Source organism: Pyrgilauda ruficollis, unplaced genomic scaffold (genome assembly GCF_017590135.1).
Source record: "Pyrgilauda ruficollis isolate IOZ18807 unplaced genomic scaffold, ASM1759013v1 scaffold165, whole genome shotgun sequence".
Classification (NCBI taxonomy): domain Eukaryota; kingdom Metazoa; phylum Chordata; class Aves; order Passeriformes; family Passeridae; genus Pyrgilauda; species Pyrgilauda ruficollis.
The window spans coordinates 18,502-89,482 of record NW_024515320.1 but is presented as its reverse complement, the minus strand read 5'-3'; the positions used below and the strand labels follow the sequence as shown (position 1 = coordinate 89,482).

General features: G+C 46.8%; 1 protein-coding gene across 2 annotated transcripts; it reads left to right on the top strand.

Annotated features, from left to right (window-relative positions):
* The first annotated feature begins 22,190 nt into the window (after nucleotides 1–22,190).
* Nucleotides 22,191–41,877, top strand: DISP3 (dispatched RND transporter family member 3). 2 transcript variants are annotated; one of them, XM_041463532.1, is made up of 20 exons: nucleotides 22,191–23,115; nucleotides 24,913–25,132; nucleotides 27,183–27,319; nucleotides 27,738–27,872; nucleotides 28,103–28,263; nucleotides 29,334–29,473; nucleotides 30,153–30,298; nucleotides 31,749–31,910; nucleotides 32,294–32,455; nucleotides 32,896–33,018; nucleotides 33,609–33,745; nucleotides 34,253–34,434; nucleotides 34,880–35,010; nucleotides 35,101–35,273; nucleotides 36,426–36,552; nucleotides 37,381–37,526; nucleotides 37,875–38,034; nucleotides 38,417–38,530; nucleotides 39,549–39,715; nucleotides 41,515–41,877. In XM_041463532.1, the coding sequence occupies exons 1-20, from the start codon at nucleotides 22,191–22,193 to the stop codon at nucleotides 41,875–41,877; spliced, it is 4,011 nt and encodes a 1,336-aa protein (XP_041319466.1). The 2 variants fall into 2 exon arrangements, with proteins under 2 accessions (XP_041319466.1, XP_041319465.1); XM_041463531.1 differs by having other exon boundaries at nucleotides 35,098–35,273.
* Nucleotides 41,878–70,981: the final 29,104 nt, after the last annotated feature.

Here is a 70,981-nt window from a genome sequence, read left to right as displayed (position 1 = left end):
GTGCATGTGAAGGAAGGTGTCATGGTTTCACCATCGCAGAAAACCTCGTACAAGTTTTAAAAGCTGAAGCAGTCAAGTTGATTTGTGCAGTGTGAAAAATGCATATTTTATTACTGGCTTTTCACAAATATTGAAGTGAATATTATATGTGTTATGTTAGAAAGTTATGCTGTATTCATTTTCTTAAGTAGTGTGTTAAACATAGTTTTAGGTTATAACGATGTTAAAACAGAAACTATGTATGTGGAATATTTTTTTAAGAAAGGAATGAGGTAGTCGTATCAGATAGCAGCCACAGGACATCTAAATCTTTCAGAGAAAGAGAATTTATTGCTCCATTATCAGAAGAAACTAACTTCTTCCCACCTTGCTCAGCCCTGAAGATGCTGTCAGGATTCAGAGGAAGAAGTTGACACTGACCAGACAGAATGGAATTTATGCATCATGGATGAGCTGTATGAATATGCAACAGGCTGTTGCTTTTCAGGGTTAATCCTCTGTTAACGTGGGTCCTTTTTTGGCCTTATTTTGCCCACAAAGAGGTACCTGGACTGTCCCTAACTCTTTGTTTTTATTGGCTCATATTGTCATAAATCCTAATTGTCCAAATTTTTATTACTTTAATTATATTACTATTTTAATAACCATTTTGTTACTAATAAACTTTTAAAATTTTAAAAACAAGTGATTGGCATTTTTCACACTGAGAGCTCAGAAGCATTGCTGGCTGATAACTCCTGCAGCCTGCTGGGCTCTGCTGAGTGATGGATTGAGCACTGTCCCTCACATCAGTGTGGGCTGTGCTTGCAACACCAGCAAAGTTAGAAAAACCAAATTTTCCCTTTATTGTACACTTGCAGTTTTCAACAAAATTGCTAACCCCACACTGTAACCTCCTCTGCAGACATCTTTATCACTAGCAGAAGTGTACAAAGCTGGTGGATTGCATTTTTACTTGAGAAGCCTCATTAAATTTGCATTCCTTGGAGCCTCACAAGGAAGATGATGGTCTGGGTTTATCTGCCTCACTTCCTGTTCACTTTGGGTGATGCACCAGAAAGAGCTTTTGACACAGCCTGCTTGGAGACAGACTCAGGTGATGGGTTTGTTTTATTGTGCTGCTTCCTATTTCTTATTGACTTAACAAATCTGTCTGAAAATAGATATTTTCCCTAAGCACCATCAACACTCAAATAAGTGAGAATATAGGGCAAAACAAGCTTAGGCTACATTACAGAGGTAATGGTTAAGGGCCATTACTCTTGGGTAGTTGTTGAGCAATTTACTAACATAATCCTGCTCTTGCAGGACTCCACATTACAGTAACAGGTCACTCTGGTAAACAGGCCAAGGATGGGGGGACTACTGTTCTCTCTGCCTCCAAAGCCAGAAGAGCACAAAATAAATAAATGCAAAACCACTGTATCCAGCACAGTAGTTAGAGACCATCCATCAACACTACACAGAGCCCCTGTACTCAAAGATGTCTTTATCATAGATGGTGTGAGAAATAGTTACTCACTTTTTATAATTTTAGAAAGGTTTATTAAACCTTATCAAAAATACAACAGAAGACTGAATAGAGAAAAGGTTATGCACAGGGAGCAAAGGATTTTCCCCACCATGGGCTCACCCACACAATCGGGGTTTCGCCTTTTAACCCTTTAACCCCTCCCAAAGTTCTGTCCATCAACTCCTTCTTTGCTGACCAGTGGTGGAGATCTCTTCCTCAAATCCTGGTTGGAGGTCAGATGTTGCTATAGTGACAAGCCAGCCTTCCCAGATGTCCCAACCCCAGCATAACTATAAATCTATAAAACTTTTCTTAATTTATATACATGATATTTGTCTGTTAATTATGAAAGTTAATCATTGCATTACTCATCTATCACAATGGAGTCCATCTCCTGAAAGCCAAGGCAAGGGCAGAGCAAGCTAGATGACCAGCTGTGCAGAATGCCTGGCTCCATGAGAGTATGATTGTACAAAAGATTTTCTCTACCACCTTAATTAATAAGTCTTGCTGCTCACATTTAATGACTTCTGCTTAATTCGGGGATTGTTGCTGCTTATTTCTGCCACTTAACGCACATAGCTACCTCCTGTACAGAGCATTTATCTAGCAGTGAGGCACCAGCGAGTACTCATGACGAGTCCTTCCCCAAGCCCTGGCTCTAAGACGGGCTGGACCTGCAGCACCGGCCAGGTGCTGCAAAAGTTTCTGGTCGTTTCCATCCCAAGACGGGCCCAGTCTCGGGGTGGTGGCAGTGCCAGAGACTGAGCCGGACAGAGCCGGACTCCCATCCCCAGTCCGCAATCAGTCACAGGAGGCATTGGCATCCCTCTCCAAAGGGCAGCCTGTAAACCAAGGGCTCTGTGCGGGCGGGCAGGGCGGTCCCGGGCGGTCCCGCATGCCGGAGGGGACACAGGCGCCCGCAGCTCCTCACTTCGGGCATCGCTCCATTCCTGCGCTCTCCGCCGCGGAGTTGCGCGGGGCGGGCTCTCACGGGGGGACGTTCCTGAGCGCCGTGTCCGTGTCCGTGTCCGTGTGCGCGTCCGCGCCGCCCTCCCGGCGGTACCGGCCCTGTGCTGCGGCTGCCTTCCTGCCGGGGCTGCCTGTCCGGCTCCACCGCAGCGGGGCGGGGGCGGCGCACGGGGCACGGGTTCATGGTTTATATCCGCGCTTTGTAGCGCGGCCACAGCGCCGCCCGCAGCCCGGCGGGGCGCGGCAGCTCCGCACCGCACCGCACCGATCCGCTCCGCACGGCACGGCACGGCACCGCTCCGCTCCGCTCCGCACGGCACCGCTCCGCACGTCACGGCACGGCACAGCACCGCTCCGCACGGCACAGCTCCGCTCCGCACGGCACCGCACGGCACCGCTCCGCACCGCTCCGCACGGCACAGCTCCGCGGCACAGCGGCGGGTGCTGCCGCCCGCCCGCCCTTCCGCCCACGGCGGCCGCGGCGCTCGGCGGAGCGGCATCGAAAGGCGGCGGCGGGGCCGGGGCAGGGCTGCGGGACCGGCACGGCCACCACCGCCGCAGCGATCGTCGGTGGAGCGGGAGCCGGCGCTGCCCGGCGTCGCCGCGAGCGCGCTGCTGCTGCCGCCCGGCGCGGCGGAGGTGAGGGATGCGCTCCGCGGGGTCTGGGCAGTCTGAGCACAGCCGTCTGTCGTGGTGCTCTTTCCTCCCCCGGCGGCCCGCAGCGTTCGGTTCTGCCCGGGGGTGGCCTGGGGTGTCGGTCGGGCTCCCGGGTCCCGCAATGCTTAGAGACAACCGCTTGCAATCATGTCCTTTTTGCCTTTTTCCTTTTTCTTTTCTCTTTTTCGTTTTTTTGTTTTTTTTTTTTTTTCTCCCCCTCCCTTTCCCCTTTCTCTTTTTTCTTCCCCTGGGAATCTAGCAGCTAAAACCCTCAGTTGTGTGTTTAGCCAACTCTCCCTGGAAGCTCTGGATAGTTCATGAATATGCACAGGGAGATCGTTTCCCGGGAGGCTGCCTCTATAATGAGCTGATTGAGCTGCGCCTGCAGCAGGGCTGCTCTCCTGGGGGAAAAGTTGGGTGCCAGAACTGAGGAGCTTTGTGTCCCTGGCTCCACGGAGGCTTGGCCGGTCTCCCTGAGGAGGAGCAGAGTCGGGGGTATTGGCCGTACTCGGTGGTGTTAGCAGGTCCAGCCAGGCAGGATCCTCATCTGCTGTGTGTCCAAAAGATATAAAGAGCATCATGTAACTCATACATGTAAGGTAACCTTCCTGTTTTATGCCAGCTCGTGCAGAAATGGACTTTTCCTGTCTAAAAACACTGCACCACTTAATAAGGACATTTCATTGCTTAGCAACAGTCCCAACTTAGCTTGGTCCTTATGGCTCTTGCCATTCAGGTGGTCTCCAAAGATGTGCCAGTAAAACAGCCACTGTCCTGCAGGAAATAATCTCTTCTGTTTTTTCCTTGGTGGTGTGATGACCAAGCCAAACGAGCTTGCTGCTGCCCAAGTATTTAAGAGCACTTGAGAGACTGGGAGCTGAATGTAACTGAAAAATTCCAGCCAGACAGAGTAAGCTGGAAGTGGCCGGTCCCTCAGGCATGTTGGGACCTTGCAGCTGCCTTGTTGGTGCATCCTGTGTCACTTGCACCTTTGTCTTGTGCACAGGCATAGCAGCATGCTGATTAACAGCCTTCACTTATGCAATTATTAGAATAGTATTTTGACAGCTGTGCAGAGTCTGCTGTCTGCTGTTTGTGTAATACACAAACAAATAAGTTCCTTTAAAACGAGGCTGATGCATGTCCTCGTTAAGTGGGGTGAGGACTTGTGCTTTGGAAGAGCAATTCAAATGACAAATCAACACACAGACCTTTTGCTCACAAAGCCACATCCTGATGCACATAAAAATTGCTACCTTAGAAACTCAGGCTTTGAAGTAAAATTTCCCCATGAAAATTTGTGTAAGATTTTGGAACTAGCTGTCTGTTCTCATCAGAACAACTTTGCTTGGGGACACTATTTTTCCTTCTTTCTCACCAGTAACCTTGTGAAGTGTTGATAAAGATAGAATCCACAGTACCGGCTTCCTTTAATTGCTCTTTTAGACTGTGTATCTAGATGGAAACCTAGCAACACAACAACTGTATTGAAGGAAGATGTTTCACTTCTTTTATCACCCTGGATGCATCTTTAGAGGTTAGACTCATCAAGCTAGTCTCTTTATCCCTTGGAGCCTTATAGCTTGATTCTCTAAGCCTGGAATAAAACAGAACTGAGCTAGTGAAAAAGACAACAAAGATGGAATGGAAATGCTTAATATGATAAAAGATCCATTCTTCCTTTCTTCCTGCTGCCCCTGTGAATACCTGCAGTATTCCCATGGGGAAGATACTCCTCTGCAGAGAGAGAATGCTTGTTTAATAGGAAAGTGATTTAAGGGGAAACTACCCATCAGTGTTTGTGTCCCTTTCACTAGAGGCACAAGGGGAAAGCTGAGGGACCAATGGACAGAGCAGGGTGTAACAGTGTAATGTGTGAGAACTGGACTGGCATTTGGGAAGAAGCATCAGCATCATCCAACCTCCAATTGCCCACAGTGGTGATGACTGTGATTCAGTTTCTGCAATGTGCAGGGCAAATTCATCCTCAGGGGTAGAAAAAAACCTCAAACCACAACCCTGAACACCAGCTGAAGTCACTTTTACTCTGTCCAGATTTCCCTCACTGGCTGTAGTGTAGTGTTTTTAGCTATACTGACAAGCATGTTGTGCATGCTGTTCCTTACCACAGAATAGGGCACTTACAGGGAGTCAAGGTGGCCATATCTGACTGGCTCTTTGTAATTTGGGGGCACATAAATGAGGGATTTCACACTGTTGAAATCACTGTTAGTTTTTAGATGTCCGGGGGAAATGTGTTTGCTAGGTGCTAAAAATTCTTTCAATATCTAGCGTGTCCTTGGCTGTGCCTCCCAAGATCTTGTATTTTTTCAGCATTAATGAATTAAACATCACAAATGCTTTTGTCACACCGACAGAAGAAGCAGTTAAGTTACAGGGAAACTCTGACCCCTTCTGTAGCTGTAATTTCTGAACTGCAAATGAGGTGTTGTTGACAATCTGTATTTTCAGGAGTTTATGGGGTGGCTGTGATGTGTGTGTATGTAATCAAATCACATGAAGTGATAGGATGGGTGCATTTCAGCGTGGCACAGGGAGAGGGTATGCACATTTTGCATCCAAAAACGCCACAGCACATCTGTAATCCTCTTGTGATGCCAGTGCTCCAAGATAAGTGCTGCTTATACAAAGACTTGCCTGTTGGGTATGAGTGCTTAGTAAATAAGCTTGAGTGAAACTGGAGTGGGATAGAAGTTCATACCCGGGTGCATACTGAAAATCTGGATAAGCTGTGATTTTTATTTCTGAAGTTTGACCAGGTCCTCCTGTGAGTCCCAGGGTCTCTGGGTAATGCTGCTGTGGTTTCTGTGCGTGCCAACGTGCAGTAAATCCTGGCAGAAACTCTCTTCTGCACAAAGTATTTAGCATACAATTGGTTTAATCCTCTAATCTTATCAAGCACTAACATAAATGAGAACTGAACAAATTCATTCATTCTAAAAAATCAAATCCCATTGTATTTCTCAGTGTGGTGCAAACTATTTTTCCTTTTACTTACCTGATTGGCTTATTTTTTTAATCCATTGTTTGTTTAGAGGTATCAGACTATAGTTTGGGTTTAGTGGTGAAATATACAGGTAATCAGCTCTCCCGGGATGAGGGTTTATCAGTGATTTGAGCAGCTGGAGGGGATTTCAGGATCAGAGCAAGGAGTGTGGCCTGAGGGTCTGGTTCCTGGGAGATGCGAGCTTGGCAGAGGAAGGAGTTTCTACTGAGTGAGTGCTCCTTACAGTCCTGTGCACTTTTTATTGCTCGCGTGCCACAGGAAGAGCAGAAGATGTCCTTTGCCTTCTTCCTTTCCACACACCTCACTTGTGAAAAATGCATATTTTATGATTGGCTTTTTGCAAATATTAAAATGAATATTGTATGTGTTATGTTAGAAAGTTATGCTGTATTCATTTTCTTTAAAGAAAATGAATACAGCATAACTGTATTTACTCACTTTTAGTGTGGTAACTATAGTTTTCGGTTATAACATAATGTTAAAGTAGAAACTGTGCTATGTAAGATACTCTTTTTTTAAAGAGAGGACTTGAACAAAGAGATAGCAGCCACAGGACACCTAAATCTTTCAGAGAAAAAGATTTTTATTGCTCCATTATCAGAAGAACCTAACTTCTTCCTGCCTCACTCAGCCCTGAAGATGCCATCAGGATTCAGAGGAAGAAGCTGACACTGACCTGACAAAATCCTTTGTTTGAATGGAATTTATGCATCATGTGTGAGCTGTATGAATATGCAACAGGCTGTTGCTTTTAAGGGTTAACCCTCTGTTAACGTGGGTACATTTTCGGCCTTATTTTGCCCACAGAGGTACCTGGACTGTCCCTAACTCTTTGTTTTTATTGTCTCGTATTGTCCTAATCCTAATTGTCCAAATTTTTATTACTCTAATCATGTTACTATTTTTATAATCATTTTATTACTATTAAACTTTTAAAATTTTAAAAACCAGTGGTTGGCATTTTCCACCTCACTGTTTCTCTCTCTTTAGAGAGGCAAGCAGTCCTCGTGAGGCGTGTGTGAAAATTGTGTTCAGCTCTGTGAATGTGTGGCCAGGGGCCCGGGAATGAGTTTTCAGAGCTCGTGATGAAGTTGAGCAATGAAATATTAGTTTCTAGAACTCACTCAATCTCCCCCTGTTGATATAAAATTTCAATAGCCAAATCCAATTTCATTTTTACGTCTTTTATTTTTAAGCAAGCAAGCAGCACTGGGTGGCTGGGGAGTCACCGCTCCACTCATGGCACACACCACTACAAGCTCACCAGACTATATATACTGCTTTTAAGCCTACAAAGCATTTTCCTGTGCTTTGTGTTAGTCCAGTGCTTGTGTTAGTCCAAATCAGCAAATATCAATAAGCTGGGATCAGCAATTTCATAATCTTTCTGGGTGGTCATTGGCTTCCTTTCCTTCTTGTGGTCGTCTGGAGGGAGGCCTTACTGGTGTCTGCTGCATGATTTTTGTCAAGTGCATTAAGCTTTTTATTATACAAAATTGTGAGAAATAGCTACTCACTCTTCATAGTTTAGGAATGTTTATTAAACCTTATCAAAAGTACAACAGAAGACTGAATAAAGAGAAAAGGTTACAGCGCTGGGAGCAAAAGATTTTCCCCGCCGCGTGCTCAGCCCCCCTCACAATGGAGGTTTTTTCCTTTTTTAACCCTTTTACCCCTCCCAGAGTTCCATCAATCCCTTCTTCGTTGTCCAGTGGTGGAGATCTCTTCCTCAAATCCTGGCTGGAGGTCAGATGTCACCACAGGGACAAGCCAGCCCTCCCAGATGTCCCAGCTCCCGTTGTCCCTTGATAACCACGCAAGGGGATACAACATAACTATAAATCTATAACCTTTGCTTAACCTATATACATGATATTTGTCCATTAATTGTGAGAGTCAATCATTGCATTACTCATCTAGCACAATAAGCATTTAGTCACTTTGTTGCTATATTCCTTTAGCTTTACTACAGCTTCCTCTCTTTTATTCTAAGCATCAACTTTCTTGCTACCTAATCTCTTTACTATACTTCTTATATTTTGATGCTTTATTTGGCTATTTAGAGAGAAAGTTTCAAAACCATTCTTTGTAGCTATCCCAGGGAATACATCCACTTTTGCCACAGCAGATACAAGCATTTGCTGATTCCATTGCCAATTGACACAAATCACAAAAACGTTTTTCACACCCGTGATACCGCAGAACAGGCTATCTCTTTACATTATTGATTTTAACACAGATTTTCCCTGAGTTCATTCATCTTGTACCTTTACCAGGGTGAATTTTCTCTCAGTTCTGTCCTCACCGATGCCTTTGCTAAGGGCTGGATGCTGCCTGGTCTCCTCTGTGAATAGCTCTGCTGCCTTCAGTGAGACTGTTAAAGAGAAAGGCTGTGGTGCCTGTGACTCAGACTAATGCGAGTCAATTTAAAGGACAGATTAAGTGCAGTGTGAATATGGATTGCAGTGTCTGGCCCATAATGAATAATTCAGGAGTATGGAGGAGACAGCACAAGTGCTTAATCCAGTTCTAAGTGAAGTCAGCAAAAGACTTTCCATTGACCCAGGATACGTTTCAGCAAAGCTGAACTAGGTGTGAGTTTGTGAATGGTGCCATTGACAGCAGTGTGCCTCAGGCTGGGCTACAGCCCCTGTCTGCATTAGCACCCAGCTGTGTTATTTATGACTCTCTCGTCTGCTGTGCCGTCATTGACCGTCCTCTGCAGCCCCTAAGGGAAGCTTTCTGAGGTCTGAGCACGGCTATTGAGTCATGCTTTTACAGCATTGAAAACCAGAAAATATTAATAACGAGTGCTACGCCATTAACAGAAGGAAATGCAGACACAAAAAGGTTGGAAAAACAAGCTTCAAAGGTTTAATTTTGGTTGCTTAGAGCTAGGAATGGTGCCCTCTTTCCGAAAGAAGAAGGCAATTGTGTGTGACAGGGGTCCCACCACAACTAGACGCTCTGCCTTTCACAGCTCTGGAGTCCTGAGCTGCCAGCAGCTGAGTGTGATGCACCTCAATTCAATTCCCGGGGTGAATTGAACCCCGCCACTCTTGGGGACAGCGGCGGCGTGGGCGCGACCCGTCGATTTCTCCCCACCTGAGCTGGATCTCTTTAATAAAGGCATTAAAAAGGAGAAAGATCTCCTGCCCATTTATTTCACCAGGGACGGCAGCTGCCCCTGGAAGACCTGATGTGGGAATGGCAGAGCAGCTCTGCTGGTGGGAACCAGAGGATGCTCTGCACCTGCAGCTCTTGTTTTCAGGTGTGGGTCTGTAGCACCTGGGAATTCTGTCCTTCCAGCTGCTCCATAGGGATTTGCTTTCCCATAAGAGTTCAGTTCAGCACAGCCACTAGTAGTGATGATTTTTTTCATGGTGGCAGCATTATTGACTTGAAGGGTGTTAAAAATGGGTATTTTATGATTGGATTTTTGCAAACATTAAAATGAATATTATATGTGTTATGTTAGAAAGTTATGCTGTATCCATTTTCTTAACTAGTGTGTTAAATATAGTTTCAAGTTATAATATAATGTTAAAGTAGAAACTGTGCTATGTAAGATACTTTTTTAAAGAGAGGACTCACACCAGATAGCAGCCACAGGACACCTAAATTTTTCAGAGAAAAAGAACTTATTGCTCCCTTATCAGAAGAACCTAACTTCTTCCTACCTCACTTAGCCCTGAAGACGCCATCAGGATTCAGAGGAAAAAATTGACAGAATCCTCTCTTTGAATGGAATTTATGCATCATGGATGAGCTGTATGAATATGCAACAGGCTGTTGCTTTTAAGGGTTAATCCTCTGTTAACGTGAGGTATTATTTTGCCCACAAAGAGGTACCTGAACTGTCCCTCTTTGTTTTTATTGTCTTGTATTGTCCTGATCCTAATTGTTCAAATTTTTATTACTCTAATTATATTACTATTTTAATAACTATTTTTTTACTATTACATTTTTAAAATTCTGAAAACAAGTGATTGGTGTTTTTCATAGGCTTCAGGAAATCCTGTCTGAGGCTGCCACAGGCTTTCTTCCTATCTTACTTTTTCATAGCAGAAATCTCTTTGACTTAAACAAAGAGGAGTGTTCTGGGAGATCTCTAGTTTTGCTGTGAGCTCACTGGGCTGATGTTGGGCTAGCAAGTCACAGGGTCTCTTGTCACTGTTGAATGGAGTTGTAGGTACCACTGCTGCTCCTTGTTTGGCAGCTAAAGTTGAATGATGTTAGCTGTAACTTGCTTGGTCTGTATTTAGCTTCTGGGAAAATCAGCAAAATAATAGATGAATTCCATCAGAGATGAAGCTCAGCTGTGGAACCTTGCTTAATTCATTTGTGAACTTGCATATAATCCTGACTATTTCCCTAGGGGAATGAGGAATTGAATCTGATAGGTGTTTGCAAAGGGTTTATGCAGTCTCTGATATATGATGCACAAAGTACTCTTTGCTCCTAGGGGGATGTTGACTTGTTTCTTGGCTCTGTGTTGCACCTAGGAGCTGAGAATGAACTACTTTTAAGCTGTATTAAAATCTTTGGAGACAATTTGAAAAAAAAAACCCCACAAAACAACACCTAATCATTCCACTGCTTGGGGTACTGCTACACATGCAGCACACTTGATTCCCTGAATCCAACAAGTTCTCTCTGTTCCTCCTTTTAACAAGGGAAGTGAATTAGAAGAAGATGGGGCTGCAGACTCAGGTTTGAACTAGAGCCCAAGAGGGCATTTTAAACATGTTTGAGAAATGCCCAAAGCAACCCTGACTCCTGCTTATAAATCAAACCTGGCCAAATCCTCTGTATTTCCACCACCACGCTTTCCTTCCACCTCCCCCCTGGCACACCCTCCCACTTGCTCTCCAGCTAGAGCTCAAGCACTAGGTTTAATGTCCAAGCCAGTTTTTGTAGCTGAGTTGACATGGGGAGGTGGACAGGCCCACAAGTGCATGAAAGTGACTCAGTAACACAATGAGCTCCAGTTAAACTGGGAGTCAGGACAATATGGACACCAGCTTGTTTTTAAAGCTAAATTTATTTTGCCTGAAAGCTCAGACTAGTTCTTGGACCATGCTGAAAGCTGCTCCTTCCAGTGCTTCCTGCCAACAGCTGCAATTTCCAACCTCTGGGCATGGCAGGCTGGGCTTCTTCAGGCTGGCCCCCACCCTGTCAGTGCCTTGGACTGAACACCCAGGGTGTCCAGCCTCTGGATGTGTTTCTCAGTGGAGTGTCTCACAGTCTAACATATATGCTGCAAGCCCTTTCTTTCCACATACAAACTGAATTTTATTTCCAAGGCCATCCCTTCTTTTTCTCCCCATCCTAACCCTTGCATCTCAGCTCTGCCCCTTCACACAGGGCTCAGAGATGGGCAGCTGAACTATGGTCTGGGGTGGCCTTTGGTCCATTGCATGCTTGTCTCTTTTATCAATCTTCTTGTGCACAGAGCATGGCAGAAAAGCTGCAGCATGGTAGGGAGCTATAAAACACCAGTCTATGACAACTGGAAACAAGATATATCAGCAGGTAAATGTTTCGTCCCCTGTGGCAGTGCTTATGCCAAAAAAGCAAAGCTTCATTCCTGTAAATCTGCTGTCTGGAGCCAATTCCTTGATGCATGTTTCCTCACAGTAACTGCAGAGTTCATAGCATGGGTTTGTGTGTAAGTGGCACAGGAAAGCATCTGGCCTTGTTTAGGTTCCAGTAAGAGAGAGCTCTGCTGTAACTAGCAGACAAATAAGTTTCTTATGACATTTTCTTTACAAACCTCTTGCAGTCCCTGTAATTCTGATGTGTTGTGAGGGAGATAATTTCTTCTGGATCCAAATCTTGGCTTCTATGCAGCTAAATTAGCTCCTGCATGTACACCAACCTGCCTACATGCTCATTTATTTGGTTATGTTGCAGATCCTGGTACTGTTTGCATTTCCATTTCTTTGGCTGATTTGGGAAGTGCCTTCAGTTACTTTGCTCTTGTACTCAGCCAACAGCCTGCTTTCCAGAGGGCCAGACACAGTTCCACATCCACACAGGGCTGTGGAGTGTGTCCCTTTGAAAATCAATTTGCAAATCTCTTTTCAAAAGTAATCTGTGTTTCCTTGTGAAGGGGAATCCCAGGAGTCTTTTGAACAAGGCATGTTGTGAAAGGATAGAAGTCTCGAACTCCAAAATATGAGAGCAATTCAGAGCAGATGATGTGCTTTGCCTCAGGAAAGCTGGAAAAACTAACAGTAGAGCCACAAATATTTCTTTCATTTTTGTGTTTTAACTGCAGGACTTAGTCCTTAGAGATAGCACAAGCATCATCTCAGCCTGTGAACATCTGTCTGAAAGTGTGGGATGCAGTAAGGAATGGGAACAATTGGCTGAAATGCTTTGGTCCTTCCAGGTGGCAGTTCTTGTCCCTTTGGGATGGCTGGCTGCCACTGACGAGCAGCTCCTGTGGCTGTGAATCTCTGCATCTTTGGTAGCCGAAGGGGAATAAGGACAATGGGGATGTTTGCCTCTTTCTGAACCGCTCCAGATCACAGACTTCTGTGCTGGGAGGGAGGAGAAGAGAGCGGAGAGGAGGGACATTCCTGCTGTCTCAGCTCGGTTCTGGTGGCCTAAATCTGTATCCTAGAGACCTGACCTCACTGGCAGCTTCTGGGAGCTGTTGCAAGCAACATTTCCCTCCCTTGAGCAGTGACTAACAGGAACCTGCTCGTGGTGTCTCTTGTTTGTATCAGGAAGCATCCTGGACTTCCTCTGAGATGAATGTGTCATTAAAGCCTGTTTGCTTATTCTGATTCCCTGCCTGCTCCTGTGCTAATGGTCTGCAGGGCTGTGCTTATTGAGCTGTTGTAATATTTAATGTGAGTTTCTGCATGGCTGGTGCAGCTGGTAGTAAGCTTTAACTCATTGTACTGGCAGGGGATCTGCCAACCTGCTGCTCAGGCACTGAGGCAGTTTGTCTTGTCTTCACATCTTCCCCACAAGAAGTTTTCCTTCTGTTCTGAAAAGCCTTGTGCTTGCCCAGGTCCTGCTCTGGACCAGTGAGCTGTGTGCCACTAGAGGCTCTTCAGCCTCTGGATATTGCACATCTGCTTCCAGATTTCTCACTGATTCCTGGAAGATGGAATAGCAGCGCAAATTAATGTAATTCCACAAGCTCTGGGTTTTCATGGGAGGAGAGCAGGTAGCTGCATCTGTTTGGGAGAGAGAGAGGAAGCGTGGGAGGTAAGAAGGACATACCTGCTCAGATCCCACTTTCCAGGCTGCTGGAAGCCAGCCAGCTGCCAGCTGCTTTGAGAGTCCCTCCTGATGCAGCAGTAAGTTTTCCATGGGTCACTGTAACACATGCTTTGCTGCAGTCATTCTCACCCAGTTGTACTGACTGTCAGGATAAATTCCCCCCAGAATCCACCCGCACATTCGGAGAAATAGGAGACTGTGTCTGTGCCACAGATGGCATCAGCTCAGTGCATGGAGCTGGAATGGTGCACAAATATTTCAGTATTCCTGCTGCTCCCTCGTTTGGGAGAGTGCTGCAGATGCCCCGCTCCTCTCATGCTGGTGTGTGGAAAGCCCTGCTGAAAAAGTGAATGTGGCTAAAATACCATGGGAGCTGTGTCCTCACTGCAGATTGCAGCCTTACAGCCTTTCCCTTCCTAATCTGGCATTTTCTGGTGTCAGTAAATTGTAGCAGTGAAAAATAAGACCTTTAGATACATTAGATCAAAATGGGCAGCCCCTGGAGTGAGCCACTGTGACCTGCGTGGTGTGACACCTGCAAGTGGGACTTTGTGCCTGTTCCTCCTTTCTGGAAGGTCAGAGCACAATGAGCAGAGCTGGCCAAGTACAGTCTTCAGGTGGAGCATTGGTAACATTTTCTTTTAACCTCGTTGTACTTTTTAAGTTGGAGTGGGAAGAACTGGAGCTGAAACAGCTGCCTGTGCTGTGGTTGGCAAGAAGGTCTGGCAGGGCAGGCTGGAATTCCTGTCTTACCTCTCACATTGCTGCCCACAGAACCACAACCAGCAAAGCCTCCTCTGCACAAACTGCTGCTTCAGCTGCTGAGAGAAGCGGCTCAGATGGAGGGTGAGGGAGTTTTCCTGCTCCTTCCCAGTGATGAACTAGCAGCTGATGTGAATTATGTGGAGAGGAGCCTTTAGGAGAGGGCATTTTGATCAGTCCCAGAAGTGGTATGAACATGTTGGGGCTTAGGCTTCTTTTTGTTCCTTTTTACTTACAGAATTTTTTTCCTTTAAGTTGCTAGGAAACATGAACAACTGGGTACTTAAGAAAACAAAAAGTGGCCAAGCCTCAGGGGAGGAGGGCATCTGACTGCACGATGGGGCTGGGGCAGCTGCTAGCTCTCTCTCTCTCTCTTTCTCTCTCTCTCTCTTTATTCCATTGGCTTGGGAATTGATGAATCTTTGCTCTGACGTTCCTTCCTGGAGAGATACTTCATGGGATAGTAATGCAAGGCTCTGGTTTGTGGCAGCCATCTATATTTAACGATCTGTAAAGGCTTTGCTCTGAGCACAGGTGCTTAGGGGTGGGTGCTGGAGTGTGGGAATCCACATCCCTTTGACGAGCTTGTTCCTTTGGGCCCTGGCAGGTGGGATCCAGGCTGCTTCTGAAATCTGTCAAGGCACCAAAGGCACCTGGCTGAGCCAGAAGTGATCCCTTTACTCAGCAGCAGCAACCTGCTGGGCTTCAGACAAAATCTAAGTAATTTTTGTAGTGGTTAGGTAAGTAATTTCTGAAGCATATCAGAGCCTCAGCTTGCTTGGTACCTGTTTGCAGAACCCTGGAAGTGCCACATACTTGAGTGACAGCAGAGCTTATCACCAGCAAAAGCAAATAACTTAAGCAGTAAACATGGCACAGGGCTGCGAGGCATGTTTTGTGAGATTATAACCAAGACGCTGCTTCTGACACCTACAATCATTAGTTACAATAACCAGAAGCAAATTATTTTATCAGGAAATTAATTTTCTTTGGCAGTGACAAGCATGTTAGCAAAGTGCTCATGCAGGTATACCTCTGCAGCAATCCCAGGAAGTCAGGGCACTAAACATGCACGGTTTAATATCAGCAAATCTTGGTGACCTTTGTCTTTCAAAAGTGCCAGTTCCAGTACTTTGAAGCATGTGTTTTGGGGCAATTTACTGGGTTCTTTTTAATAATGTATATGGTGTGAATTTGGCTGTCATTGTGGAGGTTGGATATCCCTCACCAGCACAAAGGTTACATTGCACAGTGATGGTTATGTTTGATGATACAGCTCAAATTATACTTGCAGAACACAGGTTTGTTGCACACAGCCCCCATTTTTGCCCTCAAAAAGATTTGGTATCTTGTGTGTCAAACAAGGCACCTAAAATAAATGTCTACTTCTTCCTTCATCTCCTGAGCTCCAGCATCTGTCAGATGCAGACTACACCACCCCCTCCTTCTTGAGATGCTGGAGAAGATTCAGTTCAGCCCTGTTTCTTCAGCCCTCAGACTCTGTCATGACAGGCAGTGTTAAAAAGCTCACAAGGAAATTAATAATTCTGCCTGTGAGCCAGGCATGAGCGGCATGCAGGAAATGAGGCATGAGGCCACACACTGAATGATGAGGAGAGAACAGGGGAGAGAATAACTGCTGGGTTTGGGGAGCATCATCCATCTCATGCCCTGGTGGAAGCCAGAGCCTTGCCTTGGACAGCGAGCTGGGAAGCAAAACCACACTGCAGAGCATGTACAAAAGAGGGACAAATTAAGGATGCTGTGTTGGGCCTGAATTTGGCATTTCCTGACTGGTGAGTGCTTGACTTTGCAGCTAATCTTTCCACACCGTTTTTGGCATGCAGTTATGAGTGGATTTAATCAGTGTTTGTCAGAGCCTGGAATAGCAGGTGGGTGCATGCAGAAGACCCTCAGCATAGTAGGCTGAGAGTGCTCTAAGCAGCCTTTGTCCAGTCTGAAAGCTGGTTGAGAGATGGTAGAATCCTTTAGGTTGGAAAAGATCGCTGAACCTAATCACTTAAGATCATTAATCCTTCTGTTTCCAGCTGCTCTTACCTTAGCAAGGGTGTAAAAGTTGCTGTAAGGTGGAAGAGGGGGGGAACACTCAGCAGTGGAAGGGAACACCTCAGTAAGAGATGAGGGTGCATGTGCCTGTGCTTGGTTTCATGAAAGCTTGAGATCAGATAATCCTCTTTCCTATATACAGCCCTGCCTATTGTCTTGCTTTTTGTGAGCAAATGGAATTACAGACTGTAGAGCTTATATATATATATGTATGTATATTTGAAATAATTTTGTTGGACTTTCTTCCCAGCAAACACATATTTATATAATTACACTGTAATTCCAACAGCTCTGTGCTGCTGGAGCATTCTGATATCATTCTGATCTGCAAAGTGCCTGGGGTCTGGCAGTGTTTTTCTGCATCTTACTAAAGGATTTAAAGCAAGTGGAAAGGGAAATCCAAAGCACTCAGAAAGAAAATAGATTAAAGCCTTGTTGTTGCGCTGTGCTTGCAACTGGGAAAGTGAACCTGCTTATCTAATAACGGTGGAGCCAGCTCAGCCAGCAGATCAAACCCTTTCTTTTGAGCAGCATGTGCATCTCTGGGCTCGTATCCCACTGAAACAGGTTCTCTCTGTGTTGTATCCTCAGGCACAGCTTCTGGTCTGTGGCTGAATTAAGTCAATGTTTTCAGAAGTATTACAGGAGATTTAGGGTGAGATGTCCATGGCCTGCTTGACTTTTCCAGGAGTACAAGACTTATGAAAGTCAGACCTCCAACTGGACAAAAATCATCTCTAATTCTCCCTATTGTTTTGTGTAACAGTTCATGAAGTCTGCACTGGGAAAGGGACTCCATGCACTCGGTGACAGCTGTGTTGATAAGGGAGAACAGTATTGTATTGGCATTGCCCCCAGACAAAGGCAGGAATGATGCATCTGACTCCATATTCTCAGAAGGCCAATTTATTATTTTATAATACTATATTATATTAAAGAATACTATACTATACTAAAGAATACAGAAAGGATACTTACAGAATGCTAAAAAGATAATAATGAAACTCATGACTCTTTCCAGAGTTCTGACACAGCTTGGCCCTGAATGGCCAAAGAGTGAAAACAGCTCACAGCAGAATGCAGTGAAACAATCACCTGTGGGTGAACAATCTCCAAACACATTCCACATGAGCACAACACAGGAGAAGCAAATGAGATAAGAATTATTTTCCTTTTCTCTGAGGCTTCTCATCTTCCCAGGAGAAAAATCCTGGGCAAAGGGATTTTTTCAGAGAATGTGAATGCTACAGAACAGGGACCTGAGAAAGCCCTTCTTGGCTGTGTTTTAAAATTAGACTTCTGGATTAGTCTCAGTGATTCAAGTGTAGAGCAAGACTGTGGTGCTGTGTCCTGGTGTCCCTGTGGAGCTCTGCTGTAGTGTGGCACACTAATGATGCCCTCCAGTTGTTCTGCATGGCCAGAGCTGTGTGCAGCTCTGTGTCACAGAGATGTGGCTTTTGCCAGGATAATTTGGGAGCACGAAGGCTGTTTCTTTCCCTCTTGTAGGAACTTCATGTAGCTATCAAAGGGGCCTAAAGCTGCCTTGGGTAGAAACTCCAGAAGATTTCAGGAGCACAAAACTGCAAGCTCTGCTGTGAAAGCTCTGCACATGGGAGAAACCAGTGTGAAATTTGATTATTTTGTCAATGAGAATCTCCTATATTACAGAAATTGTCTTTCCCTCCCTTCTAGTCTTGAGCTTTGTTTCCTTTTTTCTTTCTAGCTCAGTGTTGCACAAGGCTTCCTTTTTCCTGTAGGAAGGAACAACTGGGTAATTGAAATGGAACACTAGTGAGGATTTTTTCATGAAAGTCAGCATTAATTAGTCAGGTCGGGTGTAATTAGCTTCCTCATCTGTCACTGCTTCTCGCCAACTTGCCAATGTCTTTCTTCTAGATGTCACTGAACAAGAACTGTCTTGTGGGAGCTGCATGGGTGTTTTTCCTGGTTGAGGTGCAAGTGAATGACAATCCCTGTGGGGCTGTTGGGGCTCGAGCTGGATCTCGCCTGCAGGAAGCCTGTTTGCTTTGGAAATAGCAGGGGGAAGCCCAACAAATCTATATGACTACCCAAACCAGCTGAATCAGTGCCTCTTCTCTAAAGAAACAGACGCAGGGCTCCAAGGAGTACTCTAATCCTCTGCCTCTTTCAACCTGGCTCAGGCTAAGCTTGCGCAGAAGTGAGGCAGAGTTTAATGAAGGCTGCAGGATTAAGTTCTCTGTGTGTATCCTGGAGCTGAAAAAGTAATTGGGCCATGATTCAGTGCTGAGAGTCTCTGGATAGCATGAAAAGTGATGGAGGGAAAACAGGCCAGCCCTCAAGTAAAATTCAAGCAGAAAAAAATGCATTTCAATCCCCTTCTGGGTGATTTGAGGGTTTATCTCCCTCACCAATTCAATTTGCCATGTTCTGGGTTGGGTAGGCTGTCATCCTGACCCAGGTGGGATCTGAGGAAGGTGGCAAAGCCAGATGAGTCCCGAGGGCAATGCTAAGTGTGCCATGTCTGGCTTTGGAGTGAGCCAGCTCTCCTGCAGGGGGTTCAGAGCTGGGCTCACCCTGTGAGCAGAGGGAGGCTGGCACTGCTGGGGACACTCCAGGTGCCACCCACCCTGCCCACGCCTCTGTCCCAGACCAAATCTTGATCCTTCCCTGACTCAGTTCTCATCTGAGTGTATAGAGGGGCTTCTCCAGAAATGTCTGTGCTGGAGTTCACACCCGTGCCAGAACTGGTGCCAGTCTGCAGCTAGAGTGTAGCACATGTTGGTCACCAGACATTATAGGTGCCCATGTGTTACAAATTGGGGTTTGCAGTCCAGACTGTGACAATTGATGGACAAGTCAGAGGGAGATACTTTAGAACTGATCCCATCCTTGACTTGAGGATTTAGCTCTTGGTTACGAAAGAAGATGGTGTAATCCCTTTTCTGCTGCCTTATTATTATGTCCTCTCTCATTTCCCTTTCTTGTCACATGCAGGCTCTTCTGTCTCAGGATAAGAATCTTTTCCCTCCTTCTCCTCAGTAACTCAATAAAATGGGAAATTATTATGGCTCTTTACCCCTTTCTAAAGAGAGAATACATACACAGAGAGAATACAGATCTCACAGTAACTCCATTCCCCAGGCCAGTGGGAGAAAAGTCAGAGGCAGAGGTGAGATAACTGCAGGTACCCACCAACCTGCCCAAGTGGGTGAGTGAGGTTTACACCTGAGCTCCTGCAGCATCAGTCCACGCTAATGTGAGCTGGAGTTGCATCTTGGCTGTCCCTTAGAGGCTGAAGGGAAACAGCAGAGTCATGGATGGGGGTCACACACCAGCCAAGGGTCTGCTGAGGATGCCTGGCACAGGCCAGCAGTGTGGGGTGACCTGTGAGCTGGGGCTGACAAGGTGCTGTGTTGGGGGGGCTGGTATGCCAGCAGGATTTGGACACATATTTTGTCAGTTTGTATGGGATTATGGCTGTGTTTGGGAGTGTAGAGTGTGAGAGAGAGGCAGGACTGTGGTAGGAATCCTCCAGGAGAGGATCAATCTGCAGATTCAGAGACTTGGGAAAGCCTCCTCCCTGTCATGACAGAAATAAGGCTCTGCAAGCAACAACACAAGAGTAGGGTGGGTCTGTGTTCCCACAAAGCTGAGTATCATTTTTATGCTCTTGCTTTGCCCCAGTGCCAAGGGCTCACATGATCCATGTGTATTCAGGGAAACTTCCAGGCACTCCTTGGTTGTTTAGGATTATGCATCCTGAATATTAAAGAAATTTCAATGGAGTCTGAAACCAACTAGATTACTCCTAACCTTTCCAGAGGATTGAAGATACATCCCCCTCTCCAACTCCCCCCATTGTTTTCCTCTTGCTGTCTCAGTCCTTCATGAGAAGGGGGCAACAACACAGAAGAGTTTTGTGCACTGTCCTCTCTCCACCCTATTTCTCAGGCTGTGAGGGTTGAAGGTCTGGCAGGAGAGGGACTGTGGCCACCTGCCAGCCGTGGTACCTGTCTGTTTTTGTGCTGAGCTGGCAGAGCAGGAGGCTCAGATCTGCCCTCCTGCCCAGTCTCCAGAGTGCAGCTGGAGGTGGGTGAGGCACTGTAGGAGCCCAGCCAGGCTGAGGGGCTGGGAGAGCTGCTGCTCTCACACTGACAGGAAGGCTGGGATGCTTTGAGACAAGATCAGTTGCAGGTTAAAGGCACTGATGAACATTCCTGCTTTCCTTGGTGTGGGCTGGAGCTGGGAGGTTCCCTGCTCTCCACAGGCTCTGTGATGAGGGGAACACTGCCCAGACACGCACAGATGCTGTCCAGACCTGAATCCCATGGGAGCTGCTGTGGATCCCATTCTGTCTGAGTGAGCAAAGGCACTGGCATTGCTCAGCCTGGCCAGAGGCAGAGAGGGTGCTGTGATCCTTGCTGCTTTGCACCAGTGCTCCTCTGCCAGGGAGCGTTTCTGTCCCATTGCTTTTCCTCTTGGTCCAAATTCATGCAGCTCCTGGGCCTTCTGAGGACATAGAGGTAAGAGGTGCAGGCAATTTATCTTCCTGCTGATATAAGGCCTGATAAAATAGAAGCACTGGTTAGGAGCAAAGCTTGTAAGTTTTTTTCTGGCCTGTGTGTAAATTGATTTCAGCTCTCAGGGTCAGGTAACAAAGGGAACCTGTTGGTTCATTCATTCAGTGACAGGGGCTGCTGGCTTTGCTGCCTGGGGCCAGAAAAGGGAGTGACACTTACAAGGTCAGGGCTGTGCTCTGAGGGACCACCACGTGTGGATCCCTGGCTTGGGAGGTCACTGTGAGACACACAGGGTCAGTCTGGGAACCTGGGAAACCCCTGCTAAGGAGAGCACCTCCCAGGGATTATCCCTTTCTTTCCTGGCCAAGCCTGGGCCGATCAGGGAGGGTTTCCTCCTTCATTCCATGAAAGCAGTAATTGCTTTTTCTTCCTGGTTGTTCTGTAGGAATGGGGAAAATGCACTCCACGAACAATATTCTGCAGGAGTGGAGGGAAGGCAGGTTGTTCAGCCCTTTCCCTTCCCACGCTGTCAGTGGATATCCCTTTGTCACAATAGGACACGAAATGAACAACACTCTCACACTGAAAAGTCCAAGGCAAAAAAAGGCAGGTTTATTTCCAGACTTCGATATTTATAGAATTCCAAAAGTGACCATGGATTGGAGGATGAAATTGCCACCTCTCCCATGACACTGGTCAAACCAACAGTCCATCTCCAGAAAGGAATGCAAAACAATCATTATTTACATGAAAAGTGCATGAGAAACTCCATTACAAAAATGTAAACATCAGAAGGCTTAAAAGAACTTTAGGAGAACAGGGTGACATCCCTTCAGGAACTAGAGCAGGGTCACAGTGAGTTCTCAGAGGGGTTGATATGTGCAAGTGTGCATCTGCAGGTGGGGGTGTGTGCACTTCTGGCTCTGTGTGCACACACATGCACACTTCATGGGAGAGATGGATACTGCTGTAAATAGCTGGGGGAAATCTATTGTCAGTTCTAAGGAGAGGAAGATAGCGCTCCCTTGCATTTTGTATCTGGTAGCATGAACCATTCCTGGATGTGAGAACCAGGTTAGCTAATGAAGTGTTCGTGCTGCTGCAGTGTGAGCAACATCCTGTGAATCCCTGCAGTCTCCTTGCCTGGTGCTCCCGGAGCCATGCAGAGCCTTCCTCTGCCACAGCACTGGGCTCTGCCTCTGTCACTTCTCCCTCTTTGCTTCCTCTGCCAGGCAGAGTGTGTCTTACCCCAGGACAAGGCTGTTGTTTCAGTGGCTGTAGCAGATCTGTGGGGTTTGGAAGGAGTGATGCTTTTCTCCTGAGGGAAATGGAGTGTGCCTCTGTCCTGGCTCTGCTGCTGCAGATTCATGTGGATTCATGGCTGTGCCTGTGACACCTCTGCTGCTCCTGCTGACTGCTCTTCTCTATCTGTGTGCAGGTGCTGGACATGGACACAGAGGATGACCCGTTGTTACAGGATGCCTGGCTAGAGGAGGAAGATGAAGAGGTGGCCTTCAGCTCCCGGAAGAAGCGAGAGGGTGCTCTGTGGTGTGGGAAAAGCCCGTGCAGAGTCAGGCCCCTGTGTGTCACCCTGCCTATGTCTGGCTTCTGGAATATTGTTGGCTGGGTGTTTACCAACCCATACTGTGCTGGCTTCATACTCTTCCTGGGCTGTGCCATCCCTGCTGTGCTTGCTGTCGTCATGTTCCTCCACTACCCTGCCCTGGACATTGACATCTCCTACAACGCTTTTGAGATCCGCAACCACGAGTCCTCGCAGCGCTTCGACGCCCTTGCCTTGGCCCTCAAATCCCAGTTTGGGTCATGGGGGAGGAACCGCCGGGACCTGGCTGACTTCACCTCAGAAACCCTGCAGAGGCTCATCTTCGAGCAGCTGCAGCAGCTTCACCTCAACGCTTCCCGTGGCGGGGTCAGAGCGCGGGCGAAGCGCAGCCCCGCCGCGGGCAGGGTGGGCTCCCTGCAGCCCCAGCCAAGCACAGCAAACCAGAGTGCCCGAGTCGGGAGAGGAGCCCCACGCTCCTGGGAGTACTCCAGCACGTACATCAGTGCTAACACACAGACTCACGCTCACTGGCGCATTGAGCTCGTTTTTCTGGCTCGGGGGGACTCTGAGAACAACATCTTCACCACTGAGCGCCTGGTCACCATCCACGAGGTTGAGCGCAAGATCATGGACCACCCGCGCTTCCGTGAATTCTGCTGGAAGCCCCATGAGGTCTTGAAGGACCTGCCCCTGGGTTCTTACTCCTACTGCTCCCCTCCCAGCTCCCTCATGACCTACTTCTTCCCCACTGAGAGAGGAGGGAAGATTTACTATGATGGCATGGGGCAAGACCTTGCTGACATCCAAGGTGAGCTGAGGGCCGTGGGCAAGGGCTGGCATGCTCAAGGAATGCCTCTCCTCAGGTTCAGGCAGTCAGTGGTGTGCAGCTAGGAGGAGTGACTGTATGGAGAGCTGTGCCTTGAGGAATTGTCCTTTCTGCACCAGGGCCCCTTTTCAACCCTGCAACTCCAGTCACAGGTCACACAGACCCCCACAGGCAAGTGAGAGAGACAAGTGAGGGGGTGTCCTGCATGGTACAGATGTCTTCTACTGACCCTTGTCCCCTGTAGATGGCTGTGGTTCACTAGAGCAATGCCAGGGGCTTGAAAATACAAATAGGAATGAGCTTCCCTGCACTACAGAGCAGATTAAAGAGCTCCGTGGGCTGTTCTGGCAGCTTGTGAGTCACCAACTAGAAAGGTTACTATAAGGAGAGGAGGAAAAAGGCCCTGCCTCCTCCTCCTCCCAGCTTTGTACCTTGTACTGTGCACCTCCAGTAGAACAGAGGCTCTGGGTGGTGACAAAGAGGTGACTCATGAGGAGTCTGTGGGTGTGATGTGGCTGTGGGATGTACCCTCCATCTGTCCCCCAAGCCAGGCTGCAGAGGGTAGCTGTCCAGGAGCCGTGCAGGCAACAAGCAAAGGATTAAGTCCATCTGCTCCAGTAACAATTCTGCTACCAAAACAGGAAAGAGCATCGTTTCTGGTCTTTCTGGTACAAACTCTAGGAAACTGGATTTTGGGAATAGATAGGCAGTGTCTCTTAGTCAGAACTAGCTGAGTGCCTCCATCTCTTCATCCCTCACACGTCAGATGGCAGAGGTACCAGGTCACAGCAGAGCCAGGACTCCTTTTCCATGGGCATTGTTTAGTTCTTGTGCTTCCAAGAGCAATGGAGAAAATATTGTCCCAGTGTAAGAGAAGGAAGAGCATCCAGCAGTGGGAGTATTGATCAGGATGTTGTTGGCTGGGGGTGCTGTAGTTCAGGTCGCTCAGGTGGAAGATGTGTCCCTGATGATGAAGTGCATGGGGGCAGTAACACAAGCAGTCACAGAACAGAAGTGGGATGTGAGTCTTTGCAATCCAGGTTTCCCTGGCCCTCCTTGCTCTCTGGAAGGCAGTAGAAGTCAGCATTGCTCCGATCAATGTGGCATTCACATTCTTTGAACATGATTCCTTTGCCCAGGATTTTTCTCCTGGGAAGCTGAGAAGCCTCAGAGGAAAGGAAAACAATTCTTATCTCATTTGCTTCTCCTGTGTTGTGCTCATGTGGAATGTGTTTGGAGATTGTTTCCCCACAGGTGATTGTTTCATTGGTGTGAGTTGTTTTCACTCTTTGGCCAATCAGGGCCAAGCTGTGTCAGGACTCTGAAAAGAGTCACGAGTTTCATTATTATATTTTAGCCTTCTGTAAGTATCCTTTCTGTATTCTTTAGTATAGTATAGTAGTCTTTAATATAATATAGTATAATAATATAGTATAATAATATAGTATATAATATAGTAATATAGTATAATAATATAGTATAATAATGTAATAAATAATATAATAAGAAATAAATAGTATAATAATAAATAATATAATTGTATAATAATAAATAATATAAATAGTATAATAATAAATAATAAATAGTATAATAGAGTAATAAATTATCCTTCTGATAAGATGGAGTCAGATGCATCCTTTCCCCCCTCATTAGTGGCCCTGCATTTACAACAGAAGAAGGAGAGGATGACTCCCATTTTCCCCATGGCAGACAAGGTCCTGTGCCTTGCCAAGACAATTAAGCAGGACCTAACAAAAGTGGCACTGCTTTCTCTCGCAGGGTCCCTGGAGCTGGCCATGACCCACCCCGAATTCTACTGGTACGTGGATGAGGGCTTGTCTGCTGAGAACAGGAAGAGCTCCCTGCTGCGCAGTGAGATCCTCTTCGGGGCGCCGCTGCCCAACTACTACTCGGTGGAGGATCGCTGGGAGGAGCAGCGCCGCAAGTTCCAGAACTTCGTCATCACCTACGTGGCCATGCTGGCCAAGCAGTCCACGAGGTGAGGGGGTGTGTGGGCAGGGCAGGTGGGAGTGCACCAGGGCAGGGAAGGGCACAGGATGGAATAGACCTTTCAGGGCAAAAGCTCGGCCTTGAAGTTCACACCAAGGCAGAAGTGCCTATTCTGCTCTAACCGTGTTCCATTTGGCTTCACTGGGTGTGGAAACCCAGGGCACTGGGAATATTTCTCTGGATGCTCTGGGGTGCCCTGACCCCCAGGGCGGCACTGACTTTGACCCTCATTCATGGAGAAAGTTTCCTAGACTTCAAGATAGACTGGAACCCACAAAAGTGGGAAATAGATTATTGAGAGTAGTGTAGGTGTGTCACTTGGTGAGAAATTTAGCTTTTGGGATTTTTAGTATGTTGTGGATGGGAGCAAGATGGAGGGCACAGGGTGTTGTCCTGGGTTTCTTCTTCTTGCTTCTTCCTTCTTATTCTTGGGTTTGGGTGCATTTTGTAATTGGGCAGAAAAGTCCACATTGCAGCTCTTTGGGATCAGTGATTGGGTTAAAAGGGGAAATGATCCAGGTGTCAGTTCTTAATGGGATAGTTTAATGTTAAAAGACCTTGTAACAAGAGACTGTTGGCCATTTTGTGCCTTCTAATGAAAAGCTGCTGAACTCATGGTTGTGAGACTGTTTCACTGATAAGAAATAATAAACACCTGAGTCCCAACATGAAACTACTGTCTCCAGTGCCTTCAATCCAGACACCAGAGAAATCCACAACTGGGACCCCCACAACTGGGAAGGCACCAGGCACAGAAGGCTTGACATGCCAGCTTGCACTACTGGTCAGACTTGAACAGTGGCCAAGGCACAATGTTCCAGATGAAAAAGCATCTCCATTGAAACTGGGCTCAGCCACAGAGCTGTGAATGATGGTGGGGAGTATATGGCAGAAAACTACTCATATGCTCCCCTTTGCTGCCACTTCCACATGTAGCAACATGCCAGAGACACCAACAGAGACAATGAGAAGGAGACAAAGTTTGAATTTACTCCCTGTCTTTCCACTGAGTCTTTGTCTGGCATAGGATCTTTTTGCTTCTCTCTTACAAATCCAGTTCCACTAGCTCAAACAGAACTGTCTTCCTGCTCTGAATTTGGCCACTACTGGTCTGATGCAGGGGATGAAAGTCTTTACTCAAGGCTGCTCAACCTGTGGATCCAATTCTGCTTTTTGTACAGAGCAGTGGGGAAGGGAGTTTCAGAGCAGGATAAGTTTCAGGAAGTGCAGGCTTTTTTTACTACCAGGTCTTGGTTGAGCAGAGCTTTGCTCAGTGCTTGTGAGAGAGAGAGATGATAAAATAGAGCTAAAAGGGCTAAAAGAGCATTCCAGTACTCAGGCAGTTGACAGAAGGCTGTGCATCCCAGTCTCTGTACCTTCTTAGACTCCAGCTTTCTCCTGCCCTGAGTCTTAGTACTTCCCAGAATGAACAGATACTAATCTTCAAAAGCAGGTTGGAATGCAGGCAGCCACGGAGCATTCTCAGCAATGGGCCGGGAAAGCAGATTGTGATTCTGACAAGCCAAAGGGGAATTGAGGCCAAGGCTCAGTTCCAAAGCTCAGATCCCTGATAGCCTCCTGTGCTGCAGCATTATTGTAGTCCTGGTTAAATTATGTTGGATTATTTTTGCTCTGAGCCTGCTTCCAGAGGCAGAACCTGGTAAATCATATAGTTTCTGATTAAGCTCTCCCTCTGCCTGCATCCACAGTGCTAATATAATAAGCAATGATTAGAATTCCAGATGGAATTGGTTTTGAAGGCTCCAGGAACTGTCTATTAGTGCCTAAGACCCACCATGCAGTGGAGGAATTTAAAAAATATTAGACCTGCTCTTTATTTTTCTCCTTCCCTGTATGAATTTCACCTCCAGCAGCAATTTTGTTCAACCTGCTCTCATTGCTCTGTTTTCTCAGAGAACTGCCAGGTTATTAGAGCAGTGACCTCCTTTGGCTCTGGAGGAGATACTGTGCTTTAAACCACCTGGCTCTGCTCCTTTTGTGCTCAACTATTCCTCTTCTTTCATATCTCCCCACCCCAGCAAAGTCCAGGTGCTGTATGGAGGGACAGATTTGTTTGACTATGAAGTCAGGAGGACTTTCAACAATGACATGTTGCTGGCCTTCATCAGCAGTAGCTGCATAGCTGTCTTGGTCTACATCCTCACCTCCTGCTCAGGTATGCTGGAGTCACAGCTACCCTGCTCTAACACAAATCCAAATGTGCCCTGTCTCTCTGTGTCAAGGCAAGGAGAGACTCTGATGCCCTGGCACCAGTGTGGCACAGCAGCATGCAGAAGGGCAAGCCAGTCTGGTTATCCAGAGCAGAGATTTATGGGCAGGGTGAGGGAAAGACTCACAGGAGATCAACAAAAAGATGCAAATGCCCGTCTTGGTAACACTGGCATAAATTTGATGTAATTTTTTGCATGAGCCTCATGGGAAGGAGTCTGCAAGCAGTACTCCTGCAGCCCTGAACTGTTCTCTGTCACCAACACACTCATGGGAACCACTATCCCAAAGGGAAAATGGGAGGTGTTTGTTCTGCTGGGGGTGGCCAGAGATATTATTTTTTCTGTGTTTCTTTTCTGCTGTAGTGTTTCTGTCATTCTTTGGCATTGCCAGCATTGGGCTAAGCTGCCTGGTGGCTCTGTTCCTGTACCATGTTGTATTTGGGATCCAGTATCTGGGTATACTCAATGGTGTGGCTGCCTTTGTCATCGTGGGGATTGGTAAGCTCATCTTTACTCAAAGCCTCTGCTTTACCTGTGCTGCCTTGCCCTGCCCTTCTGTCTGCAGGAGAGAAGAAGGTGATGGTGGCAAATGCAGACTGAATTTTCAGGCCCTTTTCTGTTACGTATAAGTTTAATATTTGCAGTTCAAATGTCAAGGGGGAAATCAGATTTTTAGCAGGTGTCACTTCTGTGAGCAGAGTATCAATATCTCTGCTGTCTTTTTCCAGGAGTTGATGATGTCTTTGTTTTCATCAACACCTACCGCCAAGCCACTCACCTCAAGGACCTGCGGCTGCGCATGATCCACACGATCCAGACAGCAGGGAAAGCCACCTTCTTCACCTCCCTGACCACAGCTGCAGCATATGCTGCCAACATCTTCTCTCAGGTACCCTGTACCTTTGGAATTTGGGGTTTCAATGTCTGCCAAAGGGCCTAATAGATCAGGAACCTGCCAACACCATCTGTCCTCTCCTGCAGCACGGCGGGCTGCCAGACCTGCTTCTTACAGGGCTGTCTCTTACTTGCTGTAAGGGAGTGGATTATCCAAGGAAATACTTCTGTGCTGTCACAGTACAGCTGGTCTGTAGCTGGACAAGGTAAATCTGGCCATAACAGAAATCCAACTAGGTTAGCCTGGTTTATTCTAGAAAATAAGTAAAACAAGTACCTGGGTAAACAATCATTGGTTAGATTCGAACTCCAACAGAGACCTCATCCAATCATGTTCCTTCTGGAATGCAGATAGACCAGTGGTCAAGGAGCTGGGGCAGTGTTAAGACCCAAACCAATCATTTGTCTAACCCTGGGAGATTTAAACCCCCTGTATAAGGAAGCATCCATAATAAACCATTGCTGTTGTCACATGGATCTCAGAGAGTTTGTGTTGCCTCTGTCTCCAGCCAACGGCCCCACGTAACACTGTGCCACTGATCAAACAGGCTCTGTTTCAGTGCTTTACCTGGCAGCTCTGCTGGTTTTCATGCCTGAGGTCAGCGTGTGTTATTCTCAGGTTCCTGCAGACATCTCTTCCTTGCCTGCTATCTCTTCAGCAATCCTGCCCCAGCTGACCCCTGTTGCTGATGGTGGAGACAGGAATGTATGTACACACATTGCAAAGTTCATGTGGCAGCAGCCAGCCTTTGTTGAAATGCACCCTCTTTTATAGAGGCTTTGAATTTCCTGTGCTTAGAGAGAGGATTGGACAAAGGTCTTAACTCTGCCCAGCTAACTGGGCAATGATATGGGTGCATTCCCTGATTCAAAGGGATTGGCTGGGGTCCCCTTGTTTAAACTTAAATTCAGCCTATCAGTATTGTGTCCAGGGGCTTGTTTACTTCACTTCTCTAACAAGCTAAGCTGGTCGAGGAAGTGTCTGTCATGGCCAAATTATTTGTGTATCCATAGGCCAGCTATAGCCTTTACAGATCCAATCCTGTGTTCTCTCTCTTCGTGTAGATCCCAGCCGTGCATGACTTTGGACTCTTCATGTCACTGATTGTGTCCTGCTGCTGGGTAGCTGTGCTCTTCACCATGCCAGCTGCTCTTGGAATATGGACCCTTTATGTGTCCCCATTAGAGAGCTCCTGCCAAGCCAGGTGAGCCCTGGAGCCTGGGGGTGGGGAGTTGTGGAATTTACAGTCAAGGAGGTTTGCAAATTCCTTCCCTATCATCTCAGTTTATCCTCATTCCCCTCAGGCAGCTTGGCTTTGGCTCTGACAGAAGGGAAATTTAACTTCTGCCATTCCAGATTCAAGCAAAATGGAAGGGTCAAGTTCCAGTCTCATTCTCTCTCAGTCAGTTCTCTTGGTTGAATCCCATGGAGTGTTGGACCATTTGTTTCCACTTAATGCACAGCTAAACATTCAAAAGGTGGAGATGCAAACCCTGCAAGGCAGACAGGTCCCCACTGCTCCTGCCTGTGAGCAGGATGTGGAGATTTGTGTTTGAAAGTCAGGACATTTCCTTTTCCCCTGCTCTTTAGCACTGCAGGTGACCTGGAATGATTTTATTCATTAGCAGGGAGAGGAACTGCTGAAACTCCCATCACTCAGCACCCAGTGTCCCCAGCTCAGCCCTGCTCTGTGGATCCAGCCCAGCCCCTGCCCTCTCAGCACTTAGCAGTGGAATTTGCTCCTGGCAGCTCCTGCTGTCTTTCCAAGCAACTGGAGCAGGTTGTTCCAGCTCTCCTTGCCACTGAAGGAGCCCACTGGTAACTCTTCACAGGGTATGTGGCTTTAAACTCTCGCCTTTGTCTCCTTTCCTGCTTCAATCCAGCTGCAGTCAGAAGTGCACAAAAAAGAGTGCCCTGCACCTGGCTGAAGATCTCTTCATTGCCTCAGCAGCCACCTCCAGAGCAGGCAGAGAGAGCCTTCCTTACCTTGACGATGACATCCCACTGCTCAGCGTGGAGGAGGAGCCTGGTATGTGTCTGCTGTCTGGGGCCTTTAGGGGGATGACTCTGCCCTCTTCATCCTGCAGTTCTCCCTACCCCTGGCACGGGTCCTTGCCTCAGTTCCCTGAATTGTGAGCTGGAGATGGTGTCATCATGGGAAGTTGTAGGACTCAATATTCTTTGTAAGTTTGCTTTGAGATCTTCAGTGGATGTCAATGCATGCTTTCTCAGCTTGTTTGCTAATTCTCTTGGGTCCACTGTGGTCTGCTTTCTGTCACTGTCTGTGACATGGAAGTAGCCATGAAACATCTAATCCATAACACCAGGACAGCTCACCATGGAGTGAAGTTTTCCCCTCTTCCCTGCCATTTGGAGCACTGTATTTGGGAAGCAGGAGAAAGAACACTGTTGTTTTCCAGCATTGGCCCCCTAGAGCAGCTCCTTCATCATGGTATGAAGAGGGCAGTGACTTGCCTGAGATCACATAAGCAATCTAGAAAAAAAAAACCACAGAAATTCCCTATCTGTTGTTAGCAGGAGATAATCCTTCCAGCCCTGATCCCAAGAAAAAGGTGCTTACAGGGTCATGCTCTCTTGTACTTGGCTTTTAAAACTTGCTGGAATCTCTTCCTTTTAAACCCCCCAACAGCAGTGGTCAGGGCAGTGAGTAACCTTCAGGCCTAGAAGCAAATTGGAACTGGAGATAACTGAATCAATGCCATGGCATGTGCAGAGCCCCTGCTGCAGAGTAGGCTCTGAGATGCCTTTGACAGGCAGGCAGAGCTCTGGCTCTGTGCTGAAAGAGTTCTCCTCAGTATGCCAGAGCCACATGCAATGGTGATGTATGGAAATAATCCCTCTCTTCCCTGCAAACAGCAGAAGGTTTTCCTCCAGGGCCCTGGGCATGAGGGAACTGTGAAGAAGCAAAGCAGCTTGTTCCAGTCCCTGACCAAGCGTGGTTTGTAGGTTGGGTGAGCAGTGTGCCAGGCATGCTTCATCCCTCCTCAGCAAGTGCCCACTTCTCACACACAGAGAAGGGGGCATTTCCCTTGGCATCCCTGATCTGGAGATGAGAGAATCAGGGAGGAGCCAGGCTGCAGTCAGGAAGAAGTCAGCTGTGTGTAATTAGCAGTAAGACATATTTAGTGGGACAGGGACAAATTCTCCTGGCCCAAGAAGCATGCAGTATCCCTGTGACCTTGTGGACAGTGTTTGTGGGTTTTGGGAGAGCAAGGAATAGCCTGAAGCATAGATTTGGACTGAGCTATGGATTTACATGTGTAGCTGTTGCATGGTAGTGACTTGACAAAGATGCTTCTTAAAACACCCTGGAGCCACTGCCTCTGCCGGGGTCTTACTCCATCTCTTCAGCTTGAGTGAGTTGTACAGCACCTTGCAGAAGATTTGATAAAGGAGAGCAGAGAGCTCTGAGAGACACTCATGACACTGAGACTGCTTTTGATTTCTCTCTATCCTAGTCTCCCTGGAAATGGGGGATGTCCCCTTGGTGTCTGTGATGCCAGAAAATCTGCAGCTCTCTGCAGAGAAGAGCAGCCAGGGTCACTTGATAACTCATCTGCAGGAGCTGCTGGAACACTGGGTGCTGTGGTCTGCAGTGAAGAGCAGAGGGGTGATTGTGGGTAAGCAAGGAGGCGGGTTGCATCTGCATGGATTTTAGAGGGTTTGACATTTCAATCAATCTCCAAGCCTTGATTATTAGTTACAAGAGCTGGGAAAAGGGACATGGTAAATGTCTTCTAACACAGAGGGCGAGTGCTCCCCGAACAGTCAGTCCCTAAGGTAATTTTCTGTCCCTTTCTTCTCAGATCTAAAGTGGCAATTCCTGATGGATTTTTTTCCAGGCATGGGGCCTATTACAAGAAAGCCCAGCTGCCAGTGCGCTTTAGTGGCTGTTCTTTTTCCAGCTGAAAATACCATCTTTCTTCCACCTGCCTGCTTTCTGAGCATGTCTGATTGTGAAGTGCATGTAGTGTCCCATGCTTACCCAGATTTCTTCTTGCAGGGCTCTTTCTCCTTGTTTTGCTGCTGTCCATATTCTTTGCTAGCCGCCTCCATCCAGCTAGCCGTGCTCCCGTCCTGTTCCGGCCAGACACAAACATCCAGGTGCTACTGGATCTGAAATACAACCTGAGTGCTGAAGGTATCTCCTGCATTACCTGCTCAGGTGAGAGCACTGGCTCCCAAACCATGGTGGGTGCAGTCCAGCCTGGCCCAAGCCCTGGACTGGAGGAGCTGAAATGTGAGGCAGACACCTACAATGTTCAAATATCTCACTGGACATTGGATGGACCCCGTGGAAAGGAGGCACACATTGGGAATAGGATGGTTGAGTTGCCTGTAGGAGTGGAGTATTTAGAAAAGTATTTCCTGCTTTAGTCATGAACTGCCTGAGTATTTCTTCTGGAGCAATCCCTTCACAGACCATGAAAACTGACTATTTTTACTCATAAAATCATGAGTCAGTGCCCAGCCGAGAGAGACTGTGGCACTGTGTTGCCTGCTCAGGGTTTGGTATTCAGCAGCTGAGTCTGTGGTGTGCACAGGCCTGGTACATCTTTTCTCATGCCATTCACCCTTTCCTCCCTGACTAACCTTGTGGGACAGGTTTGTTTCAGGAAAAGCCCCACAGTTTGCAGAACAACATCCGAACTTCCTTGGAAAAAAAGAAGAGGGGCTCAGGTTCACCTTGGGGAAGCAAAGGCAGCATGAGTGATGCAGGGCAGCAAGGTGAGTGGAGCATGATGACTCTGGCCACGTTTGCAGCCAGGGCCCAAGGATCCACTGGAGTACAAACCAAACCACATGCTCTCTGAATAGCTGATGGGGAGTAACTCTCTTCAGAGCCTGCCCCACTGAGCCCTAGGTTGGTGCTGGATGTATGGGACATCTCTAGAATCCCCCTTTCCCTGAATGCCTACTGCTCTCTAGGACATGGTCCTATAGCCCAGGTGGCAGTATCATCTAGTGTCATATCCCTCTGATCTGAGTACAGGGCTAGGAACTCCAAGCTTTCACATCCCAGTCCTGTTCACAACCTTGCTGGCAGGTCACAAGGAGGGTAAATTCAGTTTGCAGGGGATTTTGAGGATAAAACAGTTATTGGGCCAGGTCCCAAGACGACATGACTCAATAAGCCATCAGGAATTACTGCAGCTCAGGATGTGTTTGTGATAGCCTTTGAAAGATGTACTGTGAGGCTGTGCCTGGGGTCTCTGAGCAGACAGCAGACCGTAAGAGCCCTCCTTTGCTCTGGCTGCATCTGCAGGATTTGCTGGCTGTGAAGTACCCCCAAACCTCATGCCTTCTGTTTTCTTCAGAGCTCCAGGGGACTGTGTATATCTCCAAGTCCAGGAGCAAGGGAAGACCAGCTATCTACAGATTCTCACTCAATGCCAGTGTCCCTGCGCCCTGGCAGATGGTGTCACCGGGAGACGGGGAGGTGCCTTCATTCCAGGTAAGTCAGTCCAGGATGCTGGACCCCTCTAGCAAGAGGGCAGCACTCAGCAGGTGAGCACAAGAGCCTCCTCCTGTCTCTCCATGGGGTCCTAGGTAGCTTTGGGTGACATTTTCAGAGCACTGCAGTAGGGTAGTTAACACAGAGGCATTGTGCTTGGCATCATCCAAGATGATACCTTGGAGTGTCACGAGACTTCACCTGTTACTGTTGAGAGGTGACTGTCAGTGATGGGAGCAAAACTGTGGGTGTCACTAGGGCAGATGTCCCTCACCCTGGGCAGAGCAGCCACCATTCAGCCTAGGGCACTGGGAATGAGGGTATTAAGGGTCCTGTCACACACTGGCCATTGCTGGGAAGGGACAGGCTGGGGGCTGACTGTGCCTGCAGTGCTCATTCTGTGTGGCTGTGCCAGTGCTCAGGGAGGAAGGGAGAGTGTGATGCTGATGTGCAACAGGCTGCAACCCTGTGGAGTTAAGTGTCTGTTTTCATTAATCCATTGCTTAGGTGTATAGAGTGCCTTTCGGTAACTTCACCAGGAAGCTGACAGCTTGTGTGTCCACAGTAGGGCTGCTTAAGCAGATGAGCCCCAGGAAGTGGATGATGACCACCTTGTCCTGTGACACCAAGAAGGGCTGGAAGTTCGATTTCAGTTTCTACGTGGCCTCCAAGGAGCAGCAGCGAACACGGTAACCTTCCAGAACCCCCCTCGGGACAAGGCAGCAGGAACAGCACAGCTGAGAGGCTGATGTGAGATGCCTTGTGGCCAGTGCTGGTCCTGCTCTCAATCAGTGACATCCATGGCTCTAGAATTTGCTTTGCTGCATATATGCCCCATCTCTGCAGTCACTTTGCAGGCCCATAGCATCATTAACATGCAAAAGGCTTGAGACTGTGGCTGGGGGCTTCTTTGAGTCCCAAAAAGATGTTGCTGATCTGGTTCTTGCCCTTACCCACCTGAACTCTTGGGCTGAACAGGCAGCACAGAATATACAATGGCTAGGGATACAGATGTGTAGCTGTTCACCCTTCCTGTTGCTTCTGTCCCTGAGAATGTCTGTTTCCATGTAATACTTTGGACGCTTCATCTTCTCCACCTCTGTTGCCCCATAACAAACTTTCTTTGCTGCACAGGAAACTGTATTTTGCCCAGTCACACAAGCCCCCTTACCACGGCCGAGTGTGTGTGGCACCTCCAGGCTGTCTGCTCAGCTCTAGCCCAGATGGACCCACCAAAGGCATCCTCTATGTTCCCAGTGAAAAAGGTAAGCTGATGAGGCCCTGCCAAGATCCAGAGAACCAGACCTTTTCTTGCCATCCAGTATAACCAACCTTTACTGTGTATTTGACAGCAGCGCCCAAAGCAAAGCTGTCAGCCACGTCTGGATTTAACCCATGCATGAACACAGGCTGTGGGAAGCCAGCGGTGCGGCCGCTGGTGGACACGGGAGCCATGGTGTTTGTGGTGTTTGGAATCAGAGGCGTGAACCGCACCAGGCGCCAGGACAACCACGTCATCGGAGACATGGTACTCGTGGGGTTGTGTTTGTGGGGTGCCCCGGTGAAGGAAGGAAGGATGAATCTGACTCCATGTTCTCAGAAGGCTAATTTATTACTTTAGGATACTATATTATATTAAAGAACACTATACTATACTAAAGAATACAGAAAGGATACTTACTGAATGCTAAAAAGATAATAATGAAAACTCGTGACTCTTTCCAGAGCCCTGACACAGCTTGGCCCTGATTGGCCAAAGAGTGAAAACAACTCACAGCAGAATGCAGTGAAACAATCACCTGTGGGTGAACAATCTCCAAACACATTCCACATGAGCACAACACAGGAGAAGCAAATGAGATAAGAATTATTTTCCTTTTCTCTGGGGCTTCTCAGCTTCCCAGGAGAAAAATGCTGGGCGAAGGGATTTTTCCAGGGAATATGAATGCCACAGTCATGGTCTGGGAGCTGGGCAGGCCATGCTGGTCTGGCATGCAAGGGGCTGGCAAGCGAGGGGCAGGCTCTCTGGATGGTGTTTAGTCAATACCCACAGCCCAGGGTGGTCCAGCAGTCTGGACGGATGGAAGGGCAAGGGTTGTAGCAGTGTGATGAGCCAGGACAGTTCTGTTTTAGCAAATTGACAAAATAATGGAGATCAGGAAGTCCTTATTGAAAAAACACTTCAGACATTTCAGAAAATCCCTCTGAATGCAATATACAACCTTCTAATTTTGAGTCTAAACCTGGCTTTCTTGAGGATTTTTGAAACAAACCCATCTCGAGTGCAGTATAAAGTCTCACTACACATTCAAGACTGAGGGAACTGATATTTTTCTATAATATACATCTTGTTATGAAGTATTAACAAAAAAATCAATTACTCTAGGGAAAGTCACTAAATGTGACTTTTCTAGAATCAACTTAGCTGTGAGATCTCATACCTTGACACATGACAGTCATTCCCAAGAAAAATTATGCTTAGCTTGGCTGCTGCACTTCAGCTTTCTGCTGTTCTTGCTGCTCTGTGATTTGGGGGCACTGTGCAGAATCAGCCTTGGCCTGTTTCCTCCGGAGGGGCACTGAGAAATGCAGGCAGAGGAGCAGGCAGGAAGCTGGAGTGCCAGTTGCTGTGTGTATGTCTCACGTGTGGTGCTCTTGTCATTGTGTCTCCTTGTGAAAGGGCAGTGTTATCTACGATGACAGCTTTGACCTCTTCAAAGAGATTGGCAACCTGTGCCGCCTCTGCAAAGCCATTGCCAGCAACTCTGAGCTGGTGAAGCCCGGAGGGGCTCAGTGCCTGCCCTCGGGTAGGTTAGACTAACTCCTCTGCAGCCCTACCTGTGCTTGCTTGAGCTGGGGTCCTCAACAGCAAACCAGAAAGGGGGACTGCTTCTTGCTGTCTCCTTTTCTTCCCAAGGCAGCTTGACCCTTCTAGAACATGTCATTGGTTGTGCTTTTTGGGACAGAAAGAAAGAAGGATGGTCTCTTTAATGCCAAAGACACTGGGTATATTCTTTGGGATTTAATCCAGAAAGATAAGAACAGAATTGCATTTGTTCTTTCTAGTCATAGGTATTGCTTGAGATACAGTCTTTTGATTCATTAAGGATCCTCTTAGTAGCTCCTGAATAACAATGAACTCACACCTGATCTCATTGCAGTGGGGCTACTCACTGTGTCTGTGGCTTTGCATACCTGACCAGTGACCATCTCTCCCAACTGCAGAGGTCACAAGCTTGTGGAGCTGAGCCTAGGAAGTGCATATTGGCTTCAGGCTAAAAGCCAATTTCATGCCTGCAGCAAATCCCTGCCAGGCCAGGCAGAGAGCCCCTCAGCACTTGCTCTTTGTGCTGCTACCTGACAGCTGGGGACAAACAGCAGTGGCACTGTCCTGTCCCATGCTGATGACAGTGTCCTTTCAAGCTACAGCAGCTGAGAGCTGTGATGCTGAGACCTCAAAGGTTTTGTCAAACCAGAGTGGCAAGGGAAAGCAGCTGTGGACAAATGGGTCCTGTGATTCTCTTGGGGCTCTCATTTTGGGTTGTTGGTTGGGGTTTTTTTAATCTCTTTGCTCCAATGTGCTTCCTTTCCCTGTTCTGCCCTCCATCTCTTGCTCTTTCTTTCTTTCTCTCCAGGTTACAGCATCTCCTCCTTTCTGCAGATGTTGCACCCGGAGTGCAAGAATATCCCTGAGCCAAACCTGCTGCCTGGACAGCTCTCTCATGGGGCAGTGGGGGTGAAGGACGGGAAGGTGCAGTGGATCTCCATGGCATTTGAATCGGTGAGCACAGGGCATCACCTGGTAACACTGTCATCCTGGTCACAGTTTCGTCTTGTGACTTCTGGGGGTTTAGCTCTGCTCTTTCTGCACTGGCCACTTCCATTTGCAGACATAATTAGTGTTTATTAGCATTTGTTGTGGACAGATAGCTGCACTCACTCACAAGCTGATAGAAGAGGCTGCTTACACCACAATTAGCTCAGGCAAAAAGCTGGTGGCAGATTTGCCCAAATGCCACTGCCAGTTCTGCCTGGTGCTGCCACTTGAGCTGGTTGTCCTGCCCTTTCCCTTGCCATGCATACCCTGCCCAAAGAGCAGGACATGAGTGATGTGTTTATCTTGTTACAGACAACCTACAAGGGGAAATCCTCCTTCCAGACATATGCTGACTATCTGAAATGGGAGACATTCCTGCAGCAGCAACTCCAGCTCTTCCCAGAGGGCTCTGCTCTCCGGCATGGTTTCCAGACCTGTGAGCACTGGAAGCAGATTTTCATGGAGATTATAGGCAAGTGACTGCCATGTTTCTCTCCCTGGGGAAGCCATGCTCTCTGACACATCTTCACAGCACACTCCATCCCATATGGTGGGCATGGGTTATATCTGCAGTCCTTTGCCATTGCTGTGCAACCTCCTAAAGCCTGTTCCTGCCCTAAGTAATGTGTATTGTCTAAATTAGGCTAAAGCCCAAGGAAGTAGGTAAGGGAAGGGACTCAGCCCTGCTGATGCGAGATTCAAGAAACCAATCGCCTTCTTTCCACTTTCATTCTCCCCCTCCTGTCTTCCCCAGTGTGAGTCCCTGCCTGCCTTGTTGCCAGCAGGAACATGGTGCCTTTCTCATCGCAGCTGTCACCTTCCAGGATTCATATCAGCTGGCTGTTTCCTTCCAGGAGTGCAGAGTGCCCTGTATGGCCTTGTCCTCTCGCTGGTCATCTGTGTGGCTGCTGTGGCAGTGTTCACCACACACATCCTCCTCCTGCTGCCAGTGCTGCTCAGCATCTTAGGTAAAAACACCAATTCCAATGGGTCAGGCTTTCACTTTTCCTGAAATTGATGGGTTGTGGCACTGCTGATTCTCTGGTGATTCGAACTGAATTGCTTGTATTCTGTGTAAACCCTTTTGGCTTTCCAGGAGCCAGTCCTAGAGAACAGACTGGTTAAGTGAACAGAAGAAACTCTCAACAAATGCACAGGAACCTCATTGGGAAAGTAGATTTGTGTGCCTAATTCCCAGTGTGTTTTATCTACACAATCCCTTCTATTTGTTTAAATAAGGGTTTTAGCTATACAAATACCATCCCTACCTGTACCTGTTATGTATAATAATGTGATTAAGTCCCACAAGCTCTGAATAACAATTGCACTACTTTCCAAGAACCTGCACCATGGCTGCTGTTTCCAAGCAGTGGAAAAGGTTAAAACTGAGTATTTTAGCAATGTTTTAGTACTTGAAGCAAAATTGTAAATAGTTTCCTCTCCCGGGCTGGTGATTTGATAATATTGTGGTCTGAATGTGTTGCTAAACCTCTTAGTTTAAAAATAAAATCTAACATTTTGAAACCACTTAGTCTCCCACATGTGACACGATCTAACAGTACTCTTTGCCTTCAAAAAAGTGTGCTCAGCCTCTGTGTGACTGCAGCAAGCAAAACAACAGGGTCACTTCCCTGTGGGCCTTGTGTGCCCACGTGGACACTTGTCTGGGCTTGGATTCATTTAGCAAGAGTTAGTCTAGACTGGCATCAGTCTGTCAGTTTGCCTGATGTTTAGCTAGGTGTTCCACGAGGCCCAGCAGGTCTGGTCACCTTAGGAAATGGCCCCTGTGCTAAGGGAAGGTGAGGGAAGTGTTTGTCTCTGTGGAGGTGAAGGAAGTGTTTGTCTCTGTGGCAGGGTGACTGCATACCAGGTTCAGACTGGGTGGCACACAGACCTGTGGGGTATGATCCCAAACTCCCCAGGGACTGACTTGTGCAGCAGTCCCAGAGTCCTTTACGTTTTCCTCACAACACCTTTCTCCCACAGGGGTTGTGTGCCTCGTGGTGACCATCATGTACTGGTCTGGCTGGGAGATGGGAGCTGTGGAAGCCATTTCCCTCTCCATCCTCGTTGGCTCCTCTGTTGATTACTGCGTGCACTTGGTGGAGGGCTACCTGCTGGCAGGGGAGAACCTGCCACTCCACCAGGCAGAGGTGAGCTCTGTTCTTCCTACAGCCTTGCATTCCTTCCTCTGGTGCCTCCATGCCACCCAGCTGTGATGCAGGACACACGATAGGCAAGGGGGGATGTGTCTGGCACCCTCAGAGCATCCCTGGGGTATGGTGTTGGCTGCTTGTCCAGCTGGCTGCTCCAGACTGTGAGCCTGTGTACCTGAGTACAGCAAATTCAACTGAGGGTTTCCAGCCCACATGGTTGTCCCTTTCTTGCTGGCCACAGCTGTGTCCAAAGCACCCTGTTTTCATGTCCAGGTGAAGACAGTCTGTGCTGAAACAGCTCTACACTAATTCTGTAACCTCGGAAAATTGCTCTGCTGGGCTGACCACCAGCTCATCTCTGGCTTTGTTAACGCCTTTTGTCTCATTGGGAAGATGGAGACCATAAAACCTGGGATCTGTGATGCCAAGTGCAGTGTCTCCATGCAGTGCCTGTGTGGTGTAGGCCCAGCAATCAGTCTGATGTGGTGGAAAGGAGGCACAAAACCCAGCAGCCTTTGTCTCTGCTGAGTTACAACCCTATGGCTCTTTGCATTGCACTGCACTAAATGTCTGAGCTGCACTCAAGCAACCTCTTTGTCCTGGGCTGTGTTTGAGGGTCCCCAGGATGAGGGAAGAGATGAGAATCTTGACTCCATGTTTCAGAAGGCTGATTTATTATACTATGATACTATATTATCTTAAAAATGCTATACTAAAACTATACTAAAAAGAATAGAGAGAAAGGATCCATCAGAAAGCTGGAATGGAATGGAATGGAATGGAATGGAATGGAATGGAATGGAATGGAATGGAATGGAATGGAATGAATAATAAAAACCCGTGACTCTCAAGAGAGTCTGACACAGCTGGACCATGTTGGTCATTAAGTAGAAATAACTCACATGGACCAATCACAGATGCACCTGTTGGTAAACAATCTCCAGACCACATTCCACATCCATCAGGTAGTTAATTGTTTACATTTCTTTTCTGAGGCTTCTCAGGAGAAAATCCTAGCAAAGGATTTTTCATAAAATATCACAGTGACAGACCGGGACTCTATCAGCTAGGCCACCCTCTCAAAGCCTAAAATACCAGTGAACCCCATTGTCACCATGACATATTTTATGAAAATCCTTATGCCAGGATTTTTCTGCTGAGAAGCTGAGAAGCCTCAGGAAAGAAATGCAAACAATAACTATCTGTTGTTGTGGAATGCAACAGGTGCAGCTGTGATTGGTCCATGTGAGATGTTTCTACTTCATGACCAGTCATGGTCCAGCTGTGTGGACTCTCTGACAGTCACAAGTTTTTCCTTTTCCTTTTCCTTTTCCTTTTCCTTTTCCTTTTCCTTTTCCTTTTCCTTTTCCTTTTCCTTTTCCTTTTCCTTTTCCTTTTCCTTTTCCTTTTCCTTTTCCTTTTCCTTTTCCTTTTCCTTTTCCTTTTCCTTTTCCTTTTCCTTTTCCTTTTCCTTTTCCTTTTCCTTTTCCTTTTCCTTTTTCCTTTCCTTTCCTTTCCTTTCCTTTCCTTTCCTTTCCTTTCCTTTCCTTTCCTTTCCTTTCCTTTCCTTTCCTTTCCTTTCCTTTCCTTTCCTTTCCCTTCCCTCTGTTGGATCTTTTCTCTCTATTCTTTTTAGCATAGCTTTAGTATAGCATTTTAACATAATACCATAACATAACAAATCAGCCTTCTGAAACACGGAGTCACGATTCTCCTCTCTTCCCCGGCCCTGGTTCCCTGGAACACAGCCACCCCCGTGCTGTGCCCGCGAGGCTGAGCCTGCTGTCCCTCCGCAGGACGCCGCGGCGTGCCGGCAGTGGAGGACGATGGAAGCGGTGCGGCACGTGGGCGTAGCCATCGTCTCCAGCGCCGCCACCACCCTGATCGCCACCGTGCCCCTGTTCTTCTGCATCATTGCCCCCTTCGCCAAGTTTGGGAAGATCGTGGCCCTCAACACGGGCGTGTCCATCGTGTACACGCTGACTGTGAGCACGGCCCTGCTGAGCACCATGGCGCCCGGCACCTTCACGCGCAGCAGCACCTCCTGCCTCAAGGCTCTGCTGGCCGTGCTCCTGGCTGGCCTGCTGGCTCTCTGCATCTGCCTTGCCCTGCTCAAGAGTGGATTTAAGATCCCCCTCCCCAACGGGACAGCCCTGTAGGCCTCAGGCCAAGAGCCACGAGGTCTGTCCTCTTGCTCCTTTTCTTTTTTCTTTTCTTTTTAAAGAATATTTTTTGTAAGGAAAAAAAAAGACCCTTTTTTCATGAAGTTTTTCAATTCCAGATGCACTTTATTTTCTAATGAGTTTTGCTCTAAACTTGTATTTATTTTAGGTAGTGATGGATGGATGATGGAAAGTGAGGCCTGCCCAGGGAATATCTCAGCCTGCGAATAGGAGAGGAGGAGGTTTCCTTCTCTCTGTTTTCTTTCTGCTTTATTTTTTTCTTTTCTTGTTCTTTGAATTTATTTTTAACAAACAGGGCTTTCTGGACCCACAAGGCTAAAACAGGAGAATTTGGGAAGGTCATCTGCTCCTTTCAAAAACCCTTCCCTCTGTCCTTCCCCTCCACTTGTCCAGGGTCAGAATTGCAACGATGACTCTTAGGTGATGTCCTTCTCCCACACCAAGCCTGTGCCTCGTTACTTGAGCCTTCAAGAGCAGCAGTGAGCTGTTGGACAGGCCTGGGGAACAGCATTCTCTGCATCCCTTTGCCAGGCCCTGTACCCACGCCAGACCAGCAGTGAACTTGCTGCACAGGAGCTCTTGTGAGTGTCACTTTGGGACCCAAACTAGAGCTCTTGGGTGGCACCACCTGCAGTGGACCTGCTTTCGTGGTTCAGAGAGGGTGCTGGGACACAAAGCATTCCTCTTCCTTCTGGAGGGACAGTGCACTTTGTGCTGGATCTCATGTGGCTGTCAGCATGGTGCCCTCAGCAGCCTGCCCTCCTCTCCCTCGTCCCAGTAGTGAGGTCAAGGCAGTCTCAATACCCAGTCCCCCCAGGTCACCTCACCAGTCACTGCCTCTGCTCTTCCTGGTGGAGAGAAAAGAGAGCCCTGAGGTCCCTGCAGAGCTCTTTGGCCACAGCAGTCAGCTCTTAGCCCGAGGACAAGGTAACCCCTGGGGCCAGGTAGAGCCCATACCTGGTGGTAGGCACAGCATCCTCTGTGGCAGCTCAGACACACCCTCCTTACTGGAGACCCGAGGGCACCAGAGCTGCAGCTGCTGTCTGCTCTGAGCAGATGGTTTATATTAAAGTAAAATTAAATCGCAAACTGGTGCCATTAACAAGTACATTTTAAGCATCACTGATTAGATCGTATTTTTAAAACTGAAATAGCTCAGTGTGCATTCATATACAGCACATCTGATCCTTGGCAGAAGGGGAGGGTCAGGCCCACTGGGAGATGCATTAACCAGTATTTACAAGGGTGCCAATAGAATAATGTGGCCAGGAAGCAGCCTGACTCAATTTCTTTGCAGATTTCATGTCCTGGTGGCTTTGTGTTCTCTGTCTGGATCAAGCTCTCTTTTTAAGATTAAACTTCCAGGAAGTCCAACTCCATTGCCAGCCAATTTGTGAGGCCTGCACTGCTGAGAGACTGAGCTGTTTCTCCTTGGCTCAGTGCATCCCTGCTTTGATCCCTGCCAGTCTTACACCTTCACATTGTGTCATCCCCGTAAACTGGATCAAATACTTGTTTCTCAAGTGGGCTCCCCAAGGTGTCCCCAAGGTTCCCCAAGCTGGAGAGAGGAGTTCTTAACGTTTCCAGGACTCCAGAGTAATCCTGCTACAGGCAGTGAGGGATGTGAGAACATGAGTAGAGCAGAACGTGAGTAGCCTGGTTTCTCCTTGATCTCCCATGGCGCTTCTGAGTTACCCCTTTCTGCAAAGTGTTAAATGTTTCTTGGCACCTACCTCTAATCTGCACCAGCTCCTTCATAATGAACCCTGTGCCCGTGAACAAATGGTTCTGGAAAGGATGTTTGACTATCCTCAAGCTGTGCTGCTTCGATGGCTGCTGTGCAGAGCTTAGCCCCATCCTTGGTCTGTAAGCCATGCTGCTCCCTGTGTCTGTGCTCCGGATTTAACTCCTGGCGGTGCCCTGAGCACTCCTAAGTGGCAGTGACTGGAGAGGGCAAGAGTGTTTATGGTATACATACAGCCCCGTGGCCCCTGTGTGGCTGTGCAGGGGATGGCAAGGTGTTCAAGGTGTCCCTAGCACTGTGGCCAAGGATTCTCTGGATAGTGGCCTGACTTGAACTTAGCAAACACTTCAAACCTCCTTTGGGTGATTAAAGCTGATGGATATTTCCAGGTCAGCAGACAAGAGAGTAAGGTGCTGAGGGCACCCTTAGAGGAAGTTCCTCCTTCTGTAAGTATGAAGAAACCTTTAAAAGCCTTTTAGAAAAGGCACAGATGTGCTTTGAATCCTGTGAAGGTGAAAGCCTATGTAAGCCCCTGATGTGCTATGTGTGTGCTCACTACAAAGAGGCTACATAAACACCCCACCTCCAGTGTGATTCTGGACATGCCATGCTGGGAACATTCATTCAGCCACTGTAGGGAAGCAAAGATTCATTTTAAAGTAGAGGGACACCTTGTATGTTTCTTGGGTCTGATCTGGCAGTGTCTCTGATCTGCAGACAAAAATAACAAGAGTTCTTGGCACCTGACAGGATCCATCCTGTTTTCTGAAGCAGGTAGGGGAAAGGACAAGCTATCATTTTCTCTCCTCCTCTCCAGCCAGCCCAAGCTCTCTCTGTGCAGAAGGACTGGTGGGCACAAGCAGGAGCAGGGCATCAGCTTGGCTTTTGTTGCCCAAAGTGATACTGGGAATGGAATGGCTAGAAGATTCAGAAGGAATAAGGGAGACCAAGATAAGTGCAAATTATTCACAAAGGCATGCTGAGGAGATTGTGCCCCTCCAGGAGGGAAACTGAGGCAAGGAGAGGAGGAGGAACTTACACCAGATGTAGCAGGATGGCAAAAGAGCCAGTAGAGGATCCTAGGTGATTTATGCTGCAAGGACTCGCTGAATGTTGTAACCTGGGACCCTGATTAAACACAGTCATGACACTTGTCTTAAGATCTAACATTTGCCACATCACTGCTTCACCCTGCACAGCTCTGTGGTCAGGGTGGCTGGTGCTTTCTCCACATGCAGTGGAGTGACAGAGACTTAAAACTGGAGCCCAGCCTTCTGCAAAACACTTAAAACATCCTGATCTCCCCAGGCATCTCTGGAGACAGCAAATGAGTAGCAGATGTATACATGTCCACATAGGCCGTGTCATCCTTGTGATTACAGAACACTCATAAAACTGTAGAGGTAAGAAAAGGGATGGCTTTATCTGAGCAACTGTGGAGGTGTAGCTGACAGCCCTGCTGGGAATTGGTGCTCCAAGGCAGATGCTCATAGCAATAAAAAGGAAGGCTTTACCTATTTGGTGCTGTTCCAGGAGCAGATGTTCACCTTAAAAGATTCCTCCCACATCTTTGCCTGTCTTCTTTCCCTGGTGACTCCTCTGTTTCACAGGACATCTCCTGGGCCCCATTGTCTTGCTAAACAAGGTTCAGCCTTCTCCATGGTAGGTGTTCATGCCGAAGCTGCTCAGAGTCTGGACTGAAAGTGGCTGGAAAAGTCTTGAGAATTTCTTTAGGCAGAGGAAGCCAGGGAGTTAAACAGCTTCACACAAAGCTTTCAGTTTTGATGTTTCTAAACAGAACACATCAGATCAGCCTTACTTGGAAGAAAATGCTCTGATTTTCCATTTTAAAATGACCCTTGTGCAATTAAAAAGCATACAGGAATTTTCAGTTAGCACATGGCAATGGAGTGTGCCTATTAACTGCCCACTCCTTTATTTCTAGTAAATCCTGGTTTGAAGCTTAGCCTCTGAAAAGTTAGGTTAGTGTTTCAGGAGGGCTCATTCTGGAACTATGCCATCTCCTACAAAACAGAGTGGGTCTTGTCCTGCCCAGAAGTTCTCTCCCTTGCAGTGCAGGGCAGTAGCAGAAGGACACTGCTCCTTGGTGCTGAATCTCTGAGATTCACGCACAGAGCTGCTGTGACTGCTCTTTGCTTTCAGCTGCTGAGTGAGTCCAGGGCTCCCCATCACTGTGGACACTCAGAGAAAGAGTCCCTGCTCACAACAGCCCTGTCCACATCAGCTCTGGAGTCGGGAGGAACAGAGTTGATGTGCTGTGCAGAGATCAGCATCAGAAGAAGGAAAAGATCCATGATTCCTTGCCCTGTTTGTTTCTTTATGTTGTGGTGCCTCTTGAGGTGCTGGGTTTGGGCAGCTGGGGCATCAGATTTGGCTGCTGACCTCAGCAGTTGCCAAGGCTGCACATTCTGAAAGGAATCAGAGGCTGAGCTGGACTGTGTTTTTCAATTCCTGCTGTATCTGAAAATATGCCAAAGCAAAGGTAGCCTGAGAAATATCCCCAAGGAGAAGGACATGTTGACACTTGGAGAGCTACTGGGACCATTGATACAGTAGTCTGGAGGCAATGGTCTCCAGAGACCCTGGCTTTGCCTCCACTGGAGCAAACTGGGATGTTGCAGTGTCTAAGTCTTTTAGCTTGTCCTGCACTGAATTTCTGCAGCAGAGCAGTCTGCCTTTAGTAGCCTTTATAACCTTTTGGAAGGTTATAAAAGGCTTTTTGTTTAAGCCCATGACACAAATATATCCTCCCACACTGTCCACCAAGGAAGCTGTGCAGACTGATTTGGAGCCAGGCAGGACAAATTCAGTGTCTTGGCTCTTCCAAAATCACTCCTCACCCCAGACAGCATGTAAGCCATAGTTTACAGATATTTCAAAGGCTTCTGCTAACTACTCTGCCCTGGGTTAGTACCCAGGGTCCCAGAGGTAGACATCTTTCAATGCCTGTCTCCATCCTGAGGGCAGAGGTTTTTGGCTTTTTTTCTCTGCTCCTCCTTTGGGCAATTGCTGAAGGGAGGTGGGGGGCAGTGACCATGGCTAGGGGCAGAGCAACAAGCAGATGAGCAGAAAGGTTTGGAGGCAGAAGCAGAACAAATGGGAGGAAGTATGGTTCAAAACACCAGGGGGAAGAGGTGTGAGCACCCCATGGACAGTGGGAGGGAGGGCACTGCCATTCCACCACGTTGTGTGCAGACCTTAGAGTGTCAGTTCTCAGAGTGATGTAGCACAATTCCTGATGTATGCGTGTCACTTTTGTAAGTTGTCTCCTACCCTCACTATTTTCAGTGTTCCTTGATTTTTGGAGACTGTTGTAAATAAAAAGATTTTGACATTCTCACGTTTGGATCCCTCACTCATCGCCACATGACTGTTCTTGTACGCGTGCTGACAACCAGAGTGGCACTGACAGGATCTGTGTTGTGTAAGGAATGCAGTGGGGATGAGGCCACAGAACCAGTTCCTGAGGTGCACAGGATTGTCTGCTCCTGCTGCTGGAGTTGGGCCTCTTGAAGCCAGCTTACCACACCCAGGAGAGCTGGCAATCTGGAAAAGGCAGTGCAGGAACCCACAGGTTCTGCAGAGGACTGCAAGAGGACTTATTACAAATCAAGGGCGACTCCAGCGAGGGGAGAGAGAATGATACATCTGACTCCATCATCAGAAGGCTAAATAATTACTTCATTATACTATATTATATACATTTCATCTAAACTGAATGTGCCTTGCACTTACCCTTGCTCACAACTGCACAGAACTGCACTCATCTCTGACTGTCCCGTGACTGTCTCGTGACAGTCTGGACACACACACACTTTTGGCCCTGATAGGCCAAGGGAACAAAACATCCTCACTTTGGGTAAACAATCTCCATATTGCATTCTACTTTGGCACAACACAGGCACAGCAAATGAGGTAAGAACTGTGTTTTCTTTCTTGGATGTTCAGAGAATGTGAAACCCAGAAATATTCTTGGGAAGAATTGTGCCTTGCTTTTCTCTGTGAAGAGAAATGTTGCAACATGGACTGACTAGAGCAAGAGCTTTAGCCATGGTTTGTGGAAGTTTTTTACTCCTCAATTTCACGCTGTGCTTCTTCCAGTGTGTGAAGATTGCCCTGAGCTGACTCCATCAGGATGGGGTTCACCTGCCTGCTCCTGCAGCACCGCAGTTTCCTGTGGTTGTGTTCGAGGGTCCCAGGACGAGGGAAGAGATGAGAATCTTGACTCCATGTTTCAGAAGGCTGATTTATTTTGATATGATATTATACTATATTAAAATGTTATACTAAAACTATACTAAAAAGAATAGAGAGAAAGGATCCATCAGAAAGTTAGAAAATAAAGGAAGGAATGAATAACCGAATCTTGTGACTGCTCACCGCCTCGACACAGGTGGCTGTCATTGTAATCACGTAAAAACAATTTCACAAGCTGGGTAACAATTCTCCAAATCACATTCCAAAGCAGCAAAACATGGAGAAGCTGAAGCTTCACAGCTTCTCAGGAGAAAAGATCCTGGCAAAAGGATTTTTCATAAAATATGTCTGTGACAGTTTCCCACATCACACAACATCTGGCCTGAACTTCTGGTGGAGGTTTTGTCTCTCTGTCCTGTGCTGCAGCACCAAAGGGTTGTCCTGCACCTCCCAGGACCCCACTGAGCTGATGCAGAGAGAGCAGTGGGGCAGGAGGAAGAGCCCCCAGTCCTCATCTGGGTGTGCTCACACTGCACCCAGGTACAGCACTGCTGGGAAGGGCAGCACTGCAGCACATCACAGCAAGAGCCTCCTGTGGTCTCCAGCCCTCATCTCTATGATGAGGCCAAAATTTCTGGTGAAACCTGTTGTTATTAAGTACCAGGAAGGCTCTCGGTCACTGCCTGACACGTACAAAAAATCCAGTATCCACAGGAAGGAGGAATGTGTTTCTTTAATGAGGAGTTGGGCATGGCAGGTAGGGGAGGGTTTATGCTTGACCTTGCTGCTGGGAAATTGCCAAGGCTGGAAATGGGTTGGTTTTGGTTACAAATTCAGTCCCTTACCCCAAGAGCAGGTGTGATGGGCACTCCCTAACACACAGGGAGGGAGCTGTGTGGGAGCTGTGGACCACTGAGGAGACACAGGTTGCCTTTCCTGGACTCTGAACTGTGGGACCACCTGGCAGTGGTGAGTGCCCAGGGCTGCCAAACATGAGAATGAGGGCACAGGAACAGGGCAGGACAACTGCAGGCATGGCCAGAGATGGACAGGGTTTCCACAGCTCTTCAGAAAACAGCTGCTGGACTGAGGAAGGGTTTGGGACAGGGGAAGGGGCTTGGAGGAGGGATTTCACAGGGTGACAGCTGCTTGGTATTCATTTCAAGCTCGTAGAGGAGGGAAGAAATTGTGTTTCCATCTGGGGGAGCCTGTCCCCATGGGCTACTGGCTCAGCCTGAGCTCATGCTGACAGTCCAGACTAAAATACCTGCTGCCTACCATTAGCAGAGCCCCATCTCTCCTTCCAGGTGAGTGAGTCTGTGTGAAATCTTCATCACACACGGGGAATTCCCCCATGTCTCCTGTCAGCCTCTGGCACAGGAAGGTCTCCAGTACTTCCACACCAGCATTTGGGGCTCTGCCTGTGCCTCCTGCGTGCCTTCTCCCACTGCAAAACCACCCCAAAAGCTCCTTCCCACCCCAGAACCACCCCCCAGTTCTGGGGCTTTAAAAGGGAAAAGCCCCCAGTTCTGGAGCTTTAAAAGCCTCCTTCTTTCTGCAAAACTGTCAGATGATGATGGTGCTGTATCTGTGTCACCTGCCTGTCCTAGGACGCTTTTTGAGGAGCTAGAGAGGTAGGTTGGCTCATTAGTGCCTCTTACTTCAAGGGGAAACTGCTAAAGGAGCTGAAGTGGGTCTGGGGTAGGGAGTGGCTTCCTGTATTTTCATAAGGGGGATGGGGGCTGTGTGTTCCCACCTCTTCATCAGCAGGCAGGTGGGTGCATGTGCTGCTGGTGCCTCATCAGGATGCATGGAAGGCTTGGCTGAGGGAAGCTGGCTGCTTCTGACAGGACAGGACTTGGTGCCAGCCCGAATTCTGGTTCCCTGTGTCAGGGTCTGTGCCCTCAGGACCATCCCTTGGCTCTCAGTGCCAGCCTGGGTGACTTTCCTGTCCCCTCCTCTCCCTTAGCACTGTTCTCCTCCCCTCTGCTGCAGGTCGCTTAAGCACAGAAATAGGGAGCTTTTAAACCTTACCCTTGTTTGACTTAGTCATGCTGATGGGGAAAAAGAGTAGTATTTTGGGTTTCTTTTTTTATTAGCTTTTACTCCTTGGTGTTTTCCTCCCCCATGCTGTGCTCTCTGAGACAGTGCCTATGGGGGCATTGCCCACCACTAACTTTGGTCCCCTCCTGAGAGCCCCACATGGCTCATTATTGTGAAAAACACATTCACTCTCCTGTAAAATTTAAAAATTTATTAAAGGACAATGGGAAACAAGGATCACAAAGCAAAGGTTATTACCAGGTGCATCTTGACACTCAGCCAAGAGCACACTGTTACTTTCAGGGATACCCCTTAAATAATTTTTTCCTTACATCAGTCTGTTGCATATTCATAGACCCTTAGGCATAAACTAGTTTACATTTTCCAGGAACTATTTTACATGGCCCTTTCTCAGGTCTGCCTTTTTAGAGCATGTGTGTTTCTTGGCTGTGGTTTTGGCTCCTTCTCCTTATCACTTCCAGTCTGAGCCTTGCCTTGCTTTGGTCCACACTTTCTTCAGACACTTCAGGTGAGTGCTGATAGTTGGCAGATCTGTACAGGTGTCCTCATCCTGTGTTCATTGGATGTTATCCCATCCAAGCAGGCATTTTAACACAAGCATAGCTATTTCACTACTATGTCTAAGAGTGCACCAGATCAGAGACACTCAACTAAGCATTAATTTTGTCCTCCACAGGTTTTCATTATGTGCTAGTGGAGAAGTCTGCCAGTGCTCTCTCAGAAAATTTTCTCTCTGCTGTCTGTTTTGCTGAGGCTATTTCTAATAAAGCTAACTACAGAAAATCAGATTCAGCTTGCTCCCAATGCATGGAGGCAAGTAAATTTATTTTCCTCCAGCTCTGCTAATCTCAGCCCATTCCTCTGAGCTGAAAAAAATTCCTTACCCACCTGACTCTGATAATAAACTTTATCTGCTCATATGGCAACTGGATTTTAGGGATGTTCTGGGATGATAACTGTGTTGTGGCAGGTTAATTAGGTCAACCAGCAGGGTTAACCCCAGCAGGGTTAACTGGGTGTGGAGACACACATGGAACAGAGCTGGAAGGGCTTGGCAGGCAGAGCCACACTCCCTGCACTGTGTTTGAAGGGCATCAGTGGTTGCAGCACTGGCAGGGAGCTGCTCCAGGAACCTGGCTGGGGAAGGCTGGTGATGACCAGCTGCTAACCCCATGTGCACTTGTAGCCTGCTGTCCCATTTATTAGCAGTTAAACCATGCTGTCTCCCCTCCAAATGGAATATTTGCAGCATTGACATGAACAGCTGTCCCAGTCAGCCAGATCATAACAAATGGGAGCTGTGGCTGGAGTGTTATTTTGCTGCAAGGGGACAATACATTGTATTACTAAACAGTGAAAGTTGTGATGGATGGTGATGAGTCAGTGTGCTGTCTTGTTTGATGATCACACTGAAAAAAAACATAAAACCAAAGATGTTTCCAGGGAGCTAGGCAAGGCCTCGCATTGTACCTGGGAAGAAACAACACTGAGGTTCTCTCGTGTCTTATCTGCCACAGCCTTTGCATCAGGCTATTGGTTATGCTACTGCCTCTCAAGGAAGCTGGGAAAGAAAATTTGGGGAGAGGAGGAGTTGCTAGTCAAGAGCTTCTTCTTCCATGGGAACACTGCAGAAGTCTTGTCCTGGGTAATGTTGTCTGATTATAAGACAGTGTGGGCTGAACTGTGCTATTTTGATCTAGCCTGAAGCAGGGCTGTGTTATTGTGGGAGCTTACAGCTCAAATTCAGGGCAAGGGAGGAGTGAGAGCAAGGTACTACAGGAGGACATGGAGGGAAATAATTATTTCTGTGGGGACAAGGTCCTCCTGAGGGTCTGGCATATCATCCTGCTGCTTCAAGTGCCTTGTGTGGAGGACTGTGAACCACAGCCTCTCTGAGCAGAAAGCTAGAGCAAATGAAATACTTGTTTAATGCCAGCACAAAATTGGATGGAAATGTTTGATGGAAAGGAGGTGAGTTAGTCTGATCAGCCACCTCTGCATCTGTTCAGCTGCAGCAGCAAAGCTCAACCCCAGCTATGTTCTGTGTTACATGCACATATATTAGGTACAACTCAATCACTGCTGCGACACTGGTGCGTTCTTGGTCCAGCTCTGAAGGAGCTGCAGATGGTGGAGTGTGGGCTGGCTAACGATGGTGTGTGACTCACTCATCTCTGCAGTGCCTTCACTCATGCACCCTTCCCTGTGACAGCTACAGCTGGCTTGTAGCTGCACAGATAAATTAACCCCAACAGACACCAACTGGACCAGGCTAAGCTCATTAGAGAACAGAAGCAAACAATGGTAAGATAATGATGGGTCAGATTCAAACTCAAACAGGGGGCTGTGGCCAATCCCCTTGAATCAGGCATGCAGACATATCATGGGCCCATGAGCTGGGCAGTGCTAAGACTAACCAATCACATGTGTGAGCTTGGGAAATTCGAAGCCCCTGTAAAAGGGGGCTCTCAGCAGTAAACTTCAGCTGTTGCTACAGGAACTTCAGTGTGTTCTGTTGCGTGTGTGCCTGTCTCCAGCATCAGCGACAATTGGTGATCCCGACGTGATACAACAAGCTGCTGTGGGCACTGCAGGGAGACAAAGGGCAGCGGTGATTGCTGCCTGCAGCCTGTAGGGTGGCAGAGAGGGGCAGGGAAAGCCACAGGGCAGCGGAAATTGCTGCAGAGTCCCCGTGGAGCAGTGGGTGTAGCTGTGGGCAGTGTGGAAAGCTGTGCAAGGTGGCAGACAGTGCCCTGTGGGTCTGGACTGCTTTGTGAATAGAAGACGCAGCTGGGAAAAATGGGAGCATGGACGTCAGTGGAGGAAGACTCTGTTCTCCAAGTATAGACTTTTTTTTTTTTTTTAAAGAAAAGAGGGACAAAATATGATGAGCAGGCTTTGCTAGCCTTGCTGGCATGGTGTGAGAGCCATGGACTCTACATGACAGTAGGGGCTGTCCTGGACTCAAAAACTTGGGAGCCAACTGGCAGATTTATACTCACAGCACCCTCCATAGGTGACAAGACTGCCATTAATGTAATAAAGCCCTGGAGGCTTGTTGTGGACTTGCTAGAACAATTAAAGACTGAGGGGGATGCGAGGACAGTGGAGGAGATGCTGTGGGCACCACCCACCAAGGCACACGGCGAGGACAGGACACCGGGAGAAGTGGTGGAAAGTGTGGATCCCACACTGGGCATGCAGGGGAAGTGTCGGAACCAGGACATTCCTCTGACTGCCCTGGATGGCTTGAGACCCTGGCAGGGGGCTCAAAGACCTTGGCACGGAGTCAAAGACACCTGTGCCTTCGATTTTACCCCAGGGAAAAAATTACCAGCTTTGTATGAAGATGTACAAGCCACAAGAGTTTAAGTAGAATGATAATTTGTCACAGGGTGAAAAAGTAGAATTTTGGGGGTTTTAGAATGAGGGTTCAAGAGGCAAGATGGAGGAATCTGGGTGTGTTCTGCCCTTCTTCTCCTTCTTCTTGTCTTCCATCTTTTGCTGTGATGATGACACTTTTGGATAGTAGAGACAGACTGTCTAACATAGGTGATAGGTATTGGAAACTTATTGTAAATAAAGTACACATAGTTGTGAGTATAAAATGTTAACACAACCCCAAGGGTGCTCAGTGTGCCACGAACCGACCTGCCAGACAGACCTCAGAGGGTCAGAAAAAGAATGTTACAGATAAGGAAAAATAAACAACCTTGAAAAGCAGAACCGATGCATCTCGGTTTCTTTGGTGGCGGGGCTGGGAAAAAGAATCTTTAATACCTCAGGAACCATTCCAGCAGTGCAAAACCCGAGAGGGAGGAGGATGTGAAACCGCACCCCAAAGCTGCCCTGTGCGGGATTGCCTCGCCTGGAAGTAGATGTTATTGTACATATTTAATTAAGCCAGCATTGTGCTCACCAACTCTACAAATCACAAGGATTATGTAAAATTAACATCAATTCCTCTGACTTCTGGACAACCTGCAGTGTATCACCTCTTACAGTCGATGACTCAGTATAATAGCTATGCAAGTGAGTAATTTAATCCCCTCTGACCTTAAGAAACAACTTCATAGGTGTCCTTAGATAACAAAATGATCCAATTTTGATAATTCTGATATGTAGTGCTGCAAACTATTGAGAGGAATAGCGGATTTGTCTTTACAAACAAGCTGGGGGTCTGCTGGTAGATAAAACCAGCACTGGGAGATAAAAAAAACAATGGGAAGGATTCCACTGAATGACGAATGGAAAGAGATATTTGCTTTTACAAATAAACTTTAGGTTTGTTGATAAATGAAATTAGACATTGAAAGATGAAAGAAACAATGGGGAAGAAAAACCCCTAAAATTCCATATCAATTAAAAATTAAAAGGGAGGGTTATACATTAGAGTGAAATCTTCGGTATCAGGCATTCCGGGAAATCTGTACCTCTCAAGGACCTCAGCCAATGGGGAAAGAGAGAAGGGAAATGTGGCTGGGAAATTGGGATAAAAAGGAGGCTGGCTCCTCCAAAAATTTGAGACATCCCAGGGGAATGCCCCATCGCCTCTTCCTTTATTCTAATAAAGTAAAAGGACTCTGTCTCCCTTTTGGACATAAACCTCTGATGTTTGTGGATTAATTTTCCTAACACTATCTATATTTATAAATATAAATATATCCTATTTTGGTATTATAACTATACAAACAGATTCTACAAATACAACTAAATAACATTGTTAACATTGTATCTATCCATAAAATAATAAGATCATGACCAAGTGAAGAAGCCTTCAGACAGGACAGTTTACTTATGGCTTTACCCAAGGACCTCAAGAATCAAATATTTTCAAGACATTACAAACACAAGGATGTGTCATTTTTAATCATATATGAAGATGTGACCTGTAAAACCTAACTGAGACATGGGATTTTTCTTTTAATAGTTTTGAATTGGTTTATGACAAAAAGGTAAATAGTCTTTTCAAATAGATTGTACACTTCAATGTAAAATGCAAAATGATTCCTACAGCTCTAGCTCTACGGTGTGTTACACCACACTAGCATTCCCCACTCACCAAGAAACAAGCTCATTGCAGGTGATAATGGTACCACTGTGTGCCCTGTATCACTGTGAAGGTGGTGGCAGTTCTCTTCCATGAAGAACAACAGCCTCTCATTTTTCCAGCAATCCCCAAAAGTCAGCAGTGTGCCTCATTCAGGCTCCTTCACAGCAATGCAATTGCATGAAAGCCACAGCTGCCCATGCTTTAACAGCATTGCAAATTACAGTCATAAATTCAGAGTGCAGCTAATTGTTGTTTTATGGAGTAGATGTTCTTTTGGGGGAAAAAAAAAAAATCTGTAAACACTCTGATGCCCTGCTGAGCAGAGGGCTATTTATCCTGGGTGAGAAATAGCCTTCCAGAGCAATGTAAGATGGGTCAGACTTTTCAAGGGCACTCTCATTCCCTTGATGTGGTTCTGGGCAAGTGTGATCTGCAAAAGGTTTTTTTTTTAATGTGAGATTTCACCTGCTGATAGAGTAATGTGCCTTGTGATTACAGTGTTATTACTTTTTCTGGAGACTCATCTGGCCTGGCTGAGATCAGGGCTCCCCTGTGCCACCCACTGCCCTTGTGAAGGGGAAGGGTGCAGTTGGTTTGAAGGATTACACTCAAAGTGGATGTGACTGGCAGGGGACAGAGGTACCCAGATCGTTCTGCAGGGGAAGTGAGATGCTGGGCAGACTCTGCTTTGTTTACCAAGATACTGTTGTGCTGCATTTGTCACCATTAGGAGGTGCCATGAGAAGGTTTCTGCTCTTCATCTATCTTGAGCCTGTCCTGAAGATTGATGGGAGAGCCAGAAATGAGCTGCTCTGACTTGGCCCCGAGCCCTGATCTTCAGTGGCCTCATCCTGCACACGGGAAAATCAGTGGTGAAGCACCAACCCCATTTGCTTGGGACTTGTGGAAGCTTCCACTGCTGGAATGACCCTAGTTAGGTTCCAGCTCCCTACATTCAGACCCCAACACTTGTGGGTCAGCCAAAACCTGCCAGTTCTTGTGGTGACAGTCCCATTCTCAGACACTGCCCTGTCACAATACAACATGAAATGAATGACACTCACATGTCCAAGGCAAAGAAGAGCACATTTATTTCCCAGCCTCAATATTTCTAGAATTCCAAAAGTGACCATGGGTTGGAAGATGAAATTGCCACCTCTCCAGCCACACTGGTCAAACCAACAGTCCATCAGTTTTCTCCTCCTCCAGAAAGGAATGCAAAACAATCATTATTTACATGAAAAGTGCGTGAGAAACTCCATTACAAAAATGTAAACATCAGAAGGCTTAGAAGAACTTTAGAAGAACAGGGCGACACTGCTCCCCTATCCTGCCAGTACCACATTGTGCATGCAAATGTAGCCTTTTAAAAAGGCCAATTGCTGAGCCCTTCTCTCTATTCCTAATTGGATCTTCTATACTCAACTGACTTCATCTGTGGAAATGTTATGTGGGTGAGTTTTCAGCCCTTTTTTCTTATGATAGTTTATTGTATTTTAATTTTGGTTTCAGTGTGTACTGACTTGGCAGGATATACGATTTGCCAGGAGGCAGAGAGTGGGAGGCTTTATAAATAAAAACCCTGCATCTGTTCCGTCTCTCTTCACACCCAGGAGCTGATCTTCATTGCACCAGGCCAAACCTGGAAAGCTTTTCACTAAAATTTAGGGTAGCAACAGCGAGGTGTGGGTTTAGCAGAGATGAGAATGAGTGCAGTAAATTGCCAAGGCTGTAGTTCTTGGGGCTCTAAAGAGACAATGTTTGTGTATTATAATAACTAGCCGTTACAGCAAACACAGTTTTTGCTGAAAGTGCAGAATGTAAACCTGCCATATAATAGGTGGAAAGGTTGTTTGTGGTACATCTTGTTACACTGTTTGGACTGGCCTTGCTTTGCTCCAGGAGGCTGTAAGGAGACTTTGGAAGATGATGTGCTAATGCAGAATTCAGCAAATAACAGCTTTTTAAAGGCCCTTATTTGGTAAGGAAAGAATATCTCTAAAAACAACACTTTCACTGGTTAGACCTACTTAAGAGGATGTCCTTACGCTGCACTGGGGCACTGTAATTACAAGTAATAACTGTGCTTTCAGCTTTGCAAATGCTCTTTATAATCAAAATGCTTTTGTCTCTTCCTTGTAGTGCTGAAGTGAAGCATGTAAGGACAGGGAAGTTGTTCCTTCCAGTGCCTGGAGACAGCACTGGGAGCTGTACTGAAAGTGCTATCTTTTGCCCAAGTCCCGCTCCAGAAAAGGACTTGGATGCTGTGAGGAGCTTTGGTGTAACTGCCAAGGTTGGCATATGTCTAGAGCTACAGTGAATGTTGCTGTACACTGGTCTAAGATCTGATACCATGCCAAGTGGGAATCAGACTTTAAGCACATAATCTGCTTTATCAGGCTCTATCACCAGGGGGATTCCTATTGTAACACTACTTGTTTAAAGGGGAGAAGTGAGCACAAGCATTTTAAATGCAAGGGTTGAGCCAGGCTTTCATGTAAACAATGTGCCTTTTCCCTTCAGTGTGTGGAGGCTTGTATGGAACACCCATTTGGCTGACAGCCCTGGAAGAGCTTGTGAAAAATGTGTATTTTATGACTGGCTTTTTGCAAATATTAAAATTAATATTATATGTGTTATGTTAGAAGTTATGCAGTATTAATTTTCTTAACTAGTGTGGTAAATATAGTTTTAGGTTATAATATTATATATAAACTGTGATTATGTAAGGTACTTTTTTTTTAAAGAGAGGACTCACACCAAGATAGCAGCTGCAGGACACCTAAATCTTTCAGAGAAAAAGAATTGCTTATTGCTCCATTATCAGAAGAACCTAACTTCTTCCCACCTCGCTCAGCCCTGAAGATGCCGTTAAGATTCAGAGGAAGAAGTTGACACTGACCAGACAGAATCCTCTCTTTGAATGGAATTTATGCATCATGGATGAGCTGTATGAATATGCAACAGGCTGTTGCTTTTAAGGGTTAATCCTCTGTTAACGTGGATCCTTTTTTGGGCTTATTTTGCCCACAAAGAGGTACCTGGACTGTCCCTAACTCTTTGTTTTTATTGTCTCATATTGTCCTAATCCTAATTGTCCAAATTTTTATTACTCCAATTATATTACTATTTAAATAACTATTTTATTACTATTAAACTTTTAAAATTTTAAAAACAAGTGATTGGCATTTTTCACAAGCTGATAGTGGGGAGGTCTCCCCAGCAGGTGTAGTCCTGTCTCGCTGCTGCTGCTGGAGTCTGACCCAGCTTCAGGAGAAGCAGGAGCAAAGAGGGATGAGAGCAACAGTGGAGCACAGGGGTGCTTGCCAGGAAGGTGTTCAAATAATCCTTTCCAAAATATTCCCCTGCCAAAACTTCTTCTCACAAACCTGCTTTTCCCAAATCCTCCCTTCCCAAAGCATTTCTTCTGAGATCATCCCCTCCCAAATAATTCCTTCCCAGATCTTCCTTTCCCAAACCACACCTACCCAAATCAGCCCTTCCCAAATTATCCCCACCCAAATCAGCCCTTCCCAAACCTTCCTTTCCTAAAACCTCCCTACCCTAACAATCCCCACCCAAATATCCCTGTCCCAAATCAGCCCTTCCCAAACCTTCCGTTCCCAAAACCTCCCTACCCAAACCATTCCTTCCCAGATCATCCCCACCCAAATCATCCCTTCTCACACCCTCCCTACCAAAACCTTCCATTCCCAAATCCTCCCCACTCAAATCATCCCTTCCACACCTCCCTACTGAAGTGTTCCATTTCCAAAACTTCCCTTTCCAAATCATTCCTTTCCCAAACCCCCCACTACCCAAATTACCCCCTCCCAAATTATCCCTTTCCAAACATTCCATTCTTATCTCAAGGAGAGATATTCTTTGTCAGGGTTCTTAATCCCTAAGTCTGTGCAGATAAAACTACAGACTTGGAAAAATGAGCAATGGGAGGGGGAAATAGGGAGGGAGAGAGAGGTTAGGAGAGGGTAAGTTGTGTCACATTTTTCATTTGTATTACTTGTCCTATTCTTCCAAGATATTGTGAATTGGAACAGAGTCTGCAGAAATTTGGTCTCTCAGCAGAAGCATCAGGAGCATCAGATCAATTCTCACAATCTTAGATAATCACTTCTCTTTCATATGCTTCTACCCTCATGCTGCAGAATTTTGTTAGAAGGCAGGTTCTTCAAATTTACTCTGAGGTAGATTTGTTAGGACTTTAGCCACATGATGTTTTTATTATTTTATTTTACAGTGCACTGTGACTGGTTTTAGCTTGGAATAGCTTTTCTGAGACACGTACAAGGCAACAGTTGTAGTGTTACCACAGGAGCTGTGCTGGGATCAGCTGTATGACTCTTCCAAGATTTTCAAGTATATTGCAGGGATTTTGCTTTGTGAAGAGCTGTGTAGTTAAATCCTCTTCAGCTGTTTTATGACTGCTGCTGCTCACGTAAGTTATTGTCTTTTCTGATAGTCTGGTCCTTATGTCACAGGAGAGGAATGCCCACAGCTTCACAGGGTGCTGAGAGCTGAGGCAGCTGCCTTTGCTGGTTATTCTGAAGGCATTTGGCCTGCAGGATGAAATGGGCTGTGGGCACACTTGCCAGCGTGCCAACAGCAGTGGTGGTGGTCTGGATCTGAGCTGGGAGAGCTGATCTCCAGTTCCTGGCAGGTCCAGAGGCTGTGTGCTACATAGGTGTGTGAAAAAATACCTTTTGAGGCTCCTCCACCATTCTGACTCCTTCCTGATCCAAGGTGAAGGGTAATTGAGAGCAGCACTTCTTCCCAGTGACTCTCTTAGCAGGGCATGTGTGGGACTCTGACTTTCAGTGGGAAAGGTTTAGAGCTTGAGATGTGTAGCAAGAATTAAATGCAATTTATGAAGGCATAGATTTAAATGAATTGGTTAATTTATAAAATCAACTTCTTCAGGCTACTTAGCTTTTTGATGTCTCACCAGTATTTAATTGTCTTAACTTGGTCTTAATAGAATTATTAGGTTTTATATCTCTGTAGGTCTTGATTTATTTTTCTGCTCTCAATCTATTGGCCTGTGGCAACACTCCTCCTTAGCTTTGATTTGTAGGGGGGAAAAGTTATTAGACCAGAAAGTTTGTTCTGCATTAGTAAAGGGAACTGTTCTTAACTAAATTGTGTATGTTTTGTGATGTAGGTTAAGCAAAACTATGGCAATACTTAACCACACTGGATGCACTGGTGTTATCTTGATGAGTTAATTATTCCCCTTTCCCCTCTTGTGATGACCTCTGTCCCTCAATATTGCATATCTGAGTCTGAGGAAAAAGACCTTTTTCAAGCATACCTGCAAAATTAAGTTCTGAGCCCAAGTTGATGACAGGAGGGTGAAGTGAGACAGAAAGATAAATATTTTAAGTTTCAGAACTTGTATTTTTCTGAAATGTTTAAGTATGTTTTGAAACAAAGTCTGTATTTTTATTCTATTTGATTAAAGCCAGGATTTTCTGGACTTGAACCAAGGGGAATTTTCACTTTTCACCTCTTTCTTGGTCAATTACTAAGTTAAAGAAAACAAAGACATGAACTCACTGAATCAAGTCCTTCCCCAGGCTGCCAAGGTTTTGGCTGAGAAAGGAGAGATTGGCCCTGTATCCTTGGGGATCCTGGAGTTTTTAGAGAAGAGGATGGCCAGCAGCAGATTGGGGAAGGAATCTTGGCACACCAATGAATTTTGCTCAAAATAACAGCTGGGGTCAGTGACAGCTCAAGAGACCAAGCTCAGAACTGCAGGTCAAGGAACAGCAGCTGACATTACCATAGAAGCCCTGATAACATAATCCTCTAATAATACCAACATAACACCAGCAGCTGAGGGAAGGGGAGGGAGGGGAAAGCTGGGAAACCTGGCCCTGCATTTGATGTGGATTGGCATGAGAGAGGACAGCGTGTGCCCAGGTGGCTGGGGCACAGTAAATGTGAGGGTAGGTCTCTGAGCACAGGAGGTGGCTTTGCTAGAAAGCCATACCTCAATGATTTTTTAATTACTGCTGGTTTTAATTTTTTCCCCACTCCAAAGGAAGCAATGGGATTTGTGCTGCTATTCATGTCCTGAACTAACACTGCAGATGCCTGCTGGGAGAGGAGGAATCCCCTTTGAAGCTGGGGATCTCCAGACTTGAAGACCTTGGGATGAGAGGGCCGTGGTGAGCCTTTGCAGAGGAGGGCTGAGTCCTCAGGCATTGCAGCTTTTCAGAAGTGGGGAGTTTGTGCAGAGCATTGAAAATAATGCAAAAAGTGTAGCTTGGCTCTTACTGGATGTGCTGTTCCTCTGCCCCCACTTAAGAAAATATTACCCTTGAAATTCAATCCTGTAGCCCATTATTCATGAGGTCATTACTCTTTAATTTAATCACCAAATGTCAGCTGAATCCCATTTATTCTGCCAGCTCACTAGAGATTTACCTATTTATTTTACATTTCAAATGAATTGCTCATTATTTTGTCATTCTGGGATTTTATTCTGTAATTTATTTTGTGAACCCTGACAAGTTGAAAATGAACCCTGGTTCTCCCCTGTCTCGCATGTTAATTGTCAGGTCCATGGCTCAACTGTTTGCTTACAGGACCAAGGGACCTGACCCTATATTCAGGGAGGGAGGGGAGCCAGGCTTTGTAACCCCACAGCTGCTGGTGGTGATTCAACTGTGACAAGGAAATACTTTTTCTCTTTCCTCCCTACCACACCTCTTGGGTCAATGTCAAAGGACAAGTTATCCTGTGCAACTTGCCCCTGAAATACATCACAGCAAATCAGAGGTGTGTAGTGCCCCTTATGGTGTGTGGGTGTGTGGTTGAAGTCCTGAGAGAAAGGCTGTAAAAATAAATGTTGGAGAGAAAACAAAATTTGGGTTTATTATAAATACCAGTCCTCTTTTAATGAGGTTAGAGTGAAATGGTCCTCAGTGAGGGATAGTCCTTACATCAGCTATTTCTAGCTGCAGCTTTTTCTTCTTTGCTCTTGTTTTTGGCTAGTGTAGGTGCTGGAGAAGACAGACCAGTGCTCTGTTCCAGCCAGCCAGGTCCCAGGGTCCCATGGTGTCCCTTCACCTGGATGGGGTCTGGCTGTCTCCAGTAGGTCCAGGTATCCCATAGGCCAAGCTCACCGGTCAGCTCCTTGCAGACAAGTTGTGCTTGTGTGTTTGATGGTACACCATGATTGCTGTGCACACTCTGAGCCCCACCCAGCCTCTTTCGTTCTCCTTTTGCAGAATGCACAGTGTTATAGAAAACCGATTTTCTGTCAGGATTGGTTCTTTACCTGCCAGTTGAGTGATCTGTGTTTTTTCTCAGTTGCCCTGCAAGCTGCTGGGACCTATGGGCCCTGCAATTCACCCTGTTACTATCCAGTTGAAGAGCAGCTCTTCTGTGCTGGAGAGGAGACTTGTTAAGGAAATTCATAAAAGGCCAGACACTGGCATGCACTAGAAAGAGCAGGAGGAGGAATTTGGAGGATATGAAGGGGTACTTCAATCTTCAGGCTCATTCCTTGGTGGGATATAAACAGAGCATTGTCTCAGCTCAATTTGAGCAAACAGCTGAAGAAAAGTAAAAATCCATTGTGTTTGTCTTTGATGCTTTTCCTGTCGCTGACACAAATCCCAAGCACCTCATTGATTTTCTGCTTCACCCAGCCTGAGATCAGCAGTGTGACATTGCTCCTGTTTGCTGGGATGAGTTACTGCCAGCTGCTTCTAGTGAACTTCCCTGGCAGGTTGTGAGAGCTGTATGACATAAACCTGTTTGGTTCTTCTTCTGAGATATGAAAAACTCCAATAATTTGTTTTTAAATTTTTTGAAGTTTAATATCAATAAAATGGTTATAAAAATAAGAATATAATTAGAGTAATAAACATTTGGACGATTAGGACAATACGAGACAATAAAAACAAAGAGTTAGGGACAGTCCCAGTACCTCTTTGTGGGCAAAATAAGCCCAAAAAAGGACCCACGTTAACAGAGGATTAACCCTTAAAAGCAACAGCCTGTTGCATATTCATACACCTCATAAATTCCATTCAAAGAGAGGATTCTGTCTGGTCAGTGTCAACTTCTTCCTCTGAATCCTGATGGCATCTTCAGGGCTGAGTGAGGCAGGAAGAAGTTAGTTTCTTCTCATAAGGGAGCAATAAATCCTTTTTCTCTGAAAGATTTAGGTGTCCTGTGGCTGCTATCTCAGTGTGAGTCCTCTCTTTAAAAAAAAAGTATCCTACATAGCATAGTTTCTATTTTAACATTATCTTTAAACCTAAAATTATATTTACCACACTACTTAAGAAAATGAATGCAGCATAACTTTCTAACATAACACATAAAATATTAATTTTAATATTTGCGAAAAGCCAATCATAAAATACACATTTTTCACACGATATGTTCTTGGACACAGTATTTTCCCACCCTACTCAGGCTGGGCAATCAAGGGCATGTTTTGGAAGTCAGTGTATACAGGACTGGGAGAAGTTTTCTTGCATCTGCCTCACTGTCTCGGTGCAGTAAGGCAGTACTCCTGCATTGTATTTGCTGGGAAATGTCTGGGGCTTCTCAGCTTTTCAGGAGAAAAATGCTGGGCGAAGGGATTTTTCAGAGAATCTGAATGCCACACTCCTGTAGCTCTGCTAGGAAACCTGAGGGACTGTTAGTAGCTCAGAGTGACTGTGGTCAGACTGTGCCTCCTTGTTTACACATCTCCACTGCTCAGTCTGTCTCTTCTGGTGTACTGGTATTTAGGGCAGTGCCTAATGGATGTGTTGGGGCAGGTGTCTCTGCAGGCCAGGCTGATCCAGCTGGGTCTCCCACGGTTCCATGTGCTCTGTGCAGATCCGTGCCGGCTGTGGGGTGGGTGAGTGATGAGAACAAGCTCTCTGCCTCCTGGTGTGTACTAATGGTCTACGCTGCTTCAAGCAAGGAGCACTTTTCAGTCCCACTCTGCCAGAGCAGGGGCTGAAACAGGGCCTTTAAGGCATGGTTGGGGTATGAGCAATTGCAAAAGCACCTCAATATGTGTGACACAAATATGTGTGACTTGCTCAGGTGCTGTTGCCCAGGTTTCCTCCCTTTTCTTGTGGTCTGGTTTGACCTTCTCGTGTCTTCACAGGGGAGGAAGGCTCCCAGCTGATGGGCAGGGGATTTCCTGGCTTGCATTTGCTCAGTGCAGGGAGGAATGGGGTGGCCAAGTCTCAGTACTCACTCTTGCGAACAATGGCTCAGAAAGCATAATTGTCTATCCAGATGTCAGGCGTGTTTATTTCTGGATACTTAAGTACTCTTGACTTGGCCCTAACTGAATTTGTGTCCTAGCATTTTTCTTAATTGGGTTCTCTGATTCCTCTAAGTCAGTGTTTAATTGGAGTTTAGTTGGGAAAAACAGTGGTACATATCCTGCCAGGGTAAGTGGATCATCTGCCTGTCTCCTCCATGCTCCTGGTAGGCTCAGGGTAGGAGCCTAGTTAAATTTTGGCCTGTCCTCCCCTTTCAAGGTTATGGTCTCCTCTGCTTCCTTCTCTGCTGCCTTGCTGATGCCAGGGAGGATTTCAGAGTCTCTGGACTGGTACCAGTCCTGGGCAGTGCTGAGAAATGTGATGGGCTGAGTAGGCTCTCCCTTAGGCCCCTGCAGCCTGGCTCTCGGGGGTGTCATGAGGAGGGGTGTTAGATCATCAACAGTGTTTGGTGGAGGCTCTGCCTGGTTGGATCCTGGCAGAAGAAAGACTCTAGAGTGCTGCTGAGCACGCCTGGCTCTGCCTTCAGTTGAGCATGAGATGACGAATAGAGGTTATTGCTGCAAATGCTCCTTCCACCCATTAACAAGCAGTTAATGCTACAGAGATTCAATAACAATCCCTCAGACTGGCTCCAGAGCTTGTATGGCAGTGTCCCTGCCAAACAGCATCTCTTCATTTGTTCTGTGTCTGGGAGAGCAGTGAAGGGGATGAGGAAACCATGAGAAGCTTGAGCTCCTCAGTGTCCTCCAAAAGGTGAATGTAGCAGTGACTGACACAGGTGATGGGGCTGGTGTGTCTTTGGTAGCCAGGGAATGCAGGTCTCTATCACTGATAGTGCTGCAGGTAAGCATTTGTGTCCAGCCCATTTTCCCCAGAGCCCAGTGCTCCCAGACAGTTCAGGGAAGGCAAGGAGCAAACTTTGCTCAATTCAGTAGGCTGTGCAGGTAGGGTTGGGGTGGCTGTGTGTTGTTGCAGAGCTCCAGGTACCTCTTAACTGTAAAAACTCTGCTCCTTTTGAAGCTCCATAAGCAGTCCTATTACTGAGAGTACTAAGGAGAAAATAAGAGCCCTCCAGTACCTTCCCTGCTGGTAACACATTGTGAAACCTTCTTTTCCTTGAAAAAAAGAGCAAAGAGCCTTGCTTTACTGTCAATAGAACATGCATTTCTCTGGCAAGTGGCATAAAATAAATCTATTTGAATACAGGTAATTTGGTGCAAAGGAATTGATTTTTCTATCATGGTGTGTTGGAAATCAGCAATTTATTTTCTTTCTTTTTTAATCTTTTTAAACAAAAGACTGTGGGGAGGGTCCATAGTTTGTTCCTGTGCACAGCTGTATAGCTGTTTCCCTCCATGTTTTTGCAGACTGCCTCAGAAGGTTGTTGCTATGTGTCCCTCCTGAGAGGTTTTGTTTTTCTGTCCCATTTAGCATGAGAAATGCCTGGCTAGTTAGTCCAGCCCCATACTCCAGAAATGCTCATTTTGAGCGATCCCATTTCTAGAGGAGATGGATGGTGGCGTGGAAATGGCAGTAGAAAGCCTTTAGATACCTCTTAGCCCTTGTCAGAATATGCAGGGGCTTAGAGCATGTGGTAATTGCTCCATTGGTTACCTGCAGCTGGGCACTAAATACCATGTCTAAGGAAAATGGATATTTGCTCAGTTTAGGCTGTTGAGCTGTGGAGTTGGCTCATTTTTATTGCATTTGTGGGGTGCCTCGACAAAGGAAGGAATGATGAATTTGACTCTATGTTTTTAGAAGGTTAATTTATTATTTTATGATACTATATTATATTAAAGAATACTATACCGAAGAATACAGAAAGGATATTTACAGAATGTTAAAAAGATAATAATGAAAACTTGTGACTCTCTCCAGAGTCCTGACACAGCTTGGCCCTGATTGGCCAAAGAGACAAAACCACACACCAGAATCCAATGAAACAATCACTTGTGGGTAAACAATCTCTAAACACATTCTAGACATGTAAAACACCAGAGAAGCAAGTGAGATAATAATTGTGGTTGTTTGTTTTTTTTTTTTTCTCTGAGGCTTCTCAGCTTCCCAGGAGAAAAATCCTGGGCGAAGGGATTTTTTTCCAGAGAATGTGAATGCAATACATTTTGTCTCAGCTCTTTCCCTCTTTATCAAGAGAGTGCTGCCATGGTTTAACCCCAGCTGGCACCTAAGCAGCACACAGCCACTCCCTGTGGCATCATCCCCTCAGTGGGACGGGGGAAGAATCAGAAAAGGCAAAACCTGTACATTGAGATAAGAACAGTTTCATAATTGAAATAAGAAAAAATACCACAATAATTGAAGTGAAAAGAAAAAGAAAATACTAAAAGGGAGAGAAATAAACCCCAGGAAAACCAATACACAATACAGTTGCTATATTCCCAGTCCTTCCCTGCTTGGGCCTTGTCTTTTGCCCCAGTGGACACTGTCTGGAGTGAGGGTGCAGAGAGCAGAGTCCTGGCAGGTGTTGAGTGGTGACAGTGGGGATAGTGGGCAGGGATGGAGCTGCTCGATGTGTCTCCTTTCCTTGGTGCCTGTCAGTCAGAGCATCCATCAGACTTTCGAGGCTAGGGGTAAGATGTGAAGGGTAGGACTGAATTATGGCAGGAAAACCACCAGATTTCTTGGTTTTTATTTGGAATCTTATGTTCAGATTTGCCTTTGTGGCCTGGCTAGTCTAATAATGAATTGATTTCTCTGTGCCTTGGCATGGTTTACAGCAACTCTGTCAATATAATGCTCTTGATTTAATCAGTAAAAAATGGGCCAGGGACTTCAGACTGGAATTTAATCATTGCAACATCACTGGTGACATTTCAAGTGACAGATTCCCCATTAACCTGGGATATGTTCAGCTTGTTCCTGCAGTGCCCTCTGATCAGCTGATTTGGAGAGAAAGCCTGCTCTGACAATGCTGTTTGTGAGGGAGCTGAGCAGTGATGGGGAAGAGAAGAGTGAGACTCCAGATCGGGATGGTGCTGCTGCCTCAGCAGATGCACTGCTGGCTCCATACCTATATCCCACTGTCATGCTGCACACTTAATAATGTTTGGCAGCAATTAATTAACACTGTAACAACTGTTTTTTGCCAGGGAATTGCACAGAGACTGCAGATCGAGATGCTCTGCCCTGCTGGTGGGAGGCTGGGGTGAAAATGGGCCCTGGACCTCAGCCAGTATCAGCAGTGCTGCCATGCACCCCCAAAGGTGAGGGAAGAACTCTCCTTGTTCCTGAGGAAAGCTCACCACTTGCAGGGGGTGCAGCCTACAGGCACAATGGGGAGCTGTAAGACATCGGAGGATAAGTGAACTTTCTCCCTTGCTTACATTTTTCAGAAGCACTGTACACTGTGAGACACATGTGTCATCTACAGGTCGGTCAGAATTTAGTGTATTCCCTGTGTGTGACCAGTGTGTCTGCATATGGGGTGGTTCTGACCTCTCCAGCTGCATCTTAGTTCTGGTGGAAATGCTGTTCAGGTTGGGGTAGATTTGTACTAGAGGCAGGACAAAGTTCTGCAGAGTTAGTAGTTATTCTGCAGTGGTGGGTCTCTATTGTATTTGCAGGGACCCTCGTGGCAGGCATGAATGATGCATCTGACTCCATGTTCTCAGAAGGCTAATTTATTATTTTATTATACTATATTATATTAAAGAATACAGAAAGGATACTTACTCAATGCTAAAAAGATAATAATGAAAACTCGTGACTCTTTCCAGAGTCCTGACACAGCTTGGCCCTGACTGGCCAAAGAGTGAAAACAACTCACAGCAGAATGCAGTGAAACAATCACCTGTGGGTGAACAATCTCCAAACACATTCCACATGAGCACAACACAGGAGAAGCAAATGAGCTAAGAATTGCTTTCCTTTTCTCTGAGGCTTCTCAGCTTCCCAGGCGAAAAATCCTGGGCAAAGGGATTTTTCAGAGAACGTGAATGCCACAGGTCTCCTGCCAAGCCGGTGAAGTCTATGGAAATCTAAGACTACAGCAGACTCCAGAGTGTGGGGGTGTCCAGGAAACCACACTTCTCCATCTCCCATCAGAGCAAAACGGGTTTGAGGCATTGAGATTCTCCCCTCAAGGACACGTGTTGCCCTTGTTATATCATCTGCGTAGGGAGCTGTTGCTTGTTTCTCTTCATCAGTGAGATGAAGAGAATTTCCCTCTGACTTCTGCCTCTGTGCGGCTCAGTCCAGGCCCTATTCTCCACACTGTCACTGTGCACTGCTCCCTTGGCTGCTGGGGGAAGAGGTCTCCCTTGCTCCAGTGGAGCTGAAATGTCGCCAGTCCTGCACCTGGAGCAGCAGTTGCTGACACTGGGTTGCTGCCAGCTCTGTCTTTCACAGGAGCCCTTTCTTCTCAGCACAGCAGATGGAAAACCCATGACCCCCTCTGCTGGCAGTCATCTCCCATTGAAATATAATTTCAAGCAAATACAAAATTCATTCACATCATCAGTGTGAAATGAAGAGGCAAGGGGTATCCTTGTTTTTCCCATTAAGAATAAACCTGCCCTCTGAGACAGCCTGCTTACAGCCTTAAATCAGCCTCCCTGTCTGAAGAGGGATCACTCCTGCTCTGCATGATGAGTCATGCTTGCTGGGCACCATCTTGTCACGCTGTTCCTCCTGCTTGTAGGGCTGCTGGCACTCCCTCCCTGGCACTGGCAGTAGTTCAGCCCTGCTGCTGACACTGGGAGTTTTGTTTGGCTAGGGCAGGCAGATGGTGCCAGGACAAAATGCTGAGACTAGCTGAGACTTCAGAAAGAATTTTTGTTGTTGTTGTTTTAGTGAAGAAAGTTATTGTGCTAATTTAACTCAGGGGTCTGAGGGCTATAGGTCGGACTAATCTGTGAGTTAGCTGAGGCAGAGGGAGCTGGCAGTAAGAGATCTGACAGAGGAGCACCTGCATGGGACAAGCTGCACGACAGTAAAACACTTCTCATCCATTTCTGCACTGTGACGAGTTTGGGATTGCAATGTAGTGTTCTGAGAGAAACTTCTGAATCTTTGAGTTTATTTAAAATAACTTATTCCTGAGGATTATTTTTAGTGTGATATGGCGGTGAGATGAAAGCATCTTCCAAGCCTCTGTAAACAGGGAGCTACTTGCTTCACCTCACTGGATCTGTTTTATAATTGAAGGAAGAGAGTAATAGGGCCTGAAATGTAATTATATAGTAATAGTATAGTATATATTATGTAGTGTAATTAGTCTCTTAGCATGGGGCTGTTCCACAGCAAGACCTCTGTTCTGTGCCTAGTGGTGACGAGCAGGGCTCAGCTGCAGAATTTCCACAAAAGAAATGATGCAGCTGTTGGCTCCCTCCTCCAGCTCAGGAGGCCCTGAGCACAGAGGGTGATGCCGTGGACCCTTCCTTGGGACAAGGTTCAGAGCTATCATGAATTGGTCTGGGCTGGCACAGGCAGCTCTGTCAGTTTGACTGTTCAGTGCTCACCATGAAATGCAGAGCCTGCTTGGGTTGACTGTGATGGGCTCCTGTTTTTCACACTGCTGCAGTTCCTTTTGCTATCCTGAGGGGCACCGGGCCCAGCTGCCCCCGTGCTGGCAGCGGGAGCCCCTTTGTCTCTGCCCGGCCCACCCGCCACAGCCGCGTGAGGGAGACGAGGGAGACGGCGGAGCCGCCACAGCGCCCCCTGCAGGCGCGGGGGAATCATCGCAGCCGCCCTGCCCGCCGGGAGCCAGCAGCGCCCCTGCTGGCTGTGAGCGGAACTGCACCAAGGGAGCGGCGCCTGCGCCCGCGGAGCCTGGGCTGGGTCTGTGCTGGGGGTAAGGATCCACAATTTCAATGTTGTGATAAATGAGCGTGGTTCGTGCTAGCAATTGTAACTGTATCGCTATTTTAACAAATGCTTGTTAAAAAGTAATAGAGTGTGGGGGTACCAGTCGTAACTTTCTCCATGAATGAGGGTCAAAGTCAGTGCTGCCCTGGGGGTCAGGGCACCCCAGAGCAGACAGAGAAATATTCCCGGTGCCCTGGGTTTCCACAATAGAGGAAAAGGATATGTAATTAGTGTCACAAAACAGATGTTTTCAGATGTTCATGAGAAAATAGGATACAGGATGTAGTTTGAGATAAAATCCCAAAACAGAATAGGCCTCAGGATAATTAAGGAATCGGCCTTGAAATGGACAAAATTGGGATGATTCCGGGTATCTATAAAATAATAAGGTTTATTTTTGGAATATAATGCTGGCTTCTACAACACAAGACTTGGGGGGGCATGTGCAATCTGTGGGGTTGTTCAAAGGACAGTGAGGATGAGGAGAAGCCTTCGTTGGAAGCGACCACCAAAAGCCAAAGAACACCCCTTCAAAACAAGTGGAGCATGCGCTGTGCAAAATAGTGATGTAGATTTCAAGAATCAAAAATAGGAGGAGATTTATGGAAAAATATTGGTGAATAGTTATTAACATACAGTATAGAAGTCGTGTTTGGATTCCTTTGTTTCTCGTATGGTAGGCAGGGTGAGAAACCCCCCCTGTACCCCGGGTACCCCAGTCACTTTTGCTTACGTTTTATCTGAATCACTGCCAAATTTTTTTTTTGTATCTGCTTTATTATATTTGATTGTATTATTTTATTATAAATTATAAAATTGCTGCTCAGTTAAAATTGCTGCTAAATTCCACTTTGTTGTTTATTGAACTTGACATATAGAGCTTCGTTCATAACAAATATCTAGCATTCA

Coding starts and splice junctions, on each gene's coding strand:
- DISP3 (XM_041463531.1), top strand. CDS start 22,191: ATGGACACAGAGGATGACCCGTTGTTACAGGATGCCTGGCTAGAGGAG. Junction 23,116..24,912: donor AGACCTTGCTGACATCCAAG/GTGAGCTGAGGG, acceptor TTTCTCTCGCAG/GGTCCCTGGAGCTGGCCATG. Junction 35,011..35,097: donor CTATGTTCCCAGTGAAAAAG/GTAAGCTGATGA, acceptor TGTATTTGACAG/CAGCGCCCAAAGCAAAGCTG.